Raw genomic sequence first — 72,089 nt, 5'->3', positions numbered from 1 at the left:
GTAAAATTAGGAAACTTAATGAAAGAAGGATGTTTCCAAGGAGCTGATCTCCTTTGGAATGCTCTGTAATGATTGTTGTCAAGTCTTTCTGACTTTGTACATAATCATTAAGAGGATCAATGCATATAAGTTTAGAATCTAACAGATTTCAGTAAATGGCATGAATTTGGAATTCTTGCATTTGCAGTAAGGATTTGGGACTGTGAAAAGAGGATCATTGGAGTGATGTTCAATTGATCTATTTTACAAAGTAAAGATCATAGACAAACATAGTATGCATACTTGGTGTATGGCATGACTAGTGTTTAGAAAACATAGTGTACATGCTTGGAGCATGGGACAACTATTGTTTTAAATTCAAGTATAAAGTTGATAAAACCGAAACAATGAATAATGAGTAATCAGTATGGTGATAAATAAAAATGTTTATTTATATTCATAGGGTTTGATACCATATTTGATTCATTTATTCTTGTGTTTCACTTTGCATGTTTTGACTTCCAGAATAAGTAAGTCGCTCTTCCTGAATGATTAAGTTATTCAAACCATCCACAGTCGGTCATATGTTGGAAGTAGATATAAATCAAGACTGTCATGGGTTGGTTTGTAGAGGTCCAAGTTGGTGGACAAAGTGGTGCTACAACACTCATGAGTGCTCATAAGTTCTGAGTATTGGATTCAACCCGCGCTCATTTGAATCACTTCATGGATTTTATCACGAGTGATCATGAGACGATAATATCTTATATTCTTCAAACCTAGAGATATGAGTTGTTACTATGAGTTGGTTATACATTGATTGCACGAAAACGCATTGGTAACTCGATGTTATAAAACGTGCCTTTGTGTATGATTCAACAAGTAGTAGAACAAGCCATATGAGTCGAAGTTTATCCATTCCTTTTACCTTCGGGATAAAAGCGATATATGTGGGCCCCTCGATGATTTAAAGATGATACATGTGAGTGCTTGGCCAAGCCATGACTGATTTGATTTGTTCAATCAGTCAGTCATCATGAATCGGAAATCGGGAAACAACAAATGGACAGAGAGAATGATTGATAATACATGTCTCAGTCCATATGATATCTAGAATGGAGGAATATATGATCCCTTATCTAATGGACAAGTCATTGACAAAGGTTAGAGTTCATCGACAAGGTCAGAGTTCGACGTGAGAGCTAGGATTGTTGATCGGTTCCTGAAGTCATACGCAATAATAGTTTTAGACTTATCCAAGTGGGAGACTGTTGGATTAATGTCTAAGTCCATGACTATAATTGGTAAGACTTGACCCGACCCGGCATGGTCCATTTGGGTTGCATGGCATCATGCATTTGGATAGACTATAATGAGAGAAATAACACTTAAGGTTGGTTAATATATTATAAGTTCTAATATATTAATAAGGTTATTTAATTAGTATTGATCAAGAATTAATTTGGAATTAATTAAGTGATCAAAAGGAGACTAATTAAATATATGGGTTGATTGTGTAAATCATTCATTCTTATATATGTGGGCTTGTGATCCAAGATTCCTTATGTTGGACTAACTCCATGGGGTGACCCATGGATATTCCATGGAGGTTAAAATCCATGGAGCATAAGGAATGGGTAAAGTTATGAGTTACATGGTGTAACCCTAATAGCCACCATATAAAAGAATCCCATGGCTCAAGAAATCGTGCACTAATGTGTGAGTGTGAGGGCTAGACGATTTCAAGGAGTGTTCAAGTTTCTCTCAAGTTATTCCAAGTGTATTTGGTGTTGTGTGAACCATTTGAGGTGTCACACTTGGGGCACTAGGCACTCAAGCTTCATGAAGACATTCTACATCAAAGAGGTATGTATTCTATCTTGTTATATTTATTATTTTGTATGCTAGATTAGGATAATACCTTGGATGTTCATAATTGTATGTATAATAGAGAAAACATAGATCCAATGTATTTAGGGTTGCATGTACACTTAGGAGTGTTAGAATGCTCATAACCCAACAATCTCAACCACACCCGCAGATCCCACCTCACGGGTCACCTCCTATCACCAATCTTGTGCTCGATCCCTCAACATACACGATGCAAATCCCACCTTTGCTGCCTCGGGGAAAAAGTTCATGCGCTGGGCATTCTCCATGTCTGCCACCCAACGTCGACTAGTGATGGGATCCCTGACCCCGAAGAACTCAGGTTCTCCATACGCCTTGAACTCCCTGAATGAGGGAGCTCAGGCCCTAATCTGGCCTGTAGCAATCTCGGCTCGGAAAGATCTGAGCCACTCCTCCATGATCTTCATGATGCCCTCATTGACGATACCAAAGATCACCGAGGTAGCGTCAAGTATGCCACGAGTAACCTCGGCTGCAATAAGATCGCGCAACCACTCGTCAATGGGCTCTACACCAGAGTCGGAACCTGATCCTGATCCTGAACCCGAACCTCGCATGATCATCACCATCCTCAACTGAAAATATCACAAATAACAATGATAAGGAATTTAAAGGGGATTCCTTCTCACCGGGCTCCTAAGAGCTATCAGGTTTGTCATTGATTCGGCTACAGGTCATGTGCTTCTAGTAGTACGGGCCCAATACTACCTTCCACACCTACCTGTACCTTCCCCAAGGCCATCCTTGATACCCCTAAGTCACCCAATCATAAATCAAGACTTATAAGCACAACACTAACTTAGATCCTAGACTATTCCAGGATTCCTCAATCCTCAACAACCCAGTAAATCGAATCAAACATAGCAGGTTGCCATATGCATGCAAGTTATATACAAAGAGAATCACATAAACTATCAAATAAAGTTTCTACCCTAATCCACAACCAAACAAGGAACATGAATAAGGCAGATTCCCTCATTTTAGGGCTATGCAATCCTAAGCATGTACAACTTTAAAAGCATATACATAGCAAATAATCCATTTAATATCAATTTCCACATATACTATAGTATGGCTAAAACATCGGGAACACTTACTTGAGCTCGGCCGATTACGCGCATTGCACTCTCCCATTTTTCTTGCAAAAATCAATCCAAGAAAATTATAATCTTTTGACTTCTTTTTGAAAAACAATTTTACCATTTCCTCAGTTTGAGTTCTGACACACCCAAGAGTGTGCCCGAATCCCTCAAACCAAGGCTCTAATACCAAATTCTAACAACCCAAAATTTCAACTAGAAATTTTCATTTAAACATTAAAAACCCAAGTTTAATAATTAGAAATTCCCATCACAAATTTTTTCCAAAGTCCAATACATCAACATATTATTCAAAAAGATCAGTGTCCATAATAACAAGTGGGAAAAATGCTAGAGAGTATACGCTGTGCCATCAAGCCGGGCCCTTGCCCGTAGAGCTAAAAGTACTTGAAACAACCAACAAAACTGTAAGAATACACTTAGTGAGTTTCCCAAAACACTAAAACATAAAATCACATAATGCCATGCACACATACATACAAGATTGCCATGGACTCCCTCCATGGTCTTCATTTGGAATGCCATGGGCTACCCCCATAGTCTTGCATCCCTGAGCCATGGGCTCCTCCCATGGTCTTACCGAGTGTCCTGGGCTCCTCCCATGGTCTCTACATAATTCCGCATATAGATCAAGTAGCAAACCATTACATACTCTACGACTAAACATAATATATCAGTTAATGGGCTGGCCTTGGTGCCTTCGACCCATAAGTGCAGTGAGAAGACTCACCTCGAATACAGAATGATAGCTACTAGGTCCCGGCTCCGAATATCTGCTCTACTCAACCCCTAATCAATAACAATTTCTTAGATTCAACTCAAAACGCCCCAAAACCCCTTATAGGTCAAACTTGGTCAAATACTAAAGTCAAAGGTCAAAGTCAACGGTCCGAGTTGACCCAACTCGCCGAGTTTTACTTCAACTCGTCGAGTTCCTCCCTTAACTGCACGAATCGGGAAAACTTCCATCAACTCGCCGAGTTCACTAATGAACTCGCCGACTTGGCTTGAAATCCAACAGGTTAATGCATTAAGTTGTTTCCATCGAATCTAGGAACTCCAAATCTCATATTTCCTTCAAAATTATTTCTAGAAGGGTAAAGTTTCCAACTTTACCCTTATGAACCCCCACAAAGATCCTAAACCCAAACCCTAGACTCAAATCGGTGAGGCTTAACCCATTAAGCCCTTAAACTCCAAAAGCATAGACCCAAAATGCAGATCTAACATCTAAAGGCTAGGAAATCACGTAAAGTTTCCAACTTTACGTCCATGCATGATAGAAGGAAGCTCTAAGGCTCAACATGGGCTTAATAAAGAACTTATTGCATGATTGAGACCTAGAACCTAGTAAAGTTTGCAACTTTAAGCCAAGAGAGGTCATGAAAGGGCCAGGTCTAGCATAATGTAACACCCCGTTATTTTCTTCTTGTAAATCAATCCAATTCAATCAAAGTCATATAGTTTCTGCTATCTTTTAGCACTGTTAAGGATCTGTTTGAGAGTTTCTAAGCCTAGTGTAATGTAAGAATGGATGTTAGGATGAGTTAGCTTGAGATCGGGAGGATTAATTCGAACCAGAAAATCATTCACTAAGTGTTCACGGCCGCAAACTAGGTTCATGGCCGCAAACTAGGTTCACGGCCGTTGACCACCTCCTATATATATTGGAGTGACCTCATTTTCTACTCTTTTCTCCTCCTCCCAACCGTGAACACATCCATTCTCTCTCAAAAAGCTTCAACCGTGAACACTCTAAAGCCTAAAAAACGTAAGTGTTTCATCCTTAATCTTGTCATACTTGAAGGACTACTAGATCCTAGCCTTGATTTGTCAAGTTTCATCATCATCTTCATGAGATTGAAGGGATCACGGCCGTAACCCTTCATAAGGGCCATGAACCCTTCATAGAATCATAAGGGTCGTGAATACCTCATGAGGCCGTGAACCTCATGAGGTCGTGAACTCCTTAAGGCCGCAAACCCATCCATGGGTGGCCGTGAACCCCTTCCAAGCTTCCATTTGTGAGCCTAACACTTCATTTAGGGTGTTTCCTATAATCTTAGGTGGTTTCCTATACTGATTAGTTGTTATATACACTAATTATACACATATATATGTCAATATATGCCAATTAGGATCCATTTGTGCTCGGGACTTAGCTTGGCATACCAAACATCCTATATCGTATCTTCAATCAAATCTCCAACATAAGGTGAGTTCATACCCCTTTAATCTACCTTTTAAATGTTTTTAAATGATTTTAAGGGGGGGAGGGGAAGACAAGTTGAACACAATCTAAATTGTGTTAATAATTGTATGTGATATCAATCACACAAAGGATTTCCTTATGCTTTTAAGGATTACCAAATACTTCCAAAATGACTTAAAGTCATGCTAAATCTTTAAAGTCATGTATACTCTTTTTGAAATACTGTTAAAACTGTCTTAATACTGTTAAACTCTTTGAAAAAGGTCTTATAAACTATTTCATATTATAATTGTCAAAATCATGTTCATATATGTATAAGTATATAAATAAGACTTAAAGGGCTTAGGACCAATGAGTTGTTTTATCTCCTTTTCCTTGTTTGGATGTGGTTTAAGGTGAGGATATTTGTCCGAAGGTCATTTCCTTTTTAATTATATACATTATACATATGGGAATATAAAAGGTTACTTCAGTCGGTATCATTACCTTTGTATTATGCTGAGCAAAGGGATACTTTCAAGATAGATCATGCTAATCTGATAGAACATATAAATTATAATAGGTATAATTTATGAAACAAATGAGAAATCTATTTTCCTAGATAGGTATACGAGGTCTAAACTACTTTATCAAGAAAATGATATAATTCGATCTTTATTCAAAGTAAAATGTGATGGTACGTATTCAGGACATAACAATACTTGCTATGTTACATTCTTTTAACCAGAGTCTCCTGGAGGGAGAGCGGGCATTGTGTGTATAGATCTATACGGGACCGACAATCTCACATCCCGACTGCTAGCTACAGTCCGACAGACCAGCCATGGGGTGACAAATGTCACATATTCAGTTTCGACACCAGTAGGTCGTCGTGTTCATTCTAGTCCAGCATGGTTACAACTTTATCACATTTTAAACCCTAATTAACCAGGTTAATATTAGGGTAGTTATTCACCAGTAGTTTATTCTTTTTAAGAAATACTACTGTAGTATTCACTTTCCATAATCAAAACGGAACAGTTTTTTGGGGATTTAAAACTACTTATCAGAACAGTTTTATGGGGATTTAAAACCACTTTTTACCATTAAAACTAAAAACATTATTTTCATAATTTTATGGATAGTTAAAATTATGTTAAACCTTATTATAAGTACAATATTACTTAAATCGAACAGTTTTATGGAATTAAAACTACTATTCAGTTGTAAAACAGAAAATATAGAATTTTCTGGAACGTCATAATTCGTTCTCTTAAAACTAGTATAACATAAAGGACCTTAAATGGTTAATTCTATAATTCCTTAGTTTATACACCAGAGTTATACATAATTAATATCCGACTGACAGTTGAATGTGTGACTTTCGCCTTATTTCCTGTTCCTTGTTTGGTTGTGGGCTTATGGCAGATTCACACATTCAACTATCAGTTCCATATTAGGTTATATATGACTAGTATAAACTAAGTAATTGTAGAGGGAACTATTATGGTTATCATATTGTCACGTCAGAAAATATAGGATTTTCTGGAGGAACCAGTTAACTTTTCCAAGAACTTAGAGTATACTTCATATAACTAAAATACTTATGAACTCACCAGCTTAAATGCTGATCTACTCTTTCAAAATAACTTGTATTCTCAGGAATCCAGTAGATAGGTACACTCCCGGAGCTTTTGAGAAGACAGCCTAGTACCGTGCTGTGTCTTTTGTCTTTTACCATATTTACTTTAATGTTTGAATATGTAATGTTTAAACACTTATGTAAAACTTATACTTATTAATGCAATGGTTGTTTGTACTTTGATTACTATAAATGCATGTGTTGTGATACTTACACGACGTCCTCTGCCCCCGAACGTTTCCGCCGTTCTGGTTTGGGGGTGTGACAGATTGGTATCAGAGCATTGTTTATAGTGAACTCAGTATCTCAGTCATAAAATATATACAACTATAAACACATTGGGATAAAAACACTCTGACCAAGAATTATACTTTAAAATATAACAATATTTTATAAAAGTATAAATACATGCAGAATATATATAACGAGTATCACAAGAAGAACAAAAAAAAGTATTTGGATGTTGGACATTGCAGTTAAACCTGGACATTTATGTAATCATATCTGGGATCAATATAGCCTGATCAACTATATTCATTTGAGATATGACCAACATGTGTTTGGGAGTGATTGTAGTGTTGCAACAAGTCTAAAGCTTACCTAGGTACCAGAAGAATTCTAGAACCAAACATAAAGGTTAAAATACTATAGGAGTATTTTAGGATGCTATAACGACCAAACTGAAAACTTATAAACTTATTATATCTAGAAGTTCAAGAATCAATCAAATAATTAAAATACTATATAAGTATTTTGGATACCATAAATAAACTTTTGGGAAAAATTTAAAAGACCTTTTCTGGTAAGTCTATAATTACTAAGTGGATACATTAGGGTTATATATAGTTGAGATTTTATAGACTTAGAATATGTGATTTTCACTCTACTCCCTTTCCTTGTTTGGATGTGGTTTTAGAGTAGGACTACTTATTCGAAGGTCTATTTGATCTGCACTATTTATAATCAGTACACACTATGTGATTATAGAAGGACCGGAAAGGATCATCTTCGTAAAAATTTAAATTTTCTCATAAATCCTTTAGACATTCCCGTTCTCATATAAACCCCTACATAGATGTAGTCACTCCAACAATCAATAGAAGAGTCAAGGAGGATCCAACAGAGTTACATTAAGAGAATTCCGAGAAAGAAACAGATGAGAAGTAAAGAAACTATAGAAATCATTTAGTGCCCTTACCCTATTAAGGACACCAATGAGAGGTTCGCATGGACTTCCGGGATTCAAACTCTTCATCACAAAGTAATGGGGATCAGTGTCAGAATCGAAAGTAAGACGACATAGAAATTCAATATACCTACAAAGGACAAGGATACCATATAGATACCCGGAGAGAACAAATCATTACCGCCCAGAAAAGAACGGAGAACAGAGGAAAACCATGCATGATATATGCGAAGTCTTTGAGTGCCTTTTCGTCACAGTAATAACTAATAAATTAATACAACCTAGTGAGTTCGTGATTACATTACTCACATTAGGTTTTGTGCTTATCGTCTTTTCCTGTCACGACTAATAACAATAAATCAGATCACGAAATCTCAATCAAGAGTAATTACTTCTCAAATTCATAAGTCTATTTTATGTAGACTCTATTATGAATTACTTTCAGATCTTTTTTTATGAATTACTTTCAGATCTTTTCGAAAGTTGGAACATGATATCAACCAACCAAATATAACTCAGTTCGGATGACACTCGTCTGATAACCATTCTAGAAACTTACTTCTGCTCTTTACTAGGACTACATCATAGGGATGTAGGTCGAACCTTTGAGATTAGTATAACGAAACGAAAAATTTATATTCATATAAATGATTAGAATGCATCTAGAGGCAACCATTGTTGCTCACAAGCTCGTTTTCTCTTCGTGTAGCAGAATCATGCCTCCAAAGAAACGTAACCAACCCACCGGCAAAACACCAATCCTTCAGATAGATGCGGCTACGTTTCAAGCTGCAGTCACAGCAGCCGTAACAGCTGTCATGACCTATCTTAATGCTAACAATGCAAATGTTAGAGAAAATGTTATCGGCAATCCCGATCGTGGTGATAACCAATTTCAGCAACGAGTGCCTACTTGTAAGGACACTCCGAACCTCAAACCTAATATCCTGAAACGAAAGTTCGAGAACGAGAAAGGGAGTTGTTCAACTCAAGAACCTAGCAGAGAGCAACGAACTGGGGCAGTCAATACCCCCATCAGCCCTATTATTCCAGCACCGGCCACGCCGTACTTAGGAAACCTTCCACACTGCAGCAAGTGCAACTACCATCATCATGGAGTTTGCCGAGAGCTGCATTGCAAAAGATGCAACATGAAGGGGCACACCGCCCGCATCTGTAGGACCTCAGTCGAGTTCATCACTTCAACTACCAGTGTTGGGACTAGTCCAATATGTCACCTTTGTGGTGAAGTATGACATTTCAAGAAGGACTGTCCAACAGAGAAGAACGACTGGGAAGCAGGAGGAGTTTGACCCCAGAGAATGGGGAAACATCAAAGAACCCTGCTATATTTTGGTACGCTTCCAAACCCCAATAATTATTTATAATTATGATTACTCTCTCGTTCAAATTAAATCACAACATTCATATAAAATTCGAAACCCTAAAAGGTAAGCTATGATGGCTTAGTGTATACATTAGGGTCATTTATAATTAAGATTTGTAGACTTAGAGTGAGTGATCCCGCCTCATTTCCTATTCCTTGTTTGGTTGTGGATTTAGGGCAGGGTTGCTCAGTCAAAGGTCTTACCAATATTAATTATACATGACTTGTATACACCAAGCGATTATAGAGAGACCTAGTAAGGATCATTTCATAAAAAGTCCATAATTTCAAAATATCAGAACCCTCGTATTAGTAGTACCCGCCAATTTTGAATCAAAAATGGGATTCGTAACAGTATTAACAGAATAAAACCGGAAGCGTTGAAAACTTATGTACATAGGATAGTTCATCATCCTAGTAATCATTCCTTCCAGATCGACTTAATATCAAATTCGTCGAGAAGTTCCGACATCATCACCCGACATAGTTTGGCTTGGTCCTTACTATGCAAAATTCATATGTTGTGTAAAAGAACTTCTTCCTTAGTCAACTGTTATATGAAATCCTTCCAATCCATAACGAAAACCCTTATATCATCTCTCACTTCAAAACTTCAGAAGTACCCATGCAAGGGGTACCACACCCTTCTAGCCTACTCAGTAGATAAGAAACTTGAAACGAAAAGCACCGAAGTAGTCTCAGAATTCAATAACCACCAAAGTAACCCCAATAGATCTCATAGGAAAATTCATTGTACCGCAGGTCAAGTTCAAGAATAGAGACTAAGAACTCATTAGGTTAATCTATCGCTGTTAAGTGTATACGTGAGAGTGGTATATTATTTAGACTTAACAAGATTTAGGATGTGTTATTCCGCCCTATCTCCTGTTCCTTGTCTGGTTGTGGACCTGGGGCAGAGTCACCCATCTAAACATTTTGTCAAATCTAAATTATATATGACTTGTATACATCAGGTAATGGTGGACGAGCCAAGTATGAGTCTTATCATGAACTTCTGAGCAGAAGCTTGCAGGCTTACTGTAACAATTGGAGATATCTGAGTGTGAGTGGTAGCGGATTATAATGGGCTTTATAATCAAGTTACCAAGGCAACAGGTGGACTTGATGCCATTTTAAGTGATCATCGACAGATTAGCCAAGTCTGCGCACTTCCTACAATTTGAAAGAAACAGGCATAATAGAGAAGCTAACTAGAACGTGTGTTAGAGAGATTAGTAAGACTGCATGGTGTTCCAATATGTGTTATCTCCGTTAGAGATAATAGAATCACCTCCCAGTTCAGGCAGTCACTTCAGGAGTCCCTGGAAACTAGTCGAGTCTTTTACCATTCTAGCATCTAAAGTAAGTGATACACAACTAACTAGAGACTCAATTTCCAGACAGCACCTTCTCTAGTCCGGAAATCTTCCGAGAGACTACCAAGAAGAGAGTACGAATCCAGGAGCGACTTGAAGCTCCCAGGGTCAGGCAGAAAAGCTACGTCTTCGATAAGATAAAACCCTTGGAATTCCAGGTTGGTGACCTTGTCATGCAAAGGTCTCAACCGTAAGGGCATGATACGCTACAGAAAGTGTGGAATACTAAATCCAAAGTACATAGGACCATTTGAGATTATTACTAGAGTTGATCCAGTAACGTATAAACCTCGACTACCTTGAGAATTCAATATCATACACCCTACCTTCCACGCCCTTATCTTTCAACATGTTTGTCCGACGAGACTCTTGTTATCCCACTCTATTAGATCGAGGTAAGCGAGAGCCTCAACTTTGTGGACGAATCCGTAGAAATCGTAGACAGTGAAGTCATTAGGACTAATCAGATCCCTATCCCGATAGTAATAGTCTGCTTAAAATATATAGCGAGGACCCAAAATCACTTGGGGTCGAGGGGATCATCAGAACCATAAGTATCTACCTTTTTCCCTTCGTCCATGTATATACCTTAGACTAAATTTCGGGACGAAATTATCTCTAATGGGGGAATAATGTAACACCCCGTTATTTTCTTCTTGTAAATCAATCCAATTCAATCAAAGTCAGATAGTTTCTGCTATCTTTTATCACTGTTAAGGATCTGTTTGAGAGTTTCTAAGCCTAGTGTAATGTAAGAATGGATGTTAGGATGAGTTAGCTTGAGATCGGGAGGATTAATTCGAACCAGAAAATCATTCACTAAGTGTTCACGGCCGCAAACTAGGTTCACGGCCGTGAACCACCTCCTATATATTGGAGTGACCTCATTTTCTACTATTTTCTCCTCCTCCCAGCCATGAACAAATCCATTCTCTCTCAAAAAGCTTCAACCGTGAACACTCTAAAGCCTAAAAAACGTAAGTGTTTCATCCTTAATCTTGTCATACTTGAAGGACTACTAGATCCTAGCCTTGATTTGTCAAGTTTCATCATCATCTTCATGAGCTTGAAGGGATCACGACCGTGAACCCTTCATAAGGGCCGTGAACCCTTCATAGAATCATAAGGGTCGTGAACACCTCATGAGGCCTTGAACTGTTGGGTTTTGAGCATTCTAACACTCCTATGGTGTACATGCAACCCTATAAACCTTGGATCTATGTTTTCTCTATTATACATGCAAATATTAACTATTCCAAGGTTTCATCCTAACTAGCATATTATGAAGCACCTATACTACAAAGTTCTAGTTAGATGACATACCTTTTGATGTAGCTTGATGTCTTCAAGCTTTAAAAGCTTAGCCCCAGTAGTGTGGAAGCCTCAAATGGAATCACAAATCACCAAAACACCTCGGAAGAACTTGAGAGAATATGTATGCACAATAAAATCGGCCCACTCTTATTTTCACACACTTGTGCCAATTTTGTGAGCCAAGGACCCCTTTATATATTATGGAGGATTAGGGTTACATCCATGTAAACCCTAATACCCATGACCTTTCATTTACATAGGATCCATGGGTTAAAAGCTCCATGGACCATCCATTAAAGCTTAGCCCAACCTAAATGAACTTGGCCCATTCCATATATATAAGAGTCCATATTTAATTAGTTCTTTTTGATCACTTAATTAATTCTAAATTAATTCTTGATTAATACTAATTAAATAATATGATTCCATATTAATATATTAGAACTTATAATATATTAATATAAATCATAAATATACTATTCTCAAAAGACTATCCATATAAATTGTGTCGGTGAAGTGCAACCCAAATGGACCATGCCGAGTCGGGTCAAGTACATACCAAATATAGTTATGGACTTAGACATTAATCCAACAGTCTCCCACTTGGATAAGTCTTAAACTATTATTGAGTATGACTTCAAAACCTAACTGGCAATCGTAGCTCTTAAAGCCGTTGTCGAACTCTGACCTTGTCAATGACTTGTCCATTAGATAAGGGATCATATATTCCTCCATTCTATATATCATATGGACTGAGACATGGATTATAATCATTCTTTCTGTCCATTTGTTGTTTCCCGATTTTCGATTTATGATGACTGACTGATTGAACAAATCAAATCAGTCCTGGCTTGGCCAAGCACTCACATGTGTCATCGCTAAATCATCGAGGGGCTCACAGATATCACTTTTATCCCGAAGGTAAAAGGAATGGATAAACTTCGACTCATATGGCTTGTTCTACTACTTGTTGAATCATACACAAAGGCACGTTTTATAACATCGAGTTACCAAATGCGTTTTCGTGCAATTAATGTATAACCAACTCATAGTAACAACTCATATCTTTAGGTTTGAAGAATATAAGATATTATCGTCTCATGATCACTCGTGATAAAATCCATGAAGTGATTCAAATGAGCGCGGGTTGAATCCAATACTCAGAACTTATGAGCACTCATGAGTGTTGTAGCACCACTTTGTCCACCAACTTGGACCTCTACAAACCAACCCATGACAGTCTTGATTCATATCTACTTCCAACATATGACCGACTGTGGATGGTTTGAATAACTTAATCATTCAGGAAGAGCGACTTAGTTATTCTGGAAGTCAAAACATGCAAAGTGAAACACAAGAATAAATGAATCAAATATGGTATCAAACCCTATGAATATAAATAAACACTTTTATTTATCACCATACTGATTACTCATTATTCATTGTTTCGGTTTTATTAACTTTATACTTGAATTAAAAACACTAGTTGTCCCATGCTCCAAGCATGTACACTATGTTTTTCTTAAACAATAGCATTGCCATACACCAAGTATGCACTCTATGTTTGTCTATGATCCTTACTTTGTGAAATAAACCAATTGAACATAATTTCAATGATTCTAATTTCACACTCCCAAATCCTTATCGAAAAATGTGAGAATTTCAAGTTCCTATCATTTATCGAAATCTGTTTAGATTTTAAACTTATATGCACTGACCCTCCTGTAATGAATATGTACAAAGTCACAAAGACTTGTCAACAGTCATTATAAGGTATTCCAATGGAGATCAACTCCATGGAAACTAAGTCTCATATTCAAAGTACATTGCTTTGGACATGCTTCTTGCATTAAGTTTTCTAATCTTACACAGATAACTTCCACCTATGGAGACAACTCCATATTCTCATTTTGACTATCACTTCTGAATAAGAGATGCCTCTTTTCAGAATATGTCAATATGGTCCTTCCAAAATTAGCACTATACTTCCAACTGTCCCTGAGCAACCAATCTTTGGTAAACCTCAGATTGTCCTCGACAATTGCTTAATCATTTTAGTCATATCCAATTCTAGACCTTTTCCCTTCTTAATGCCTCTGGGCATTTGGAAAAATTTAGAAATGACAAATATTATAGCACATGCAATCGATCATGTACCCAAAGCAAATGGTACACGATTCATGATGTCTCACATAAAGACATGATTCTAGACCAGTCTTTTGCTACAATATTTTTATTTGCCATGTTTTCAAAATTTGACTATGAAGAGGGATGACGTAATCATCATCGAATTTTGAGAACGCAATATATAGAATTTCCTTAAGTTGAACCAATCCAACATGAAATTCATATATATATATATATTCTTGACTAAAGATGATTAAGGTCTCAATCTAAGCCTTTAGAACTGAAATGAAGTATATCCTTTGAAACTTTTGTTTTCTATAATTAACATTGCTAACTTGCAACACTAACAATAATTATCATGCTCCCACTAACATGATGATTATTAGCATAACACTTATGCTCCCAGCTTTGACATGTACTCAGAAATCAGCTGGACTTCTAGAAATCAATACTTTATTGACTTTCTTACCAAAGTTCAGATTTCTGATACGAGATGCTTTGATAAAACTTTATCAAAATCATACACCTTTCCTTAGATAGCATGCATATGTGTCTAAACAAATTCAGAACTATAAAAAGGGATGTCGTAATCATAGTCTCAATTGTTTAGACCTTTTGCCATCTGCTTCAAATCTACTTGGTGGAAGTGTTTCCTCACCATCATTTTCATGAATCGGAGAGAAACCTTATGACCCTTAGATTTTATGGTGTATGTGTTCTTATCCATGTGAATCGTCAAAACCATAGTCACAAGACAAGGATAATGACAAATCCAAACTCATATGGACTGAACTTATGCAATCTTAACTTCTTGCCACCTGGCAATACAGGGCCTGCCATTGCTTCCAAGTTGTTATGCAACCAATTGAGAACTTTCAGAACTCCTATGCAAAGCCAACTTTAACTGGAATGGGCACAGAATATGTCAACACGATAGGTTATAAACCTAAAGTCGTGTGCTAGTGAAGAACCTCAGGTTTTATTCTTGATTAGTTCTTGAAATTCTTTTTTAGGATCTTTAAGACTCCCACTATCCTCTTGACATATAAGACTATCTTGCCAAATATTCAAGAGATAGTGCGGATTTTTATCAAGACAAACACTTCACACAATTGGCCTTAGTTGGTCTTTGTTTTATCCAAAACATCACAACTTACCAATTTCAAATGTACAAGAGTAGGACGCTTTTACTCTTACATTTGACAAGTGTTTAAAACCTTTCTTTAAGATATGTCACTCAAGTTACAATCTTGGAGTATGACTCTAAGAATTGTTTTGGAACGAAGTATGACTCATCTTCCTGATCTAACCATTTCAACAATTCATGACTCCTCTTCTTAGTCATAAGAATGCACTAAGATGACCTTTAGAGGACTAATTGTGATATGATTTCTAAATCATTAAGATGATCACAAACATGATACTAAAGTACTCTCCCATCTTTTCAGATTTGAGAAACTTTTATCTTTCTGCCTAATTTGATTCTTCCCATTCGTTCTGCCATGCATTGAGACTTTTCCAATGTTTCAGAATTATACTTAAACTTGTAAGTATAACCATATTTACTAAACTTTAGTAAATCAAATAGCCTTAACGAGCTTTGTGGTGGACATGACCAGTACACAAGAATGTGTACTCGATCCCTTTAGTCCTTCACTTGACTCACACATCCATGTGAACAAGTAATTAGTCTCTATTTTACAATGCTTGAAAGTTCTCATTCATCATACTATTCAACTTGCATGATTCCAAGTTTCGGTCCAATTGAAACTTGGGTGATGAGGAACTTTCCTGATTTGGTAAATTTAGACACTACCACAAATGAAAGAATCAAATCCATTTTCCAATTTGCTATCAGTGGAATCATATAAGCAACAATTTTCCACAAATGCCATTGTAAGGATACTTCAAATAAATAAAATTAAACAATTTTCTTTTATTTTAAAACTTTACGGAAAAACTTATCCTTACAATCCACATGGAAAATTGTTGTTATCTATTCCTTAGCAATATATCATAACTTCTTAAGCAACTGCTCAAAATTCTGATGCGATCGAAATCCACCTTCGCGATCAGAATCAACATATACTTCCTTTAAGATTTCTCTCTATTCTTTGATTCTTAAAACATCAACATGTGACCCAGTCACATCATGTAATGAGGATCTCAGAATAGAACTTAACCGAGTTAGATAATGGGCTCTACCTGATGTAGATTCAAACTTATTGACTTTAACATCCTTAGGTAAATTTGGCAGCTTTGCAATCAACGCCCCTTCCTTTGGCAAAATAAACATATGGACCCTTTGCTAATGGGACTATCTCAGACTTAGCCTTTCTCTTTACCATTTGGTCAACCGGGTTGACTATGGCCAATCCCTTTCCATTGGGAAGAGAATGCTTTTTCTGGATATCCAGTGTCACCATTGTCACTGTCCATAAAGTTTTTGGGAAGTTAATCTTCTAATCAAATTTGCTTTACTATCGTTCCAAATCATTGTTGATTCAGCAGCACCAAGCAAATAGATATGATCATTAAGGTTCATGTCATAGTCTGTTTCATTGTAGTCCCAAAGGAACTCACTATGTGACTTAGAAAGTGATTGAACATCCAACTTTCTCAAAACTTTGACACCCAACTCTCCCGGCTTGTCAATATGTGACTTCATCTCTAAGATGTGATCACACATAGACCTTGCTTGCCATTAGGGCTTGAGTGACCTTGAACTTGTGGGTTAGAGAGAATAATTGGAGGAGGTGGAGGAAGAGAAGTATGACTTCCATGAGCCAAACTCGGGAAGTCATATTCATTAGGAAAGCTTGGTTTGGGAAGATCATTGTTGTCTAAACGAGACATCAACAATGGGAGAAATTCACGTAAAGTTGATTTAAGTCCTTAATATAACACCCAATATGATATATTAAGGCTAGGACCCAACAAACTATTTTATAACTTGGAAGAGGGATGCCGTAATCCAAGCTATAAAATATTTGAAGGTAGGTGAATGACGATTCACCAATTTCCACCAAGATAAACGAAATGTATTATTAGGTTTTAATTGGTTTTGAAACTCCTAGATTCTTTTGAGATTCATTGAACTTTTCAATGGCATGTTTCAATCTCGAGTGTGCCCTTCAGGTTTTGTGACTGGGATGCCGAGGATCACAAAACAAGGTGTGAAGTAACCATGCAAATATACTTGGTACCCTTAATATTTACCCCTCAATCGATGTGCCGGTTAACCACACACGCTCCAACGATACTATGATAAACATTAAGTTACCCTTTGCCTACCTTGTGAAGTCCAGGTTAGTGAGCCGGTTAACCACACACGCTCCACTAACAGCTTAAACAAAGTGCAAAGTGTAATTTCATGGATTAGCACCTTATTCACATTTTCCTAAGTAACTAAGATTGGGAATTTATAAGTGTTTAGTTACTTAGTATTTATCATTATACTTATAATGAAGGGAGAATTATAGTCTTTGTCCTACCTGTTCGGCTAACGACCCTCCACCGGTCAAGGAAGCGGTGAGTGAGAGTGGACACCCATTAAACTGCCATTTTATAGGCAGTAACCTTATACCCCCCCCCCCTTATAGACCGGCTTCGTGAATGAGGCCTACTAATGGTAAGACGACTTGCTCTTATACATATAATATATTAAACTTTTAATATTATAATAGTATAAGGGTGTATTTTAGACATTTAAAATACTTGGTGGTTTAATCTATTAATTAAACTAGACTTTTAATTTAATTAAACTCAAACCATATATTTATGGATTAATAATACTCTTTTAGTTAAACGCTTTAATTAACTAGTAATAAAGTCTATAAGAGTTAATTTGAACTATTCAACAAAACATCATAATTCCAATTATTAAACTCAAAATTAAAACCATTTAATTAATTGTTTAAGTTATGAACCCAAGAGTTTTAGAATTCAATTCTTTTTTTTCATAAAAAACTTTTCTCAAATTCCAAAACTTGAGGGCAAGTTTTTGTAATTCTTGAAAACCTTTGGATTCCATAACTTATTGAATTAATGGTGTTTTATGATGAAACTTTCCATGTTCCATAACTTAAGAACAAGTTATGGAATTCTTTAAAACATTAACACCAAATTTTGTAACTCCATAAAAACTTTGAATCAATTTTTTTTTTTAAAAAAAAACTTTCATATCCATAACTTATGGAAGTTTCAAAAACCCTTAAGATCACAACTTTTAAAAAAAAAACTTTTGAGCTCCAAAATTTTATGACAAAATATGTAACTCCTTAAAACATTTAGATCAAACTTTTAAAACTAATAAAATAATCATATCATTTTATCTTTTACTAAATTTGACCTAATTCAAATCATATAACAAATGATTCAAATTTTACAAATAATTCGTTTTTTCACAAAACAAGTAATTATCTTAAAATTTGACAAACGTCATGTTTTTTTTTCCTTTTTTTTTCAACTTGAAAATAAAACATTTGCATCAATATAATAGAAAATAACCCATGGCTCTGATACCACTTTTGGGTTTTGAGCATTCTAACACTCCTATGGTGTACATGCAACCCTATAAACCTTGGATCTATGTTTTCTCTATTATACATGCAAATATTAACTATTCCAAGGTTTCATCCTAACTAGCATATTATGAAGCACCTATACTACAAAGTTCTAGTTAGATGACATACCTTTTGATGTAGCTTGATGTCTTCAAGCTTTAAGAGCTTAGCCCCAATAGTGTGGAAGCCTCAAATGGAATCACAAATCACCAAAACACCTCGGAATAACTTGAGAGAATATGTATGCACACTAAAATCGGCCCACTCTTATTTTCACACACTTGTGCCAATTTTGTGAGCCAAGGACCCCTTTATATATTATGGAGGATTAGGGTTACATCCATGTAAACCCTAATACCCATGACCTTTCATTTACATAGGATCCATGGGTTAAAAGCTCCATGGACCATCCATGAAAGCTTAGCCCAACCTAAATGAACTTGGCACATTCCATATATATAAGAGTCCATATTTAATTAGTTCTTTTTGATCACTTAATTAATTCTAAATTAATTCTTGATCAATACTAATTAAATAATATGATTCCATATTAATATATTAGAACTTATAATATATTAATATAAATCATAAATATACTATTCTCAAAAGACTATCCATATAAATTGTGCCGGTGAAGTGCAACACAAATGGACCATGCCGGGTCGGGTCAAGTACATACCAAATATAGTTATGGACTTAGACATTAATCCAACATGAAGTCGTTAAGGCCGCAAAGCCATCCATGGGTGGTCGTGAACCCCTTCCAAGCTTCCATTTGTGAGCCTAACACTTCATTTAGGGTGTTTCCTACAATCTTAGGTGGTTTCCTATACTGATTAGTTGTTATATACACTAATTATACACACATATATATATATATATATATATATATATATATATATATATATATATATGTCAATATATGCCAATTAGGATCCATTTGTGCTCGGGACTTAGCTTGGCATACCAAACATCCTATATCGTATCTTCGATCAAATCTCCAACATAAGGTGAGTTCATACCCCTTTAATCTACCTATTAAATGTTTTTAAATGCTTTTAAGGGGGGGGGGGGGAGGGGGATACAAGTTGAACACAATCTAAATTGTGTTAATAATTGTATGTGATATCAATCACATAAAGGATTTTCTTATGCTTTTAAGGATTACCAAATACTTCCAAAATGACTTAAAGTCATGCTAAATCTTTAAAGTCATGTAAACTCTTTTTGAAATACTGTTAAAACTGTTTTAATACTGTTAAACTCTGTCACACCCCCAAACCAAGGATGGCGGAAACGTCCGGGGGTGGCGGACTTCATGTATAGTATCACAACAACAAGTATAATAGTGCTCATAGTAAATACAACCATCATAAATATAATTAAAAAGGTTACACCATAGTATGAGTTTACATGTTTCAAAATCAATTACATTATGATGACAAAAATGTATAAATTAACGTCTTGCATCCCATCCTCAAAAGCAGTTGGTTACCTATTTAACTGGTTTCCTGAGAATACAAGTAGTTTTGAAAGAGTGTCAACAATTAAGTTGGTGAGTTCATAAGCTTTTGGATGTAGAGTTTGAAAACCTTTGTTTGTAATGGTAATGTAAGCTTCAAGAAAAATCCCTTATTTTCCTTATAAAAATTCATGTAGTCTTAAATCCCAAGACCGAGAGTATGTGTGTGTTTTGTACTTATAACGTGTTTGAAATTGTAATGTGTATGCAAGAAAAATCCAATATTTTCCTTATAAAAGTCATGTAGTCTTAAATCCCAAGACCGAGAGTATGTGTGTATTTTGTACTTATAACGTGGTTGTAGTTTTAAATAGACAGACCCCTTTTTAAGTAGAATTTTTCCCCGTAAACTTGAAATGTTGTTAACTCCCTATGTGAGTCGTTATAACCATACTATAACTAGAATTTAACCTGCTATAACGTTTTTCAGACGTCAAGATCCTATGACTTTTGTCACCCGTAGACCTGCAGGTCCCGCTGTAGCTAGCAGCAAGGTGTGGGGTGTCAATCCCAATATAGATCTATACACAATTATCACGCTCTCCCTATAAGAGACTCTGGTTATAACTTCCAGGAATTTTAACCCGTACTCTGAGAGTACAATTGAAGAATTGTCTCACAACTTACGTTAACTAGTTTACGTGTAGTTTGAATATAACACCTTTTCCGCGGTGGGAGTGAAATCACCCTTTATGTAATAAATTCGTGATGTAAAATCCATAAACTATAACTATTATAGTTTATCATGTAGTATATGAAAAACCCATTTGTATTTAGTGTAAAACCTTTTTATGTGTAAGTAGTATGTTTAGCAAAGCATAACTATAACTCTTATGTTTCACCTTGTATATTTGTAATGATAAAGGATTCTTACAATTCAATGAGTAATTTATGTTATTTAAATGTAATTTAACAGAAAATACATGTAAAATATGAAATCATCAAAGATAAACACTTTGCTCAACATGTTACAAAGTGCTATGTAAGTTGTAAACTGTTAACTAGTTTTTAACCTTTCTGCACTATTTTAAAAAGATCATATAAAAATCATACGAAGTCGAAAACAAAATCCGTAAACTCTGGGAATTTTCTAAATGTGTCTAGTTTATTCATAATTTTTATTATGATTTTTAAAAGTCTATAACTTGTGTGAAAATGCTCATATTCACAGACTGGTCCGAATTCGTTTCTGAATTGATAGACAGTTTTATAAAAATCACCATAAATTGTATAAAAATCGTATGGAGATGTGCAAGTATTCATTAGAAAGGTATAAACCTAAACGACTTGCATATAAAACACTTTTGAAAGATATCCAGTCTAAGATGGTCAAAACGATCCGTGAATAGGACTCAACTTTTCTGATGAAAGTTGTTGGTTGAATTTAGTTAAATTTTGGGTGTATTAACTTGTATTCCCCCCCTAAAACTTGAAGAAAACATGAAAATGTAGGGGTATGAACTCACCTTGAGTGATTTTCTTAGATGAATGCTGAAGAGAAAAGGTTTCCAAACCAAGAACACTTGGTAAAAGCTTGGAGAGTTGAAGATCTAAGAATAATTATGGCGACATTGTTATGAGAGATTCATAATATGAGTGAAGGAGTGAAGAATGTTCAATGTAGGATGAGAATACTTACTGAATGTGGGTGAAAAGCTCAAAGGCAGCCTTGGAGTCTCGAGTTCTTAGAGAGGGAAATGAGAGAAAAATGTTTGCTTTTTGGTGAGAGAGAGTGAGTAAAGTGGAATGGAAGTTGGGGGTTTCCAGCTTTTGATCAGTTATCCAGCTGGAGAGGAGGGATGAGAGGACAAATAGTTGACTAGGTAGGGATGAATAGTGACTGGAGGTTGTCCTATGTGGGTATGGGGGGATAGCTTGTGTCATACTTTAGATAAGTCAACACTCCAACCCAAATCCTTACCCAAAGGATATTGTTCTTAGTTTAAGATCCTCTCCCCAAAATGTGATTAAAATATGATAATATAGGGTCTTATATGTCAAAATACGAATTTGGGTGAAAATCCCATGTTAAAATCATGAAAACGAGCTTAAAAGACGAAACTACTCAAAAACCGTGAAAAAGAAGCGAGCTTGCGAGACCAGACCAAAGCTTCGGTCCTATAGAGTGAGAACCGAAGGTAGGTTCGGTCCTAAAACCTTGCACGCGAACTTGGTCAGGAGGGAACTGAAAGCGAGTTGGAGCGAAATGGACCGAAATAGACCGAAAGGGCTTGTTCCGGACCGAAAGTGAGTTCGGTCCTATAAGGAGGGTTTCGCTTCTTTAAGAGGTTTCGGTCCTTTGAGAGGTTTCGGTTCCTAAAGGAGTTTTGGTCCTTTAAGAGGGTTTTGGTTCTTTAAGCGGTTTCGGTCCTTTGAGAGGTTTCGGTTCCTAAAGGAGTTTCGGTCCTTTAAGAGGGTTTCGGTTCTTTAAGGCTGTTTCTCCATTTATCTTCCTGTTTCGAGTTGTTTTCAAATAAATTAAGGGTCGGGATGCCCCGGGTGATTATAAAAAGTTGAAAGAGATTTTGAGAGAGTTTTGGGAGAGATTTGGGAGAAATTTGGGAGAGAGAAAGATATAGCGAGAGAGATTGAGAGCGACTTTGTTTGTGACCTTTGCGAGTGTTTAGCTTCGAAACGCAAGGTTTGTAAACCCCGTTTTGCCTTGTTATGAGTGTTATATGCTCCCGTAAGGTATGTATTAATGTTATATCGAGTAGTTACATCATTTTATTCTGATTAGGGTCTAGATTTTCCAAACACGTGATATCCCAAAATGATAATTTTCATTAAAATCGTGAGTTGTACAATAGTAAGCATGAAGTAGACCCTAATATACGAAGGTTAATTGAGTTGACCGGTTTGACTTGTTGACTTTATTTGACTTTGACTTGACCAGAAATTGACGGTTGTCACATCATCCCCCCGTTAGAAGGAATTTCGTCTCGAAATTGGCGTTTTGACTGGGACTTCAGGCGGCTGGGAAGAGGTGTGGGTATTTTTGTTTCATCTGATCTTCGCGTTCCCAGGTGAACTCGGGTCCTCGTTTAGCGTTCCAACGGACCTTCACTATAGGGATGCGACTCTGTTTTGTTCTCTTGATCTCTCGATCTATGATTTCTATCGGTTCTTCCACGAAGTGGAGACTCTCATTGATTTCAATCTAGTCAAGAGGAATAACGAGAGTTTCGTCAGACAAGCACTTCTTCAAATTGGACACATGGAAAATATGATGTACACTATTAAGTTCTTGGTATTTGAGGATATGTAAGCATATGTTAACTTTGTTTGTTTGTAACAAAAGAAATTAGAGCGTTGTACCCTTAATAATAGGTCTCTACATTTTGTAACAGTAAGGACACATGTAATCGGATATTGATGTTTAAAGCAATGAAGCATATGATATTATAAGTTTAAAAATCTTGTTAAAGCATTACATGAATCATATTTGTGAATAATAATATTATGAAGAAGCTACGAATTAACATAGTCATTTAATATATATATATATATATATATATATATATATATATATATATATATATATATATATATATAACACTAACATTCCAAACTTATTGACTATTACAGGATATCAAACATGTTGTCACGAAGAATGAGCACTCGATTAAATCTTGGAGTGCCAACTCCACAACCAAGAGCTAGACACACCAGGAGAGGTTGACCAGCCCCTGTAGCTGACTCAAGGACCGAAACACCGCAAGTTCAAGAGGAGCAGGATTCACCGGTTCCTAACTCGGACTTGCCAAAAACCACAACCGAGCTAGAACAATTAATCATAGAAAGCCTTTCTATTGCAATGGCGAATATGAGAAACATCCAAAATAGAACACCTATTATTGAAACAGAAGCAACTGGAGTTCAATGTGGTAGTATTCAAATATGAATCCTGAAGAACTTCGGAGGGGTTGCTCATATAAGGATTTCAAGAACTGTAACCTAGAAACTTTTACAGGAATGAAGGAGTAATAGGTCTAACCCATTGGATTGAAAAGTTTGAAGGAGTTTTTGAAAGCTGCTTCGGTACGGAGGGCAGCAATGTACGGTTCACCACATGCACCCTGATGGATGGAGCCTTGACATGGTGGAATGACCATGTGAAAACTATGGGTATGTCTGTTTCAAACTCCATGTATTGAGAAGACATGAAAGCTCTGATGATAGAAGAATACTATTTGTGGGATGAAGTGCAGATGTTGGAACACAAGCTATGGAACCTGAAGATGAAAGGTTCTGAGATCAAGGCATATACAACCAGGTTTAACGATCTTGCACTTCTCTGTCCGAGGATGGTGACCCCCAAAAGCAACAAGGTTGAACGTTAAATTTGGGGTCTAGCACCTCAAATCAAGGGGATGCTTCTTTACTTTAAACCTACTACCTATCTCAGTGCTAAGCACCTAGCATTTCAAATAATAAAAAATGAGATTGATGAAGGAATAATGGTAGTAAAGGTTGAAGCCCCGAAATTCAACAACAACCACTACAAGTGCAAGTCCAATGGAGGAACCTAGAGCCATCAGAAAAAGCAACAAGTTGAAAAGGTGTATGCTGTGACACCACCCCCAACTCCAAACTAACATAAGGGTTACCTTGGAAACAATCCATTATCCACCAAATGCAACCGACACCACAATAGGGAATGTTTCCACTATGCTACATGCAATAAGAAAGGGCATACTGCAAATTTTTGTCGAGGCACGACACTTACTACAATTGTACAGGACAAGGGTGCTAGATCTAGGTCAGGTGGAGAAAGAACTTGTTACGAATGTGAAGAGAAAGGGAACTACAAGCGAAATTTCCCAAAATTGAAGAAAAGTGATGGGAATACTCGTGGTCAGGCTTTTGTGATTAGGAAGAGGGACGCTATACAAGATCCCTCGGTGGTTACTGGTACGTTCCTCATCAATAACTTATATGCTACAATTCTCTTTGACTCTGGTGCTGATAGAAGTTTTATAACCCCGTCATTTAAACAACTAATAACTTACGAGTCTAGTAAATTAGATGTAGAATATAAAGTAGAAGTAGCAAACGGTCAGATAGAAAGCACCACTAAAATCCTACGTAATTGCAACCTAACTCTGAACGACCACACATTCCAAGTTGATCTAATGCCAATGCCAATTGGGAGCTTTGACATTATTCTCGGTATGGATTGGCTATCTCCTCACCATGCTGAGCTATTGTGTTTCGAAAAGGTTGTTCGACTAACTCTACCTAACGGAGAGACCATGATAATATTAGGTGACAAGTCGGGTCAAAACATAAAGCTCAGAAATATCTATACAAGAAGTTATGCCTTCTTGGCGCATGTAATAGATGAGAAGAGCTAAATGAAAGAAATCAAAGACATACCTCAAGTATGTGACTATCCCGACGTGTTTCCAGAAGATCTGCCTGGATTACCACCAAACTACAACATCGAATTCAGAATCGACTTAATTCCAGGAGTAACACTAGTAGCGAAATCCCCTTACAGATTGGCTCCATATGAAATGAAAGAGCTTTCAAGTCAACTACATGAACTTCTTGACAAGGGTTTCATCATACCAAGCTTCTCACCTCGGGGAGCACCGGTCTTATTTGTCAAGAGGAAGGATGGATCCTTCTGGATGTGCATCAACTATCGGGAGTTGAACAAGTTAACAATCAAGAATTGTTATCTACTTCCCAGGATAGACGACATGTTTGATCAACTCCAGGGATCCAGCTACTACTCAAAGACAGACTTAAGATTTGGGTACCGTCAACGGAGGGTGCTATAAGAAGACGTCCCAAAGACACATTTAGGACTCAATATGAGCACTACGAGTTCCTAGTTATGCCTTTTTAGGTTAACCAATGCGCCAACAATATTCATGGACCTCATGAACCGGGTGTGCAAGCAATACTTAGATAAGTTCGTGATAGTTTTCATTGATGACATTCTAATCTATTCACGCACCAGATAAGAACACGGCCAACACTTGAAATTGATCTTGGAACTGCTGAGGAAAGAGAAGTTGTATGCCAAATTTTCCAAATGCGATTTTGGATCAGAAGAGTACACTTCATAGGGCATACGGTAAGTAACAAAGGGATACACATGGATCCCATAAAAATCAAAGCAATTGAGAATTGGGATACGCCAAAGACGCCAATGGAAGTGCGCTAATTCTTGGGCCTGGCAGGCTACTACCAGAGATTTATTGAAAACTTTTCCAATATAACGAAGCCTCTCACTGCATTAACATAGAAAGAAACTAAATTTGACTAGGGAGACAAGCAGGAAACTGTATTCCATAAGTTAAAACAGATGTTGTGTAGCACACCAATTCTATCCTTACCTGAAGGAACTGAACATTTCGTCGTATACTGAGATATGTCAATTCAAGGTCTAGGGTGTGTATTAATGCTGAGAGACAAGGTCATTACATATGCCTCAAGAAAAATCAAAATCCATGAACAAAACTACACAATCCATGACCTTGAATTAAGGGCAATAGTCATGGCCTTGAAGATTTGGAGACAATATCTCTACGGAACCAAGTATATTATTTACACTGATCATAAAGTCTCCAACACATCTTCGATCAAAAAGAGTTGAACATGAGGCAAAGGAGATGGATTGAGTTATTGAATGATTATGAATGCGAAATCCGGTATCATCCAGGTAAAATAAACGTTGTTGTAGATTCCTTAAGTCATAAGGAATATGCGAAACCCTGACGGGTAAAGGCACTGACTATGACCATCCATTCTAACCTCAATGCACAAATTCGTGAAGCTCAACTGGAGGCTCTGAAAGAATAAAACGTTGGGGAAGAAGCTTTACGGGGAATGGATAAACAGTTCAAGCTTAAAGATGATGCAACTCATTATTTCATGAACAAGATCTAGACACCAAATTTTGGTCACATCAGGAGCTTAGTCATGGACGAAGTTCACCGATCAAGATCTTCGGTAAATGTAGCATGGTCCTTTTGGGTTGCCTTCACCAGAGCAATTTGATAGGATAGATATTTGAGAAAGAGGTTATTTGTGATTTATTAATATATTATATGAATAATATATTAATTGAGAAATCATATTATTTAATTAGTATTGATCAATAATTAATTTGGAATTAATTTAGTGATCAAAAGAGACTGATTAAATTTGCGGGGACTGATTAAGTAAATCAGTAATACTTATAGTTTGGGATAATGATCCATGTTGATTTGGGATGGGCTAAACCTATATGACAGTCCATGAAGGTTTAATCCAAAGGGCCTAAGAAATATGAAGAGTCATGGTGAATTAGGGTTTGCATGGATGAAACCCTAGCAATGTCACACTATAAAAGTAAACCCTTAACACCTAAAATCGGCTAAGGTATCCTAAAGGAGAACCATAACCGATTTTGTGTTTCCTAGCCTCTCACTTATAAGCCTCCTCTTGCTTTTGGTGTTTGTGACACATTAGATGCATCACATTTGAGGTGCTAAGCTTTTGAAAGGCCAAGAACTACAAGCTACAAATAAGAGGTATTCTTCTAACTAGTTTTTATGTTGTACATCTTCAATTGCATGCTAGTTAGGGTATATGCTTTGGAAAAATGAAATTGCATGTATAATTAGAGAAAACTTAGATCCAAAGCATCTAGGGTTGTATGTGCACCATAGGATTGTTATAGTACCTAAAACCCAACAGTGGTATCAGAGCCTAGGGTGTTTTCTGTTATATTGATGCATTGGTTGATTTTCAAAGCTGAAAAAGTCACATTTCTGGCCTCTGACTGATGGACTCGATGAGTCCAATTATCTGATTGGACGATTTCACTCATAGACTGACAACTCGACGAGTTCAGTTCATGCACTCGACGAGTAGGATCTTCTGCTTGCAGATTTTCGAGTTTTTTTTGGCCGGAATTGGATTAGGATCATTACCACAAAATGTTTTGTATCATAAAATTCGTTTTTTTGATATGGTGATGATTATCCTTATCCAATTATGTGGCAACCCAAAATTTCCATTTGATCAAACTCTACTGTCTAGCACTTCAATTAAAAGTCAAATTCATTTCTGCTAATTTTTAGCTCGGTTTAAAGTCCGGTTGGGTATTTTTAATATTTATTTTTCGAGAAAACAAATGAAAGGAAGTATTTTCTAGGATTATTGGGGAACAAATAAAACAATTAACACCTTAATGAGGTGTTCACGGCCAAACATAAGGGGTTTGGGCCGAGAACTCCCCTTTGACCGAGAACTCATGCTTAAGGCATGAGTTTACTCCTTCCTCCCTCATTTCTTACTTCCAAACTCAAGAACACCCACATTCTCTCTCAAGTATCATAAGATCTTCTTCCAAATCTTCCAAAAATGTAAGTGTTTCTTCTCTTGATTTGTTGATACAACACTTCATCTAGTAGTTATACATGATTTCATCCATGAAATCTTCTCTTTTTCATAGATCTTCAAGTGTTCTTCATTTAACCAAGAACACCAAGAACACACACTAGTGTTTTGGGCCGAAAACACCCTTCTTTGCTTCCATATTGTAAGTATCTATCTCCTATACTTGTTATCTAGTAAGGATACTTGGTTTAGGGCCTTGAAAACATCCATTTCTCAAGAACAATAGGTGTTTTCGGTCAAGTGCATCTCCCTTGACCGAAAACCCTAAAGAAAGGTGCCTTTAAGACCTTAAACTCACATAAGGATTTGGATGAAACTTAGAACCCCTATACATACTTGAAAGCCCTTGAAAATCACCTTATGCACCAAATATCATGAGTTTTCGGTCTTAACCTCATGGACCGAAAACCCTAAAAACCGAGAACCATTTGGACCGAGAACCATTTAGACCGAGAACCATTTGGACCGAAAATACCATTAGGACCGAAAGCTCCTAGGAACATACGACTTAGACCAAAAGCCCCATTTGGAAACCATACACTCATTTCATGTAATCATCTATGATAGTAACACTTCTATAAGAGTGTTTTCTAGTCTATGAGAGTGTTACCCTTCTTAATTAGTTGTATAAGCACTAACTGCCTGCATATATGTGTCTTTATATGCTAAATAGGATCCGTGTGTGCTCAAGTCTTCACTTGACACTTAGCATCCTTTTTCCGATCTTACATTCGCATCACTCATTTCAGGTGAGTTCATACCCCTTAATCAACCTTTGAAATGATTTTAAATGCTTTTAGGGGGGAATACAAGTTGAAACATTCTAGCCATTGTTTTAATCACATATGATTAATGACTAGAACAAACAGAAAGATTTACTATTACTTTCAAGTTGTTATCAAACTTATGGATTTCAAGCACTTCAAAACCCTTTATCAAACTATTTTAGATGCTAAAACTGTTTTCAAACCTTCTTAAACTTACATTACTTTCAAACTCATATCTACACTAATATATTTATATAAGTAAGACTTGAAGGACTTAGGACTGATAGCTCACCTTATTTCCTGTTCCTTGTTTGGTTGTGGACTTAGGGTATCCTGTTATTTGTCCGAATGTCGTTGAACTCTTAGTTATATATCATATATATATATATATATATATATATATATATATATATATATATGTTGGATATAAAAGCCTTCACCTCAGTTCAGTACCTTTGTGTAACGAAGGCATACAAACAACATTACTATTTAACTATAAAAGGTATAGTTAAGGGATTACTACTCACTATTACTACTACAACAATACATACAAGAGTCAGTACATTTACGAGTCACTACATAAGTACTACATTGAGAAACAAAACATATTATACACTATACAAGAGAACATACTATACACTACACAAGAAGATATACTATACACTAGTACAGAGAAAACATTACTATACTATGACCTACTATACAAAACTTTTGAATACTATAAACAGAATGTGACATACTACTTCTCGATACGATACTTCATTGTGGTATCACCTTGTAACCAGAGTCTCCTGGAGGGAGAGCGGGCATTGTGTGTATAGATCTATACGGGACAGACACTCCCACACCCTGACTGCTAGCTACAGTCCCAGCCGATAAGGCCAAGGGGTGACAGAATGTTACCTCACTACATATGACACCGGAGGGTCATCAGTTATTCAGCTGTCGATCAGTAGGGTTACATACGAGTTCACATTCAAACCTTTAATTAACTAATTAAGAATTAAAGGCAAAACAGACTTTTCGAGGCGTACTGTTCATTTAATACCACCTGGAGTCTGCATTTTCACTTTCTTTAGACTCCCCGAGGTGTACTGTACATTTAGTACTACTAGGAGTCTATACTTCATCACTTTATGACCAGCAGTGTCACTGCTGAGGTAAAACATTATTTTCTTATGACATTTACCCTGTGACCTTGTCACATACACATTTAAGTAAACTATATTTTCATAATGATAGTTTCACTGGGGAAAACTCTTACTCTACAAAAGAACAAACATACAAACAGTCGGGTCTTGGTAGAAGGCTACATTTTAGTAGAAAATATAGGATTTTCTAGAGAGTTCAACTATTTACAAACATTTACAAACAGCTACGAACATATATACTAAGTTGTTACAAACATTTTTATACAAGCAATGACACTAATTACTTATGAACTCACCAGCGTTATGCTGATAAACTCTTTCAAAATAACTTGTATTCTCAGGTCATCAGTAGACAGGTACCGATGAAGCTTTTGAGAAGATGGAGCACATACAAGACCCATCTTTTATTTTGATTATTCATTTTTGGTGTCTTACATACTATACAGAACACGCTTGTATTAAAATTACTCTATTAATGCAATGGATGTTGTTGCTTGTTTACTATTATGCTTTGTTGTGATACTGTACATGACGTCCTCCACCCCAGAACGTTTCCGCCGTTACGGTTTTGGGGTGTGACAGATTGGTATCAGAGCACTGTTTATAGTGAATCAAGTATATCAACCCATAAAAGATATACAAACTACAAACGCAACGGGATTAAAACACTCTGACCAAGAATATATACTTTTAAATAATAAAATATTTAACTAAGTATATATACATCTATTCATACCAGTGTCAGTATCATACTAGAACAGAACAAAGGTGTTACGATTGTTGAACAACACAATTAGGCTTAGAGACATATAGTCAAATCTAGGGGGATATAGCCTGATCAACTATATTTTCCGAGGAGTGACTAGCATGTGCCTAAGAATGATTGTGGTGTTGCATCAAGTCTAAAAACTTACCAACAATACTACAACGGGAACATTAGAACAAAATACTATAGGAGTATTTTGTGTTACTATAATTACTTATGTGCAAACTAAAAAGGATCCTCATTAGTACGTCTATTAACTATTCTTTTCCCCATTCTCGCGTAGATAACATGGCTGGCTTCCATCTTCCCGGCGATCCGTATTTTCCCAACCAAGGCATTGGTGGATGGCTCGATGATGAGCCAGAAGAGGATCACCCAATCCCCTTGGATGATCACCATGCAAAAGGCTTTTCGGATGGCTCTGACTCCGAACCAGAGGTCAACAACCTACCCCAAGAAGGCCAAGTCCCAAATCACAACCCCCGTCCAGCATTTCAAGGCCCCACTCCCTTGTGGGCAACAACCTTGAATCGTTGGAGTGATGAGCAGGGTCAGCCCTTACCTTACAATGGGGACCGTAGCTTTTACAATCTAGGCGAAGGAGGATCAGCTGACCGAGTCCTACCCATTATGGTCCGAAGGATTGCTCGGAATGAGGAGCAGGGTCGTGCAGCCATCGACCGAGTGATGGAAGTGGACGCCAATTCTGGCGTTAATACAGTCCGCATTCGCCAACTTGAAGAGGCTATGGAGAGAACTAGGAGGACCAACGAGGCTCTGCAGCAACAGCTAGCTGCATCCCGAGCCGAAGTCATGGAACTCCGAGTACGTCAGAGGGCACATGAGCGACATCTTCAAGAGGTTGTACGTCAACTAGCAGATCTGAGGGTTCACCCGAGGGATACCCGTCGCCGGTAGAAGATGTCGACTCACCTTTCTCTTTTGGTTAAGGAATAGCCTTTCTTTTCCGTGCCCTATGGAGCACTTGTCTGTAAAATATTCCTAACTTTTAAAGTACTCTAACTAGACTTCTAATACTGCCAACATTTTCCCTTATGGTTTGATGTAAGACCTACTGTTAGGTCATTTTTCCCGAACTCATTTTACATCATTAATACCAGTAATATTGGCAGTTATCTAATCTATGGAAAGTCTTCACCTTTGTGTTTCCCTACTCTATTGTTATACCTCTATCTGATAGTTGGACTATGGCGATTTAGTCCATGAAACACTCTCATCATACTTACAATTGATTCTTACTATTGTCATCATCTCTATCAACTTTCAGTAAAAGATTCTGCCTCGTCCGCGCCCGACCAGGGGCAGACCTGCAAGTCAAACTCCACCACCACCACCACCCCCTCCGCAGTTTGATGCGGTGATGTTTCAAGCAGCGGTGATCGCAGCTGTGACCGCAGCCATGGCCCAAGTAAACTCTGGTGGTGCAAGTGGAGCTGGAACTGGCACAAACTCCAGCCATGGTGAAATCCAACCTCGTGCACGGGAGTGTACCAATAAAGATTTCATCAGCTGCAAACCAACATACTTCAACGGAACTGGAGGGATCATTGCGCTGTCCCAATGGATCGAAAGAACAGAAGCAATCTTCGAGATGTGCTCATGCCCTGAGGGAAGCAAGATAAAGTTCGCTGCTTGCACCTTCACCGAAAGGGCCCTGACGTGGTGGAATGGCCATGTCAAAGCACTCTCACTGGTAGCAGCTAATGCCATGGGCTGGGATACACTGAAAGACCTGATGACAATGGAGTACTGCCCGAGGGGCGAAATCCAGAAGCTCGAGGAGGAACTGTGGAACCTCAAAATGAAGGGTTCCGACATAGTGGCTTATACAGCCAGGTTCTGCGACCTGGTGACCCTATGTCCTAACCTGGTCCCCACTGAAAGCAAGAAAGTCGAGAGATACATTTGGGGTTTGGTACCCCCGTATTGAGGGGACGTTCTAGCATCGAACCCTGCGACCTTTGATAGTGCCAAGGAATTGGCTCAAAGGCTCATCGATCACGAGGTTCCTTCTACTCCAACAACAACTACAACTACTGCTTCCGCACCAACCAACGCGACCGACAACAAGAAAAGGCGTTGAGACCGAAAGAAGGGCAAATCAACTCAACCCTCTTCCAAGAAACAACAGACGGTGGCTGTCCTTGCTGCCACAACTCCTGTTGCCCCTGTACCAGCCAAACCATATGCAGGGACCCTACCCAAGTGCACCAAGTGCCCTTTCCATCATAACGGCCCCTGTCGGGAAATGCACTGCACTAATTGCGACCGGAAAGGCCATACCGCCCGGTTTTGCAGAACACCACCCAAACCCATCACCCAGGTTCCCGGTGCAGGAGTGAGCCAGGCCTGCTACGGGTGCGGCGAGACAGGGCACTTCAAAAGAAACTGTCCGAAAGCTGGGAATGCGGGAGGAGCAGGAAGACTACTTACTATTGGCCACAATGAAACCGTGGCAGACCCCACAGTAGTCACGGGTACGTTCCTTCTCGATAACTCTTATGCTTGTATCCTATTTGATAGTGGGGCAGAGAGGAGCTTCGTAAACCAAAAATTTAAACACTTACTTAATCAAGCACCGCAAGAACTAAAAGAAACCTTCGTCGTAGAAATGGCCAACGGAAAGACAGAGAGTTCTAACGAGATTTACATAGGTTGTACCCTCACGCTACATAATCATTCATTTCCAATCGACCTCATACCGGTATCAATCAAGAGTTTCGATGTCATTGTGGGCATGGACTGGTTGAGTCTCCATCGTACCGATATTATGTGCTTCGAGAAGGCAGTCCGCCTAAACCTACCAAATAACGAAACCTTGTTGATCTACAGAGACAAACCCAGTACGAGCCTTCGTATCATCTCGAGTATCCAAGCCCAGAGGTACTTGCGTAAGGAATATCGTGCATTCCTTGCACACGTAGTCGATGTGAGCCGGAAAACCAAAGACCTGAAAGACCTCCCCGTAGTACGCGATTTCCCTGACATTTTTCCGGAAGAACTCCCAGGGTTACCCCCGCAACGTCAAGTCGAGTTCCGAATCGACTTAGTTCCAGGAGTTACCCCCGTAGCCAAATCGCCCTATCGTCTAGCACCCGCTAAGATGCAAGAACTGTCCGGTCAACTTAACGAACTGCTCAGCAAGGGCTTTATAAGACCAAGCTTCTCACCCTGGGGAGCACCAGTCTTGTTCGTCAAGAAGAAAGACGGATCGTTCCGTATGTGTATCGACTATAGAGAACTCAACAAGTTTACAATCAAGAATCGTTACCCTCTACCTCGCATAGACGATTTATTCGACCAACTACAAGGGGCGAGCTACTTTTCCCAGATTGATCTAAGATCCGGGTATCACCAGTTACGAGTGCTGGAGGAGGATGTTCCGAAGACAGCCTTCCGAACTCGTTACGGACACTACGAGTTCGTGGTGATGCCATTCGGATTGACCAATGCCCCCGCAGTATTTATGGACTTGATGAATAGGGTATGCCGTCCTTACTTGGATCAGTTCGTCATCTTCTTCATCGATGACATACTTATCTACTCTCGAAGTGAGGAGGAGCATAGTGATCATCTGCGACAAGTCCTAGGAACCCTTCGATCGGAGAAGCTCTATGCGAAGTTCTCTAAATGTGAATTTTGGATCTGAAGAGTCGAATTCTTAGGACACGTGGTTAGCGAAGAAGGAATCCACGTGGACCCATCCAAAATTAAAGCTATTGAAAACTGGCCAGCACCGAAGACGCCTACCGAAATTCGTCAATTCCTAGGCCTCACTGGCTACTATCGCAGATCCATACAGAACTTCTCTCGAATTGCGAAGCCCTTACAACATTGACCCAGAAAGGCGTGGCCTTTGACTGGGAAGAGAAACAGGAGAAAGCATTCCAAACGCTAAAACGAGCCTTATGCACCGCACCGATACTGTCCCTCCCCGATGGGACAGAAGACTTCGTGGTCTATTGCGATGCATCCAATCAAGGGCTCGGATGTGTTCTGATGCAACGAGGTAAGGTCATCGCCTACGCCTCAAGGCAGCTGAAGACACACGAGGTCAACTACACCACTCACGACCTCGAATTAGGAGCAGTGGTGTTTGCCCTGAAGATCTGGAGACACTACCTGTACGGTACGAAGAGCACTATCTTTACAGACCACAAAATCCTACAACACATATTCAACCAGAAGGAGCTTAATATGAGACAACGACGGTGGGTTGAGCTACTCAACGACTACGAATGCGAAATTCGTTATCATCCGGGTAAAGCCAACGTGGTAGCAGACGCCCTAAGTCGAAAAGAATATTCTGGATGAAGGGTCAAGTCATTAACTATGACTATCCATTCGAATCTATCAGTACAAATTAAGGAGGCTCAGTTCGAAGCCTTAAAACCTGAAAATATGGCGGGAGAATCCCTACGTGGAATGGATAAGAACTTGGAAGTCAAGGGGGACGGAGCCTTATATCTCATGGACCGGATCTGGACACCAAGACACGGTGGCTTCAGAGACTTGGTCATGAAGGAAGCACACAACACTCGATATTCCGTCCACCCGGGTTCAGATAAGATGTATCTGGATCTTAAAAAGCTATACTGGTGGCCTAACATGAAAGCAGAAATTGCTACCTTCGTGAGTAAATGCCTTACTTGCGCAAAGGTTAAGGTCGAATACCAGAAACCATCAGGTTTACTTCAGCAACCAGAGATACCTGAATGGAAGTGGGAGCGGATCACTATGGACTTCATAACCAAGCTACCCAAGACAACGTGTGGGCTTGATACCATTTGGGTCATCGTCGACAGATTGACCAAGTCCGCGCACTTCCTACCCATCAAAGAGACCGACAAAATGGAGAAGCTCACAAGAACATACATTAGGGAGATCATACGACTGCATGGTGTTCCTATATCTATTATCTCCGATAGAGATAGTAGATTCACTTCGAGGTTCTGGCAGTCATTACAAAACTCCCTAGGAACGAGGCTGGACATGAGTACGGCCTACCACCCACAGACCGACGGACAAAGTGAGAGAACTATCCAAACCTTGGGGGATATGTTGCGAGCCTGTGTGATCGACTTTGGGAAGACATGGGATACTCACTTACCCCTTGTTGAATTCTCCTACAACAACAGTTATCACACGAGCATCAAGGCTGCTCCATTTGAAGCCCTCTATGGCCGGAAGTGCAGATCCCATCTGTGATGGGCTGAGGTGGGTGAAACTCAATTAGATAAAGGACGAGTTCCTGACAGCACTCTCACGGGTCCGGAGATCATTCGGGAAACGACAGAGAAGATCGTTCAGATTCATGAACGATTGAAAGCCTCTAGAGACCGACAGAAAAGCTACACAGACAAACGGAGGAAACCTTTGGAATTCCAGGTGGGAGACCGAGTCCTTTTGAAAGTCTCACCCTGGAAGGGCTTGATACGCTTCGGAAAGCGTGGAAAGCTAAATCCAAGATACATAGGGCCTTTCGAGATTCTCGCTAGAATCAGCCCCGTAGCTTACAAACTCAACCTTCCCCACGAGCTAAGTAACGTACATCCTACCTTCCACATCTCTAACTTGAAAAAGTGCCTATCCGACGAGACTCTTGTAATCCCACTCGACGAGATCGAGATCAACGAGAGCCTCAACTTCATGGAAGAACCAGTACAGATCATGGACCGAGAGGTCAAACGAACCAAGCAAAGCCGTATCCCGATAGTGAAGGTTCGCTGGAACGCCAAGCGAGGACCAGAATTCACTTGGGAGCGCGAGGATCAGTTTAAGCTGAAATATCCTCATCTTTTTACTTAGTTATTTGTAATAACTTAGTTGCTTGAACTCTAATTTCGGGACGAAATTCCCTCTAACGGGGGGGGGGGGGGGGATGATGTGGCAACCCGAAATTTCCATTTGATCAAACTCTACCGTCTAGCACTTCAATTAAAAGTCAAATTCATTTCTGCTAATTTTTAGCTCGGTTTAAAGTCCGGTTGGGTATTTTTAATATTTATTTTTCGAGAAAACAAATGAAAGGAAGTATTTTCTAGGATTATTGGGGAACAAATAAAACAATTAACACCTTAATGAGGTGTTCACGGCCAAACATGAGGGGTTTGGGCCGAGAACTCCCCTTTGACCGAGAACTCATGCTTAAGGCATGAGTTTACTCCTTCCTCCCTCATTTCTTACTTCCAAACTCAAGAACACCCACATTCTCTCTCAAGTATCATAAGAGCTTCTTCCAAATCTTCCAAAAATGTAAGTGTTTCTTCTCTTTATTTGTTGATACAACACTTCATCTAGTAATTATACATGATTTCATCCATGAAATCTTCTCTTTTTCATAGATCTTCAAGTGTTCTTCATTTCACCAAGAACACCAAGAACACACACTAGTGTTTTGGGCCGAAAACACCCTTATTTGCTTCCATATTGTAAGTATCTATCTCCTATACTTGTTATCTAGTAAGGATACTTGATTTAGGGCCTTGAAAACATCCATTTCTCAAGAACAATAGTTGTTTTCGGTCAAGTGCATCTTCCTTGACCGAAAAGCCTAAAGAAAGGTGCCTTTAAGACCTTAAACTCACATAAGGATTTGGATGAAACTTAGAACCCCTATACATACTTGAAAGCCCTTGAAAATCACCTTATGCACCAAATATCATGAGTTTTCGGTCTTAACCTCATGGACCGAAAACCCTAAAAACCGAGAACCCTTTGGACCGAGAACCATTTGGACCGCAAATACCATTAGGACCGAAAGCTCCTAAGAGCATACGACTTAGACCAAAAGCCCCATTTGGTAACCATACACTCATTTCATGTAATCATCTATGATAGTAACACTTCTATAAGAGTGTTTTCTAGTCTATGAGAGTGTTACCCTTCTTAATTAGTTGTATAAGCACTAACTGCCTGCATATATGTATCTTTATATGCTAAATAGGATCCGTGTGTGCTCAAGTCTTCACTTGACACTTAGCATCCTTTTTCCGATCTTACATTCGCATCACTCATTTCAGGTGAGTTCATACCCCTTAATCAACCTTTGAAATGATTTTAAATGCTTTTAGGGGGGGGGGGAATACAAGTTGAAACATTCTAGCCATTGTTTTAATCACATATGATTAATGACTAGAACAAACAGAAAGATTTACTATTACTTTCAAGTTGTTATCAAACTTATGGATTTCAGGCACTTCAAAACCCTTTATCAAACTATTTTAGATGCTAAAACTGTTTTCAAACCTTCTTAAACTTACATTATTTTCAAACTCATATCTACACTAATATATTTATATAAGTAAGACTTGAAGGACGTAGGACTGATAGCTCACCTTATTTCCTGTTCCTTGTTTGGTTGTGGACTTAGGGTATCCTGTTATTTGTCCGAATGTCGTTGAACTCTTACTTATATATATATATATATATATATATATATATATATATATATATATATATATATATATATATATATATATATATGTGTGTGTGTGTGTGTGTTGGATATAAAAGCCTTCACCTCAGTTCAGTACCTTTGTGTAACGAAGGCATACAAACAACATTACTATTTAACTATAAAAGGTATAGTTAAGGGATTACTACTCACTATTACTACTACAACAATACATACAAGAGTCAGTACATTTACGAGTCACTACATAAGTACTACATTGAGAAACAAAACATATTATACACTATACAAGAGAACATACTATACACTACACAAGAAGATATACTATACACTAGTACAGAGAAAACATTACTATACTATGACCTACTATACAAAACTTTTGAATACTATAAACAGAATGTGACATACTACTTCTCGATACGATACTTCATTGTGGTATCACCTTGTAACCAGAGTCTCCTGGAGGGAGAGCGGGCATTGTGTGTATAGATCTATACGGGACAGACACTCCCACACCCTGACTGCTAGCTACAGTCCCAGCCGATAAGGCCAAGGGGTGACAGAATGTTACCTCACTACATATGACACCGGAGGGTCATCAGTTATTCAGCTGTCGATCAGTATGGTTACATACGAGTTCACATTCAAACCTTTAATTAACTAATTAAGATTTAAAGGCAAAACAGACTTTTCGAGGCGTACTGTTCATTTAATACCACCTGGAGTCTGCATTTTCACTTTCTTTAGACTCCCCGAGGTGTACTGTACATTTAGTACTACTAGGAGTCTATACTTCATCACTTTATGACCAGCAGTGTCACTGCTGAGGTAAAACATTATTTTCTTATGACATTTACCCTGTGACCTTGTCACATACACATTTAAGTAAACTATATTTTCATAATGATAGTTTCACTGGGGAAAACTCTTACTCTACAAAAGAACAAACATACAAACAGTCGGGTCTTGGTAGAAGGCTACATTTTAGTAGAAAATATAGGATTTTCTAAAGAGTTCAACTATTTACAAACATTTACAAACAGCTACGAACATATATACTAAGTTGTTACAAACATTTTCATACAAGTAATGACACTAATTACTTATGAACTCACTAGTGTTATGCTGATAAACTCTTTCAAAATAACTTGTATTCTCAGGTCATCAGTAGACAGGTACCGATGAAGCTTTTGAGAAGATGGAGCACATACAAGACACATCTTTTATTTTGATTATTCATTTTTGGTGTCTTACATACTATACAGAACACGCTTGTATTAAAATTACTCTATTAATGCAATGGATGTTGTTGCTTGTTTACTATTATGCTTTGTTGTGATACTGTACATGACGTCCTCCACCCCAGAACGTTTCCGCCGTTCCGGTTTTGGGGTGTGACAAGTGAAAAGACAATTATTAAATTTTAAGATAATAAGTTGATTATTTGTATTATTTTATTTAAATTCTCTTGCTATGTGAGTTAAATTAGGTCAATTTGGTAAATAATAAATTATATGATAATTTTATTAGTTAAATTTGATCTAATGGTTTCTTGAAGAGTCTCATAACTTGTCCTCAAGTTATGAAGTCTGAAACATTAACTCCTTAAGTTATGGAATTCAAGAGGTTTTAAAGAGTCTCAAAACTTGCCCTCAAGTTTTGGAATTTGAAAAATCTCATTTATGAAACATTAAAATTCAAAACCTTACAATTTTAAAAGTTTAAAATTCAAACATTATACTATTATAACATTAAAATTTTAATACTTATATATATATGTATAAGATAAGTCAGTATTATTGTTAGTAGACCTCATTCACGAAGCCGATCTATAAGGGGGCATAAGGAAACTGCCTATAAAATGGTGTTTGAATGGGTGTCCACTCTCACCCACCGCTTCCTTGATTGGTGGAGGGTTGTTAGCCGAACGGGTAGGATAGGAAATTAATTCTCATTAAAAAATATAATGATAATTATAAAATAACTAAATGTTTTATAAATTCTCAATCTTAGTTACTTTAGGAAAAATGTGAAAATGGTGCTATTCCATGAAATTGCACTTTGCACCTTACAAAGTCGTTAGTGGAGCGTGTGTGGTTAACCGACACACTAATTTGGGACTAGCAAGGGTGGCAAAGGGTAGCTTGATGTTTATCATAGATCAATGGAGCGTGTGTGGTTAACCGGCACATTGATTAGGTGATAAATGACTTCAAGAGTACCAAGCACATTTGCATGGTTATTCACACCTTGTTTGTGATCCTCGGTATCCCAATCACAAACTTGAAGGGCATAATTGAGATTTAAACATGCCATTGAAAAGTTCAATGAATCTCCAAGAATCTAGGAATTTCAATCCATTTAAAACTTAATACTCTTTTTCATTTTTCATGGTGGAAATTTGTAAATCATCATTTACCTACCTTCAAATATTTTGCAATTGGATTACGACATCCCTCTTCCGAATTGTGAAATATTGTGCTGGGTCCTAGCCTTAATATTTCATTTGGGTGTTATGTTAAGGATTCTTATCTAATCTAAACTTTGTCTTTCTTTTCAGATGTCTTCCAACACCGCTTCTGGCTCCAACCCCTCCGACTCTTTCTCCCTCATGAACTTGTGTGGGAGGGTCATTTTCGATGGATCGAATTTCAATGACTGGATTCAGAACATTCGGATGGTCACTCGTTACGAGGACAAGGAATATATCATCGATAAAGAGCTTAAGGAGGTGGATGAAACAACTGCTACTCCTGAAGAGGTCGCTAAATATAGAGCTCATGAGAAGGACGCGGCAAAGGTGTCGTGTATCATGCTTGCCACTATGACAACTCAACTCCAAAAGTCCTATGAGGACTACTATCCTTTCGAGATGCACCAAGACTTGATGGAAAGGTATCATCAAAGTGCCCGACAGGAAATATATGAAATCATTGCCTCCATGATAACAACAAAAATGAAGGATGGAGAGTCTATCACGACCCACTTGCAAAAGATGCAAAGGTTTGTGGACCGCTTGCTGAAGTCACTACAAGAAAAAGACCCTTTTACGACGCGCAAACCACGACAATCATTGATTTGTGTTACGCAAAAGAGAGTGACATTAAAAAAGTGTCATCTCTTTAAAAATTTTAAGGATTTATGTCACGCATTATTGTGTGCCCTTAAATTAGAGTCTCTAGAAAAGAAATTAAAAACACGGAGGGCGCTTTATTTTAAACGCGCGCCCTTTATACCTGTCACTTTATAATTTTAATGAAACGCGTGTTTAGCAGAGGGGGAAACGAAATCCCCAAAATTTTGAAAACCCGTCTTCTACCTTCTTTCTATCTTTCATCTTCGCAGTCTACTCTCCCCTCTCCCTCATTCTCTCTTCTCTCCGATCCGCTTCTCCGCCACTCCTTAATACCTTGCAGGAATCTAAAAAGTAGAAAACCTCGTCCTCACAAAGTCTAGGAATCTAGGGTTTTTTTCAACCCTCAAAGAACGACCCACATCCTCCATAGATCGATCTCTGTCGCTTCATTTCTCACAAGATATCGAACACTTTACATTCATAGGGCCATAAAATCGACTATTGCTTGAACTAGGGTTTCAAGTTCGTATCACATAACCCTCCCTCAATCTGTTCTCCGTGTTCAATCGATTCGCTGGTTTTGCTCGACTCCCGCTCACGCCGACCATCGATGTTCAATCGTCGACCATCGACGCAACTATAAGTCTTTATCTTCAAGTCTTTATCGAAGGTTTAATCGAAGGTTCATCTGTTATGTAAGTCTTTATCGATGTTCAATCGTCGCTCACACCGACCATCGATGTTCAATCGATTTGTGTGTACTCAGAACTCAGGAGAGAGAGAGAGACTATGCACTTCTCCATCGATGACGTCCGATTGTGTTAAGCTTCCTCCTTGGGCCGAAAACCCTGTTGATTTTGTGCATAAGCATTGCATGGCTCTTGAGAGTGAGCATGTCTCTGCACATTTACATGAATGGATAGATCTCATATTCTGGTGAGCCCTAATTCATTCATATTCTAATATCGGTGGGTTTTATTTTGTTTTGATGCTTTTGACTTTGTAAAAGGTTGAAATAAATCAATTTTGATATAGATAAAATCACTGATCCAGTAAGTCTTCTTGTTAGTCGATTAATTAAGTTCTTTTTTTTATGTTTCTTTTCTTGATTCTTTGCATACACGCGTAGTAGGCACCATCAGTTTCTTAGCTCCTAAGTATACACTCACTGGTGAGTTCTCTAATCTCCTTGTACAAGCATGGATGCTAGCACAACTTCTTTGTTAATTTTAGGGCCTAAATCAATTAGTGTCTCTTAATCTTAAGAGTTACATTGACTAGGGTTTCTTCATTTTTATATCTAGTGTTTCTGTTTCTTGGCACAACACTTGATTAACTCAACTAGGATAGTATTGATCTTCTCATTCAGATAATCTTGAATCGTTATTTGAAATGTTTAATGAATTTTGTTAAACTGAAAAACCAATATATTCATAGTGATATAATATGATATTGAGTGAAAATAAAACACCAACTGAGAATTAACTGAAATTAATAATCGAGTCTAGTAACTAAGCTAATTTTGTAACATTCGTAGCCTATAGTTTAATTGGACATGTCTGTAAAATGGTCTATCTATCCCTAAGCTTAGGCTAACTAGGATTTCTAAGACATCAATAACAAAGGTTGTGAAGAGTGATGCAATTGGAGGTCATTTATATGTGACGAGTTATGTTTGTGGTTCTAGAGTGTTAAATCTCTACAAACTAACACCATTTTGGTCTTAGCAAATAATAGAACACCAAGGTCAACTAACTTTAAATATTATGTATTTTAAGTTTGTTTAATTGCATAATAACATTTTGAGTGCAATATTTGTTACTTGTAATATTACATTATAAAAATTAAATTGATATTTTATTTTGGATTTATTTTTATGTTTTGAACTTATTTGAATATCTTGCACTTTTTTTTAATACTACTAATACTATAAATTAAACGGATAATAACTTGATACTTTTTAGTGATAGTGATAGTGAGAGGTTACGTTTGCCGGTGATTTGATTAAGCAGATGAATGAGATTGAGCAACAGATAAGTGGGGTTACAAATGGAATGGTTGTTTCCGGAGCTGAGGGTCCGGTCAGTAAAGCGAATACAAGGAAGGGAATCAGAGGCGGGAGTCCGGGATTGGCAAGCGAATACAGTGCCATACAAACCCACCACAGAGACAACTCAATCCAGGGGAATGTGAGTGTGACTCGTGAGTTCTTCCCTTTTCCAAACTCCATATAATTTCAGATGCTGAGACTTTGTTTCCTGTTGATAAACCTGATATTCAGATTTCTCTTCTTATAACATGAGATATAATATATTGATACCAGAAAATCTAGTTACTCTTATTAATATCATATATTAAACATCTGCAGGACTTGCGGTCTGATATACGTATTGGCAGAGTAACTCTTCAACGCACACGTATACCTGTAAGTTATACTATTTAGTATTATTATATTTAAAAAAAAATGTATGATCATACTTTTTGCTTCTTTTATTTATATGTGTAATGTGCTTTTTATAGTCATCTTCTGTGAACAAATCATTCGTTGAGATTCGTACTTCACTGCATATCCTTGAAAGAATGGTTGGATCTGTTAAGTATAATGAGCCTGTTATTTTGGTTGGTGAAACTGGTACTGGAAAGACAACTTTAGTACAGAATCTGGCTGCAAGACTTAGTCAAAAACTTACAGTTTTGGTATGTTTTTTTAACAAAATCTGATTAAATTTTCTTCAATGACATAAATAGCATATAATATATTTTTGCTCAAATTTATACTGCAGAATTTGAGCCAGCAAAGTGATGTTGCAGATCTGTTGGGAGGTTTTAAACCTATGAATGCACAGTTTCTATGCCTTCCTCTTTATCAGGAGTTTGAAAGTCTCTTTAGAAGTACCTTCTCCTTAAAGGTACAGTCTATCTAAACCCTAAACCTAAACTTAAACACTAAACCCTGATGTCTTTTGGTGATCAAATGCAGGACAATGAGAGTTTTCTTGCCATATTAAGAAAATCAGTCGGTGACAATAATTGGAACGTGTTATTTAGTGGTTTACAAAAGGGTGTTCGTACAGTGGTCAAAATTGGAACGCAGAAGCCTGGTGTAAAAAGGAAAAGACCTTTAGGGGAAAAACAAATAAAATTATGGGAAAAATTCTCTTTAAAATTCGAAGCAGCTCATGGTCAGATTAATGCTTCAGATGGGATGGTTTTTTCCTTTGTAGAAGGAGTTTTTATCACAGCTTTGAAAAATGGTGATTGGATATTACATTTTTCTGAATATACATGCTGCTTTTATTTAAACATCTTGACTTAAATGGAGATATGGTTGAAGATTGTGTAATTGAGGTCAAATGTATAAAAATGTTCAAGAAGTTGATGTATAGGGAATGCTGAAAGTCTCTAATCTGATACTACTTATATAAATCCATCCATTGTTTTTAAAATAGAAATTGATGGAAATTTTCATGAGAAAAAATAAGTGTAGATAGTAAATTAAAATAGAAATTGATGGACATTTTGTGAATTTGTTGTTCAAAGTTGCTCTCAGGTTTCCAAATGCTTTTTCTGCATCAAAAGATTATAAGGACAATATTTGAGAAATGTGCAAATAAGCAAATTACCAAATTTAGATAACAAGTCTACAAGGTGAGCTTTGTGGTTGGACATGCTTTTACATCGGTGTGGCTGCTGTTGCTTTTGGATCCTCTTATTATCACCTCAAACCAAATGATGCTTGCCTTGTTTGGGATCGTTTGCCTGTAAGTTTTATCATTCATCATATTTATCACATTTCAATATATAAATGATTAAATTCACATGTTTTCTGTACTTTTTTGCTAATAGAAACCATGAAGCTCATGCTTCCTTTGGGGTTTTGGTTCTCTTAATGATTGTACTGGAATGTTTGTGTGATTGATATGCAGGTGTTACTCTTGGGGCAATGGAGATTGCAAGTTCATGTTCATCAGCTGAGTTGTCACTTTCCTCAGCCACAGAAGCTTCTAATAGGTTTACTCAATTATAACACTTCTTGTTATCTAATTGCAGGTTTCTATTGTACTAGTAAGCGAATATTTTATCACAAGTTGGAGATGCTTAAAAACTTTCAGGTACTACCACTACGAAAAAACCTCGCTCTTTTAATCTGTTTTATTTCATATTTTTGATTTGATTTTGATTGCAGAACTCGGAGTTTTGTAATCAATTCTACCGGTCTTATTTTGTGCTGATTGTGCAAGAAATATTAGTTGTGCTGACCGACACTTTCCATAAACCGGGATTTAAGCTGCATGTGTTGGTGCTGCAGCACTTATTCTGCCTGGTATGTGTTGGCTTAATTCAGATTCTGGGACAAAAAGAGTCCCAGGGGTATTTTTGGAATATTTAGTTTTTTAAACGTTTTTGAGTTGTTTTAGGAGTCTAACTCTTTTAGTATATATATAGGGGGATAAGTAGAAGTATTTTAGTTTTAGTTTTTACGTTCTTGTTTCTAATAAAGCTTGGTGAACAAGCGATTTTCCCAAAACCGTTCCTTCCCCCGTTCACGTTTCATTCTTCCCTGTTCACTGTTTCTGTTTTGCTCTGCTCTTTTTTCTGTTCCCTTCTTACCAGAGTGCAATTCTGATTAAACCTTTGTGTACAAGGTTGTATTCACAGGTTTCAACTTATAGTATGTATATCATCTCTAGTGTACTTTTTATTTGAATCATATTCAAGTATATAGGACTATGATATATGTTGACATGGCAATTAATTGTAGGTGGAATCTGGGTCATTGACTGAGCATTTGTAGGACGCGTCAACTGTTTTGTATCCGTATCCAAACAACGGGATGCTTGTGAGAGAGTACACTATTAAGCTTCTTGGTGCCTCTTTTCCAAATATTCCAGCATCTGAGGTATAAAAACTAAAACTACAAGTGATGTTTGTTTATTTATGTTATATTTAGATATCTGATGGATGGATGTAATGTAATTCTTTCAGGTTGCGAAATTTGTGAATGGACTGTTTGAGTCGAGATCCGACCTTTCTACATTTAAGAACCACATATGGGATTTCCTTGTGCAGTCCAAAGAGTTTTCAGCACAAGTAATGTTATATAAATATAAATATAAATATATGAATTATGATATGATGGATGGTTTGTTTGTGCACAACAGGACAACAAGGATCTATATGCAGAAGAAGCAGCTGCTCAAAAAGAAAGAGAGAGACAGCGAATGCTTAGCATTCCTTCCTTTGTTTTCTTTTTGTTACTACTTGTGATGTGGCAGGGTGTGATTCTGCATGCTACCTAGGATCCTTAAAATCCCCAAAAAAACTAGTAAAGTAGATGGCTCAAATTTTTCTCTAATTGTGAGGTGAGCTGAGTGGAGGGTACAAAGAGAGAGAGAGAGAGAGAGAGAGCTTTTGGGCACATCTAAATTTAATGTGTGGCTGGTGGTGTAGAGCAGCGCTTGTAGTGGTAGTGGTAGCAGTGGTAGCTTAGTCAGAGAGAGAGAGAGAGAGGGCTTATTTTTATGTAGGAAAATACAGGGGAATTGTGTGTGTGGTAATTGTGTTTGGAGGGAGATACATACATACATACTTTTAATGTATGGGAATCATCATTTTTAAGATACATTGGTGAGTATTCGCTTACTATTACTATTCGTTATTTGTCTACAGAAGCTTAGTTATACATTTTATCACTTACTTCCTGAGTGCAGCTCCTATAGTGGATGAGAATGACTCATTGCTGGATATATACTGCAGAAGGTAAATATTTAAAACTCTACTTACTTCACTGTAATATACATGCATTTTTGTTAAAACTTAAAAATATGTTTTTTTTGGCATTTGACCTTGACAGTGATATCACTGCTTTGGCTAAAGACAGAGCATATGCCCAGATTCACCTTAATGAACTCAACATTCATCAGGTACGTTTTATTTTCATTTCATCTCATCTGATTCTCAATTTGTAGTTTTTTGTATGTTGTAATTTAATACAAGTGTTTACTTTCAATCAATATCAAAAATACCCTTTAAGAATCATAAAATAGGAAAATCATGGACTTAAGGAAATGTTGCCATTTTCATGTGACATCTCAAGGTTCAACTTGATGAACCTTGAGACATGGATGGGCATATCATCATACTTCCATATGCAGAAAGTGAGGCATATCAAGTATTTACCTGTGGATATTAAAGTTATTTTCCATGCATTATGTTCAAGTTATCAAGTCTTTATTTGTGAAGGTGAACACAATCAGAGGACTCACCTTAAAAGGAGCTCCAAAATCTGCTAAAGTGTATGGAGGGCAGTTTATGGGACAGGTATGAATATCTCTATCTTTTAATTTGGATTTGCTAGCATTACACATAGTTTTTGGTGATTATGATAAAATATATGAATACAACTTGTTCAATATTGGATTTGCTAGCATTATACATAGCATTACACATACTTTGCTTCAAATGTTGGATGATGGAAGGTTGACTGATGGTGATCACCCAGAGAGGTATTAAATATTAATATTATTTCCAACTTATTATTAATATTATCTCCATGCTTTCAAAGCTCAGACACCTGTTCTCTCTAGGTTCATTTTCAATTTTTTAAATCATTCAATCAATTTCCATTACACTGAATCATTAATCACTTCTAATGTTGTTCTTTTACAAGTGGTTGGAATTGGACTTAAAGTTGGTTACTGATATAGGAATAGTGGGTGCTCCAAATGTAGGAAAAAACATGTTTTTAAGTGTTATTAGTGTTGACATGTAGTGTTGTTTGACATGTAATGTTAGGTAACGTGTTTGACATTTAAATGAAATTGAATGTTTTGGTATATATTTGTTTTTTTATTATGTGTATTCATGTTGTAAATGCGTACGTAGATGCACGTCATAAAGGTGTATAGTCACTGGCAGCTGGAATTTATGACATGTAAATGCGTGTCATCTTCGTTTATGATAGTAGATTTAATGATACGCATTGTGAGTCGTAAAGGCGCGTCGTAAGGTTACGACACGCAAATGTGTGTCATCTTCCTTTATGACAGGGCCTTACTTGACACGCAATGCGTGTCGTAAACGCGCGTCATAAATGTGTGTCGTAATTGTGCGTCGTAAATGCGCGTCGTAAATAGACGACGCGCAAAAGCGTGTCGTCTCTCGTTATGACAGGGCCTTCCTTGACACGCATTTGCGTGTCGTCTGAGCGTTTTACGACACGTATTGCGCGTCGTAAAAGGCTGTTTTTCTAGTAGTGAGTTGAATGTCAACTTCGATGAAGAGTTTGCTATTTACATTATCCTATACTCTTTGCCTTCTTGTTATGATCAGTTTCGTATGACTTATTATATGAACAAGGAGGAAGTCACTCTTAGCAAGCTTCAAGGCCTACTGAGAACTGCTGAAAGTAGTTTGAAAGGCAAATTTGTTGTTCCCACTCCTACCACTACTGCTGCCCCTGTCCTGGCAATTGGACATGGTAAAGGGAAGAAAAGGAAAGCTCCTTCAAAGAATCACAAGGGAAAGTATGGTGATGGATCCTCTTCTAGTGGGTCCAAAGGTGGTTCTGTTGCTTCCTCTTCCAATCCAAAAGAAGCAGATTGCTTCTACTGTCACGACAAAGGGCACTGGAAACGAAGCTGCCCCAAATACTTGCAAGACATCAAGGATGGGAAGATAAAGCCCACATTCGCAAGTATTTATACTATTCATTCTAATAACTCATCACATGCTAATTCTTGGGTCCCGGATACAGGATGTGGTTTTCACATTTGTTCTGATTTGTAGGGTCTAAAAAGAAGTAGGGATGTGGAGCACGAGAAGATGAACCTGATCATGGGGAATAGGAAAGTGTCGCCTGTCACCAAGATTGGAGTTTATTCTTTATTTCTTAGTAGTGGGCTAGAGTTAGATTTGAATAATTGTTGCTACTCGTCAGATATGGAAAGGAACATTATTTCTTTTCATGGTTTGTATAAACAAGGTTTTAGATTTTCATTTAATAATGAAATTGGTTCTATAAATGCTTTTTATAATGGTATCTTTTATTTTGAAGCATTGTCTTGTAATGGTATATATGAAACTGTGATGGTTGTAGACAACTTAGGAAATAATGTATTGCATATTGATTCGTCCAATGGTTTGGACAAAGCATGCTTGTGGCATTGTCGTCTTGGACATGTTAACAAGAAGCGCATAGCCCAACTCCAAAAGGCTGGAGTGTTGGAGTCATTTGACTTAAAGTCGGATGACACATGCTAATCCTGTTTGCTTGGAAAGATGACCAAGTCACCTTTCACTGGTACTTGTGAAAGAGGTGAGGGTTTGTTGAATCTCATACACACCGATGTGTGTAGACCCTTCAGATCTGCCATAAGGGATGCTAACCGCTTCTATGTGACTTTTACTGATGATTATAGCAAGATATGGTTATGTCTACTTAATCAAGCACAAGTCAGAAACCTTTGAAAAGTTCAAAGAGTTTAAACAAGAAGTGGAGAATCAGCTGGGCAGGAAGATAAAGATGCTTCGATCCGATCGAGGTGGAGAGTATCTTAGTATCGAGTTCCACGACTATCTTAAGGAGTGTGGAATTGTTTCACAATTGACGCCACCTAGGACACCACATCTTAATGGTGTGGCTGAGAGGCGCAATCAAACCTTGTTGGATATGGTTCATTCCATGATGAGTCGAGCTTCGTTACCTATCTCATTCTGGAGTTATGCCTTAGAGACTGCTGCCCATATCCTTAATCTACTCCCAACTAAGAAGGTTACCAAAAACACCTCACGAAATGTGGACAGGGAAGGTTCCCTCGTTAACACACATCAAGGTTTGGGATTGCGAGGCTTTCGTAAGACGAGAAACTCACGACAAGCTCGAACCTCATAGTGAGCGTTGTATTTTCATCAGCTGCCCACAGAAGTCCTTTGGATATCTCTTCTATAGACCGAGTGACAATGTTGTCTTCATTGCGAGGAGAGGGGTTTTTCGTGAAAGAGAACTCATATGCCAAGAGGACAGTGGGAGGCAAATTGACCTTGAAGAGCTTCAAGAGTTAAGTGATGAAGGAACCTCAAACACTAGCGCTCAACCCAAGGAGGAGACTCCTGTTGAACCTGTTGACGAGTCATTACCTCTTCGACGTTCCTCTCGAGTTAGGATGGCACCAGAATTTTATGGTTTTCATATAACTACGGAAGGTGATACGTTTATTAGTGATAGTACACTGGTAAATTTGGATGAGCCATCTAACTACAAGGAAGCCATGCCAGGCTCCGAGTCAGCAAAATGGAAAGAGGCAATGGACAACGAGATTCAGTCCATGTATGACAATCAAGTTTGGAACTTGGTTGACAATGTACCAGGTCGTAAGACGGTCGGGTGCAAATGGATCTTCAAGAAGAAGACTGACATGGATGGGAAAGTACACACATATAAGACACGATTGGTTGCGAAGGGCTTTACTCAAACTCATAGAGTTGACTATGACGAGACCTTCTCACCAGTAGCAAAGATTAAATCTATAAGGGTTATGCTAGCAATTTGCTGCATTTCATGATTATGAAATATGGAAAATGGATGTCAAAACCGCTTTCCTAAATGGAAAGTTGGCTGAAGATGTTTACATGAGTTAGCCAGAGGGTTTTTTCGATGCAAAATACCCTAATAGAGTGTGTAATCTTGAGAAATCCATTTATGGATTGAAACAAGCATCTCGCAGATGGAATCTTTGTTTCGATGAGAAAGTCAAAGAGTTTGGATTTTCGAGAAGAGAGGATGAGTCCTGTGTGTATGTCAAGGCTAGTGGGAGTGTAGTTAGCTTTCTGGTGTAGTATGTAGATGACATACTTCTCATAGGAAATGACATTCCAACCTTACAGGAGGTTAAGTCCTGGCTTGGAAAGTGTTTCGCTATGAAGGACCTCGGAGAAGCTGCTTACATTCTAGGGATAAGGATATTGAGAAATAAGAGTAAAAGACTAATAGGACTTAGTCAGAGTACCTACTTGGATAAGTTGTTGAAACGTTTCGGCATGGAGAATTCCAAGAAAGGTGAATTGCCTATCCAGAGCAATACCAAACTGAGTAAGACTCAGAGTCCGAGTATCGATGCCGAAATAGCAGAAATGAGTCGAATACCATATACTTCCGCAGTTGGCTCGATCATATATGATATGACATGTACTCGCCCTGATGTGGCATTTGCTTAGAGCATGGTCAGCAAATATCAAGGGAATCCTGGTAAAGCTCACTGGACTGCAGTAAAGAACATTCTTAAGTACATGCGGAGGACGAAGGACTTGCGGAGGACGAAGGACTGGGTCCTTACCCTCGGTGGGAGTGATGACTTGAGAGTGACAGGGTATAGTGACGCCAGATTTCAGACCGACAAAGAGAATTTCCGCTCTTAGTTGGGCTGGGTATTTACTCTAAATGGAGGAGCAGTAACATGGAAAAGTTCCAAACAGAAGACTGTAGCTGATTCAACGTGCGAATCAGAATACATAGCAGCCATCAAAGCGTCGAAGGAGGTAATATGGCTGAAGAACTTCATCGGAGACCTTGGGGTTGTACCAACTGTAAAGGAGCCTATGAAGATTTTCTGTGATAACGAGGGTGCAGTCGCCTTAACCAAGGAACCAAGGGATCATGGCAGATCCAGGCACATCGACAGAAAATATCACTTCATAAAACATCGAGTAGAAGGGTTGCTCGTAGTGAAGAGGGTATCGTCAGAGGAGAACCCAGTAGATCCCCTTACGAAGGGACTGAGTAGGGTTAAGCACTTGCAGCATGCTAGGAGTATCGGGCTGAAGGACGATATTAGTTTTAGTGATGAGATAGCTGTTTAGAAACTTGTAATAGATAAAAATGTAATTGACATTTGGTAATTAAATAAAAAGAGTTTTATTTATGAGTAAAGTTACTATCTTGTGTCAATTGTTTACTATTGTTTCATTTTGCATGTTTTGACTTCTAGAATAATAAGATTATTCAAACCATCCACAGTCGATCATACTTTGGAAGTAGGTAATGAGACAAGACTGTCATAAATTGGCTTGTAGATTGTCTAAAGTGTTTAGACATAGCAAAAGTTTGCTACAACATTCATGAGTGCTCCTGAAATAAGATTTGAGTATTGGATTAAACTCACGCTCACATGAATCACTTCACGGAATTTATCTCGAGTGATTGTGAGACGATAATATCGTATAGTCTTCAAACCAAGATATATGAGTTGTTGATTACGAGTTGGTTGTGCATTGATAGTATGAAAACGCATCATTAACTTGATGTTATAAAACGTGCTGCTGTGTATAATTTAACAAGTAATTAGTAAGGGCATATAAGTCGAAGTTTATTTGTTCCTTTTATCCTAGGAGGATTAAAAGCGATTTCTTGGGCCCCTCGATGATTTGGTAATTAAATAAAAGGAGTTTTATTTATGAGTAAAGTTACTATCTTGTGTCAATTGTTTACTATTGTTTCATTTTGCATGTTTTGACTTCCAGAATAATAAGATTATTCAAACCATCCACAGTCGATCATACTTTGGAAGTAGGTAATGAGACAAGACTGTCATAAATTGGCTTGTAGATTGTCTAAAGTGTTTAGACATAGCAAAAGTTTGCTACAACATTCATGAGTGCTCCTGAAATAAGATTTGAGTATTGGATTAAACCCACGCTCACATGAATCACTTCACGGAATTTATCTCGAGTGATTGTGAGACGATAATATCGTATAGTCTTCAAACCAAGATATATGAGTTGTTGATTACGAGTTGGTTGTGCATTGATAGTATGAAAACGCATCATTAACTTGATGTTATAAAACGTGCTGCTGTGTATAATTTAACAAGTAATTAGTAAGGGCATATAAGTCGAAGTTTATTTGTTCCTTTTATCCTAGGAGGATTAAAAGCGATTTCTTGGGCCCCTCGATGATTTTGTTTTGACTTATGTGTCGGGCCCGGTCAGGAATCAATTGATGTGTTAAATTAAGTTCTATGTCGAACAAATCAGAAATCGGGAAACAATATGTTGGACAGTAAGTATGACTATGTTCCATGTATTTTCTGCATGATATATTGAAGAATAGAGGATTATATGATCCCTTATCTAAAGGACGCGTCATTGACTAGGTCAGAGTTCGACAGCGGCTTTTGAGAGCTACGATTGCTAATCGGTTTTTGAAGTTACATTGGCAGTTATAGTTATTAGACTTATCCAAGTGGGAGACTGTTGGATTAGGTGTCTAAACCCATAACTATAAGTGGTGTGTACTTGATCTGATATATGCTTTGGAAAATGAAATTGGATGTATAATTAGAGAAAACTTAGATCCAAAGCATCAAGGGTTGTATGTGCACCATAAGAGTGTTATAGTACTTAAAACCCAACAATTATAACCATGCTTGATGACCTAAGATGGTATGAATACGACGTTCTTGAGGGGTCGGAATCGGTACGACATTTGTCAACCCCGGCCTGCCGGCCTAACTGTAGATAACAGTTTAGGTGCGGGATTGTCAGTCCCGTATAGATCTAGACACAAGTGTCATGCTCTCCTTCCAGGAGACTCTGGTTATAATTCCAGGGCTTGGTTGGTACTTAGATAAGTACTTGAATTATATCTCACAATACTATATTAATGGTTACGTGTAGAATAAAGAAAAACCATTTTGTATTGATAAAATCGTATGTATGACTCATAAACTATACCTGTTATAGTTTATATATTCGTTTTTGTATTGAATCCCGAACTAGTAAAGTAGTATGTTTATTTTAGTAAAAACGACAATTGAAAACTATTTGAATAGTTTTGATATTAACACAAGATTCCTTGTGTTTTACTTGTATTCCCCCCTAAAAATATGAAAAGATAGTGAAAACGTAGCGGTATGAACTCACCAGATAAGGTGGTGATTCGTACAACACTTCGCTTCTTAAAATAATCTCCTTTGACGAAACCGCGAGTTTTTGCTGAAAACCGGGCTCTGCGTGGGCAGAGTTTCAAACCAAAAAAAAAACTCTTTTCTCGGAGACTTCGGGTGCTCCGGGGCTTTCTTCTAGTGCTAGGGAGGTTCCCTAAGCTTCGGGGGGTTTAGAGTGGCTTGAGAGAGTGTAGATAGTGAAAGACGGAGTAAATTTGCAAAATAATTCGGCCAGCCTCACATGCTATTTATAGGAGGAATCTGACCTTCGGTACGCTAGGCGTTCGTGCGAAGGACACGACGCGTTCCAGAACCCAGGGCGTACCCTCGTACGCGGGGCGGAGGAGCGAGGCACATGTTCGTGTTCCGAGATTCGTACGTGTCAGCCATGCGAAGGTGTTATTTGGCCGACTCCGGACCAAGTTTCTGCGAACGCGGGGCGTTCTCTCGTACGCGGGGCGTTCCCCTTCGGACACACCTCGAAAATTGCACCCTTAACTTCAAAAATTCATAAATTTTGCATACGATTTCCGTTTTCAACATTCATTATGTCCACGCGTAGGTGAGACCATACTCTACGACTTTCGTTTAGACTCCATTGACTAATTTTGACTTTATTTTTAAAGTTATATTTTTAATAGTCTGGGATACGAAAAGTCCGTTAAAAATTCATAACTTCTTCATACGACGTCCGTTTTTGTCTGTCTTTTTACCGTTGAACTACTATTGACGAGATCTTCGATTCTCGTTTAGGTTGTGTCAGCTAAAATCGCTCGATCTATAATTCGAATTCCGGGCTATACACTACAATGCCGAATCTTAGAAAATTCATAACTTCATCATATGAATTTAGATTTGGATGTTTTTTATGCACGCTCTCGGTTTAACGTATGATACAACTTTCGTTTAGATCGCTAAGGCTAAAAAGCATTTTATTGTAAACTCACTTTTTACGACACACAACTTCGTGTCGTTTTTGTCACGAAACTTTTATAGGCCATAACTTCTTCGTTATAACTCAGATTTCGACGTTCTTTATATCTCCGGAATCCTTGTCACGACCACTACCATTTTATTCCTAGATATCGGGTTTATCTAAAGTTTTATATTAATTTATTATATCTTTATTACTTTAAAACGAGTTACAATGGTTAACCTAGACTATTACATCATTGTACTAATGTTTAGCCCAGAAACACGGGAGTTACAACATTTATAGTTTCATTGCATTAAGTTACATTGTGAATTTACTGGTACATGGTTGAATTTAAGACCTTGATTGATCTAGAATTTTTCCAGTTGTGACACTGACCCCTGACTACAAGCAGCATCATGACTGTCATGGAAAGACCGTGGGGCGAGCCCATGGCAAGTGTGGGAGTGTTGTAAGACTGCAGGGTGCCGTCGCATTCACTAGTCAGTGTGGGAGTGTTGTAATAATGTGGGGTGCCGTAGCATTCACTAGTCAGCATGGAAGTGCTATAAGACTGCATGGTAGATATAGCATCCACTAGGTTGGTAAGCGGTTGAGGGAGTGTGTAAAGTCTACGACTTTTCTCGTAGCATGCTCTAGGATAATTTGGACTATCTTAGAAATGGTTGTTGGGTTGTGAGAGAGCCACAACGTTCCTGGTTTTTGGATAGATCATAGGTCGATATAAGGGCCAGAGGTGATGTGTAACTACAAATCGGTTTGTAGTATTCGCTTGGAGTGAAGCGAACTTAGTGATTACGCATGCAATGTGATTGGTTGAGATAGCTCTGTTGGATTGAACGGCTGTTGGAGTCGTTTTGGCAGATGGGCTAGAGCAACCTTTATCGGTTCAAATTTTGGGTCGGGAGTTGATCTTGTATTCAGAGTTGGTGTTAAGTGTGACATCCCCATTTTCATGGCCAGAAAACACCGATTTTGTTTATGCTTTATAAAAATCAGAGTACATCTTTTAATAAAAATGTTGCGGAATTTGTTCCCAGAAAAACATGATAAATACGTTATCAAAGCATTTACGAAGAAATGTATTTTTATTTATTTTCAAAACCTTGGGATGTCATTGTCAATACAGACACATAAGCATAAACAGAACTTACATTCATTTACACTAGTGATCTCCATCTCTTTTAAATCTCTCAGTGTAAAGTAGCTTCATATCGACACCTATGATACAAATAAGCTGGAGTGGGTCAGGTTGGGAAACCTGGTGAGTACATAGGGTTTTCAACCCACAATAATATAATTATTAAGTTTAAACATCAAACAATCAATCCAATTACCCATCCCCAATACCTTCTTTACTCTTAAGGATCTACCCTAAAAATTTGTTATTCTCGTTCATTCATTCCTAAGGATCATCCTAAGGAATGAGCACGAAATCCATCGTTGTCAGGGTTTACTCTACAGGCACTAAGTCGCATAGTCGCCAGGATATAGGCACTAAGTCTCATAGTCGCCAGGGTTTATACAACAGGCACTACGTCGCATAGTCGCCAGGGTTTATACAACAGGCACTACGTCGCATAGTCGCCAGGGTTTAGACACTAAGTTTCATAGTCACCATAGTTATCTCGTTTATCGACAGTATAGTTTCCGAGAATCCACTCGCAATACATGTCAATGGGTTTTTAGAATACAGCTGGTGAATACACAGTTCAAATACACCTACAGGTTGCGAGCCAGCTAGTGTTCTACTGGACTGTCTAGAATAGTCCGTGGTTGTCTTCCATACTCTGCTAGACGACGGGGCCAACACTTGGGTAAAATGTTTCTCTCATGGTTCACCTCTCACCCTTATCTCACGTTCTATATCACCTCTGATCATTTTGTTTTTGTCACACAGCAACTATTTCATCTACCCATGTTTTACCCAACACATTTTGTAGATATAAAATACATATACATTTTAAATCATTTAAAACATATATAAAAATCTTTCACCCAGCATAGACGGAAAGTATACAGACAATCTGCACACATAGCATGTAATTTATATTAAATACTTCATACCTATGTGTAAGATGAAAGTAACTATGCACTCACCTGGTAAGGTGGTGACTCGGTACTCGGACAACACTTCGTTATCTCAAAACAATTTTCCCTTGACAAAACCTAGTATCAATACCACTAGAGTTTAGTCTGACGTTAACCGCGACTAATTAATAGTCTAGCTATTACTACTATTATATAAGCGTTAAGTAACACTCTTATATAACTCATAATAATAGCCTAAATACTTATTATAAGTTCCTAATAACGTTACTATATTAAAACATAAGTTATACTAAAGATAGGGTAGGTATAGCTCACTTACAGCGGGTTTCCTTGGAAACCGGACTCCGCCGAAGCAGAGTTTCTGAGCCGGAGGCTCTTCTTTTCGGAGCCGTCAGGCGCTCCGGGGCTTCCGCCTCGTGCTAGGGGGTTCCCTAGGCTTTCCTGGGGGTTTTAGGGCTTAGAGAGAGAGAGTATAGAGAGAGGAATGAAGGGTTAAGGTGTGAGGAATGAAGGAGAGGGGCGTTTCTATTTATAGGAGGCTGGAGGAAGTTTCACGTCGTGGAAATAAGCCGATTTTCAAAAATTCATAACTTTCGCATACGAGCTCCGTTTTCGACGTTCTTTTATTCCACGCGTAGGTAAAAACAAGATCTACAACTTTCATTTAGACTCTGTCGGCTAATTCTCGACCGATCTTAAATTTAACAGTACGAGGAGATTAGACTATTAAATGACCGCGAAGAATTCGTAACTCCTTCATACGGACTCCGTTTTCGTCTGTCTTTTTACCGTTGATTTCCTATTAATGAGATCTTCAACTCTCATTTAGGTCGCGTAGGCCAAAAACCGCTCGAACTAGAATTCGAGTTTCGGGACGTACACTGCTAAGCCGAAACTTCGAAAAATCATAACTTCCCCATACGAAGTCAGATTTGGGCGTTCTTTTTATGGACGCTCTTGGTTTAACGTATACCACAACTTTGATTTAGATTAATAAGGGCAAAAAGTCCTCTATCGTAAATTCATTATTTTACGTTTCCCGGTGCCGTGTCGGTTCTGTCGCGAAACTTCGACGGGTCATAACTTCTTCGTTATAACTCGGATTTCGGCGTTCTTTATATGTACGGAACCCTTGAGACATATTCTACAACTTGGTTAAGATTATTTATTCTAAATAATCTTTTGTCGAAAAGTCGTTTTCGACCCCTATTATTTCTAAATTGACTAGCCCGGATCTACGGGCGTTACAATTATCTCCCCCTTAGGATGATTACGTCCCGGAATCATCAACGAAACAGGGCAGTATAATGACTCCATACGTTATCTCTTCATCCTAGGTAATAATCGTAACTTCCTTGTTTCTTTGAATGAGTATCTAACTCTTGGACTCCTTGACTGTAGGCGGTGCTCGATCTTGCACTTGCTCCCTATCTCACGTTAGACTCCAAATTACGACCTTCAAGTCACAATCTTGATCCTCACTGGATACAAACTTAAGATAAGTTATTTTATTACTACAATGGAACGATGTGTCATATTCTAATTACCTATCATCGTATGTTGCAATGCTTAGACTCAGGTATCTTAGAGTCAAATTCCAGAATGGAAGATACCTTCCTTCATGTTCTAATGTGATATAATCACATTTTAACATGTAGCATTTCTAGCTACCAACTTCTTTAACAACGAGTGCGATACTTCTATTGATCGCTTTGATTTCAATCTTATGGTTTAAGTCAGACGTGACATTGAACTTGGTTCTCTGAAGCACGTAACATACTCTTCTTAGTCGGATTCGATTTGATATGACCACTAGGGTCGGAATAACAATCATCTTCTTAGTCATTACCGAAACGATGGTAACAACATACTTCAATAAAACGGAATCAATTACTAGCTTCTTGGTAACCTTGTGACTTTCCTAGATCCAAGTGTGAGTCATGTGCTTCCGGTAGTATAGGCCTCTACTACTATTCACACCTACTCATACTCGTCCCAGGTATTGTCTCGCAGTTCTCCAAGTCATTATCACAAAAACAACTTTAACACATACAAATGTGTCCAAACAATCATATAATTTTCCCTAGACTCTACTAGGACTTCTTCCATGCGTATCTTCAATTATCAATTCTGCTTCAACTCGGTTGGTGATGGAAATGTCAGACGATGGGATAACTTCATGGATTATACCAAAAATCTTTCTTTCTGCTAATCGAAAGTGTACTTCTCCCATACTAGACGTATTATTTCTTAGACGGGTTCTAAAGGCAATATATCACTCTTACGATATCTTCCGATAGGTATCATTCACGATCGTAAGCCTTTTCATTTCCTCCATTTACTCAATTCTCTATGAGTCTTCACCATGATGCAATGTTCACAGAAGCATGCGTTTAGTGCATCGAGACAAGAATATAGATAGAGAAGGTTTAGACGTGTAATCTTCCTTATTACTCCGAAAAGTTACATGCCAGTTCTAATATCGTAATTAAACGTTTAGAAACCTGAGCACATAAAATTTCCAGATCTGGTCAGCAACAGACCATAGATCCGATCAAACGATAGCATAAAGCATCACAAATCATTTAGCACATAAAAGCATGTTAGACATTTTCCCTAAATAAGCTAGTGCTTGTGTCTATTCAGGTGTACTACCTAATATATTAGACACACTCCTCACGATCATCGCTTAGCATTCTAAGTTTAAGTCTAGAAATAAATCCTTATTCCTAGTTCGCTTAAACTAATGCTCTGATACCAACTGTGACATCCCCATTTTCACGGCCAGAAAAGACCGATTTTGTTTATGCTTTATAAAAATCAGAGTACCTCTTTTAATAAAAATGTTGCGGAATTTGTTCCCAGAAAAACATGATAAATATGTTATCAAAGCATTTCCGAAGAAATGTATTTTTATTTATTTTCAAAACCTTGGGATGTCATTGTCAATACAGAAACATAAGCATAAACAGAACTTAGATTCATTTACACTAGTGATATACATCTCTTTTAAATCTCTCAACAGAACTTAGATTCATTTACACTAGTGATATACATCTCTTTTAAATCTCTCAGTGTAAAGTAGCTTCATATCGACACATGTGATACAAATAAGCTTGAGTGGGTCAGGTTGGGAAACCTGGTGAGTACATAGGGTTTTCAACCCACAAGTATAATTATTAAGTTTAAACATCAAACAATCAATCCAATTACCCATCCCCATTATCTTCTTTACTCTTAAAGATCTACCCTAAGAATTCGCTATTCCTCGTTCATTCATTCCTAAGGATCATCCTAAGGAATGGGCACGAAATCCATCGTTGTCAGGGTTTACTCTACAGGCACTAAGTCGCATAGTCGCCAGGATATATACACTAAGTCTCATAGTCGCCAGGGTTTATACAACAGCCACTATGTTGCATAGTCGCCAGGGTTTATACAACAGGCACTATGTCGCATAGTCGCCAGGGTTTATACAACAGGCACTACGTCGCATAGTCGCCATGGTTTAGGCACTAAGTTTCATAGTCGCCATAGTTATCTCGTTTATCGACAGTATAGTTTCCGAGAATCCACTCGCAATACATGTCAATGGGTTTTTAGAGTACAGCTGGTGAATACACAGTTCAAATACACCTACAGGTTGCGAGCCAGCTAGTGTTCTACTGGACTGTCTAGAATAGTCCGTGGTTGTCTTCCATACTCTGCTAGACGACGGGGCCAACACTTGGGTAAAAGGTTTCTCTCATGGTTCACCTCTCACCCTTATCTCACGTTCTATATCACCTCTCATCATTTTGTTTTTGTCACACAGCAACTATTTCATCGACCCATGTTTTGCCCAACACATTTTGTAGATATAAAATACATATACATTTTAAATCATTTAAAACATGTATAAAAATCTTTCACCCAGCATAGACGGAAAGTATACAGACAATATGCACACATAGCATGTAATTTATATTAAATACTTCATATCTATGTGTAAGATGAAAGTAACTATGAACTCACCTGGTAAGGTGGTGACTCGGTACTCGGACAGCTCTTCGTTATCTCAAAACAATTTTCCTTTGACAAAACCTAGCATCAATACCACTAGAGTTTAGTCTGACGTTAACCACAACTAATTAATAGTCTAGCTACTATTACTATTATATAAGCGTTAAGTAACACTCTTATATAACTCATAATAATAGCCTAAATACTTATTATAAGTTCCTAATAACGTTACTATATTAAAACATAAGCTATACTAAAGATAGGGTAGGTATAGCTCACTTACAGCGGGTTTCCTTAGAAACCGGGCTCCGCCGGAGCAGAGTTTCTGAGCCGGAGGCTCTTCTTTTCGGAGCCGTCAGGCGCTCTGGGGCTTCCGCCTCGTGCTAGGGGGGTTCCCTAGGCTTTTCGGGGGGTTTTAGGGCTTAGAGAGAGAGAGAGAGAGTATAGAGAGAGGAATGAAGGGTTAAGGTGTGAGGAATGAAGGAGAGGGGCGTTTCTTTTTATAGGAGGCTGGAGGAAGTTTCACGTCGTGAATTTTTGATATTCACGTCGTGAGCCAGGCGGGCTACAGCCAGCCACAGCCTGGTGCTGACACGTGGCATCGCACACAGGGTGGAAATCAACCGATTTTCAAAAATTCATAACTTTCGCATACGAGCTCCGTTTTCGACGTTCTTTTTTTCCACGCGTAGGTAAAAACAAGATCTACAACTTTCATTTAGACTCTGTCGGCTAATTCTTGACCGATCTTAAATTTAACTGTACGAGGAGATTAGACTGTTAAATGACCGCGAAGAATTCGTAACTCCTTCATACGGACTCCGTTTTCGTCTGTCTTTTTACCGTTGAGTTCCTATTAATGAGATCTTCAACTCTCATTTAGGTCGCGTAGGACAAAAACCACTCGAACTAGAATTCGAGTTTCGGGCCGTACACTGCTAAGCCGAAACTTCGAAAAATCATAACTTCCCCATACGAAGTCAGATTTGGGCGTTCTTTTTATGGACGCTCTCAGTTTAACGTATACTACAACTTTGGTTTAGATTACTAAGGGCAAAAAGTCCTCTATCGTAAATTCACTATTTTACGTTTCCTGATGCCGTGCCGGTTAGGGATGAAAGTGGGTCCAAACCCGGACCGGATGGACCCGGACCCGGAAAACCCAGAACCGGTTAATAGGATTTTGTAGAACCGGAAACCGGACCGGTATATAGGAACCGGTTCCGGTTCAGTTCCGGGTACGGTTCCGGGTAAAGTGGGTCTAGAACCGGAAAACCCGAAAACATCAAAGTGGGTAGGTTGGAACCGGATAAAGTGGGTTTAGAACCGGAAAACAAGGAAAAACCGGAATTTTTTGGTAATTACTTACTACTTAGTGGGTTGAACTTTGAAAATTTGCATATTGATATCCCAACTTTAGGGAACTGTAACTCATTGAATATGAAACTAAAATTAACAAAATTATAGTCTAAAATCATGTACAAACTCTAAAATACACTCTGGAAAAAACCGCATGTCAATCCGACTTTAAACGAATGAGATATGCATGTGTTAACATTTTCACATAATACAAAGTACAAAAACAAATTGCTGAAAAGTTGTAAATTTTCAGTTTTGATATCCCGACTTTGGAGGACTGTAAATCATTGAATGTTAAACCAAAAATGACAAAATTAAAGTCTAAACTCATGTACAAACTGTAAACTACAAGTTGCAAAAAACCACATGTCAATCCGACTTCAAACGAATTAGATATGCATGTTTTAAAACTTTCACCGAATACAAAAAAACTGAAAAACTAAAAACTTCCAGCTTTGATATCTCGACTTGGGGGGACTGTAAGTCAATGAATATAAAATTAAAAATGGAAAATTTATAGTCTAAAATCATGTACAAACTCTAAACTACATGTTGGAAAAAACCGCATGTCAATCGGAGTTGAAACGAATGAGATATGCATCTTTTAAACGTTTCACAAAAACCGGTTCCGACCCTAAAAGTGGTTCCGGTTCCAAACACTGGTTCCGGTTTTTAGACCCGTTTTACCCGGACCCGATGGACCCAAACCCGCATTACCCGGAACCCGAATAAAGCCAATTTTTAAACCCGGAACCGGAACCGGTTCTATATATTCCGGTTCTAACGGTTCCGGTTCCGGTCCGATTCCGGTTCCGGTCCGGTTTTCCGGTTCTAAATCTCATCCCTAGTGTCGGTTTTATCGCGAAACCTCGACGGGTCATAACTTCTTCGTTATAACTCGGATTTCGGCGTTCTTTATATGTACAGAACCCTTGAGACATATTCTACAACTTGGTTAAGATTATTTATTCTAAATAATCTTTTGTCGAAAAGTCGTTTTCGACCCCTATTATCTCTAAATTGACTAGCCCGGATGTACGGGCGTTACAATTATTTCCCCCTTAGGATGATTACGTCCCAGAATCATCAACGAAACAGGGCAGTATAATGACTCCATACGTTATCTCTTCATCCTAGGTAATAATCGTAACTTCCTTGTTTCTTTGAATGAGTATCTAACTCTTGGACTCCTTGACTGTAGGCGGTGCTCGATCTTGCACTTGCTCCTATCTCACGTTAGACTCCAAATTATGACCTTCAAATCACAATCTTGATCCTCACTGGATACAAACTTAAGATAAGTTATTTTATTACTACAATGGAACGATGTGTCATATTCTAATTACCTATCATCGTATGTTGCAATGCTTAGACTCAGGTATCTTAGAGTCAAATTCCAGAATGGAAGATACCTTCCTTCATGTTCTAATGTGATATAATCACATTTTAACATGTAGCATTTCTAGATACCAACTTCTTTAACAACGAGTGCGATACTTTTATTGATCGCTTTGATTTTAATCTTATGGTTTAAGTCAGACGTGACATTGAACTTGGTTCTCTGAAGCACGTAACATACTCTTCTTAGTCGGATTCGATTTGATATGACCACTAGGGTCGGAATAACAATCATCTTCTTAGTCATTACCAAAACGATGGTAACGACATACTTCAATAAAACAGAATCAATTACTAGCTTCTTGGTAACCTTGTGACTTTCCCAGATCCAAGTGTGAGTCCTGTGCTTCCGGTAGTATAGGCCTCTACTACCATTCACACCTACTCATACTCGTCCCAGGTATTGTCTCGCAGTTCTCCAAGTCATTATCACAAAAACAATTTTAACACATACAAATGTGTCCAAACAATCATATAATTTTCCCTAGACTCTACTAGGACTTCTTCCATGCGTATCTTCAATCATCAATTCTGCTTCAACTCGGTTGGTGATGGAAATATCAGACGATGGGATAACTTCATGGATTATACCAAAAATCTTTCTTTCTGCTAATCGAAAGTGTACTTCTCCCGTACTAGACGTATTATTTCTTAGACGCGTTCTAAAGGCAAGATATCACTCTTACGATATCTTCTGATAGGTATCATTCACTATCGTAAGTCTTTTCATTTCCTCCATTTACTCAATTCTCTATGAGTCTTCACCATGATTCAATGTTCACGGAAGCATGCATTTAGTGCATCGAGACGAGAATATAGATAGAGAAGGTTTAGACGCGTAATCTTCCTTTTTACTCCGAAAAGTTACATGCCAGTTCTAATATCGTAATTAAACGTTTAGAAACCTGAGCACATAAAATTTACAGATCTGGTCGGCAACAAACCATAGATCCGATCAAACGATAGCATAAAGCATCACAAATCATTTAGCACATAAAAGCATGTTAGACATTTTCCCTAAATAAGCTAGTGCTTGTGTCTATTCAGGTATACGACCTAATATATTAGACACACTCCTCACGATCATCGCTTAGCATTCTAAGTTTAAGTCTAGAAATAAATCCTTATTCCTAGTTCGCTTAAACTAATGCTCTGATACCAACTGTGACATACCCATTTTCACGTCCAGAAAAGACCGATTTTGTTTATGCTTTATAAATATCAGAGTACCTCTTTTAAAAAAATGTTGCGGAATTTGTTCCCAGAAAAACATGATAAATATGTTATCAAAGCATTTCCGAAGAAATGTATTGTTATTTATTTTCAAAACATTAGGATGTCATTGTCAATACAAAAACATAAGCAAAAACAGAACTTACATTCATTTACACTACTGATATACATCTCTTTTAAATCTCTCAGTGTAAAGTAGCTTTATATCGACACCTGTGATACAAATAAGCTTGAGTGGGTCAGGTTGGGAAACCTGGTGAGTACATAGGGTTTTCAACCCACAATAATATAATTATTAAGTTTAAACATCAAACAATCAATCCAATTACACATCCCCATTATCTTCTTTACTCTTAAGGATCTACCATAAGAATTCGCTATTCCTCGTTCATTCATTCCTAAGGATCATCCTAAGGAATGGGCACGAAATCCATCGTTGTCAGGGTTTACTCTACAGGCACTAAGTCGCATAGTCGCCAGGATATAGGCACTAAGTCTCATAGTCGCCAGGGTTTATACAACAGGCACTACGTCGCATAGTCGCCAGGGTTTATACAACATGCACTACGTCGCATAGTCGCCGGGGTTTATACAACAGGCACTACGTCGCATAGTCGCCAGGGTTTAGGCACTAAGTCTCATAGTCGCCATAGTTATCTCGTTTATCGACAGTATCGTTTCCGAGAATCCACTCGCAATACATGTTAATGGGTTTTTAGAGTACGGCTGGTGAATACACAGTTCAAATACACCTACAGGTTGCGAGCCTGCTAGTGTTCCACTGGACTGTCTAGAATAGTCCGTGGTTGTCTTCCATACTCTGCTAGATGACGGGGCCAACACTTGGGTAAAAGGTTTCTCTCATGGTTCACCTCTCACCCTTATCTCACGTTCTATATCACCTCTCATCATTTTGTTTTTGTCACACAACAACTATTTCATCTACCCATGTTTTACCCAACACATTTTGTAGATATAAAATACCTATACATTTTAAATCATTTAAAACATGTATAAAAATCTTTCACCCAGCATGGACGAAAAGTATACAGACAATATGCACACATAGCATGTAATTTATATTAAATACTTCATATCTATGTGTAAGATGAAAGTAACTATGCACTCACCTGGTAAGGTGGTGACTCGGTATTCGGACAGCACTTCATTATCTCAAAACAATTTTCCCTTGACAAAACCTAGTATCAATACCACTAGAGTTTAGTCTGACGTTAACCGCGACTAATTAATAGTCTAGCTATTATTACTATTATATGAGCATTAAGTAACACTCTTATATAACTCATAATAATAGCCTAATTACTTATTATAAGTTCCTAATAACGTTACTATATTAAAACATAAGCTATACTAAAAATAGGGTAGGTATAGCTCACTTACAGCGGGTTTTCTTGGAAACCGGGCTCCGCCGGATCAGAGTTTCTGAGCCGGAGGCTCTTCTTGTCGGAGCCGTCAGGCGCTCCGGGGATTCCGCCTCGTGCTAGGGGGTTCCCTAGGCTTTTCGGGGGTTTTAGGGCTTAGAGAGAGAGAGAGTATAGAGAGAGGAATGAAGGGTTAAGGTGTGAGGAATTAAGGAGAGGGGCGTTTCTATTTATAGGAGGCTGGAGGAAGTTTCATGTCGTGAATTTTTGATATTCACGTCGTGAGCCAGGCTGGCTACAGCCAGCCACAGCCTGGTGCTGACACGTGGCATCGCACACAGGGTGGAAATCAGCCGATTTTCAAAAATTCATAACTTTCGCATACGAGCTCCGTTTTCAACGTTATTTTTTTCCACGCGTAGGTACAAATAATATCTACAACTTTCATTTGGACTCCATTGGCTAATTCTCGACCGATCTTAAATTTAACAGTACGAGGAGATTAGACTGTTAAATGACCGCGAAGAATTCGTAACTCCTTCATACGGACTCCGTTTTCGTCTGTCTTTTACCGTTGAGTTCCTATTAATGAGATCTTCAACTCTCATTTAGGTCGCGTAGGCCAAAAACCGCTCGAACTAGAATTCGAGTTTCAGGCCGTACACTGCTAAGCCGAAACTTCGAAAAATCATAACTTCCTCATACGAAGTCAGATTTGGGCGTTCTTTTTATGGACGCTCTCGGTTTAACGTATACTACAACTTTGGTTTAGATTACTAAGGGCAAAAAGTCCTCTATCGTAAATTCACTATTTTACGTTTCCCGGTGCCGTGCCGGTTCTGTCGCGAAACTTCGACGGCTCATAACTTCTTCGTTATAACTCGGATTTCGGCGTTCTTTATATGTACGGAACCCTTGAGACATATTCTACAGCTTGGTTAAGATTATTTATTCTAAATAATCTTTTGTCTAAAAGTCATTTTCGACCTCTATTATCTCTAAATTGACTAGCCCGGATCTACGAGCGTTACATTAAGGATTGAAAAGTAGTTGGGGCTTATGTTTGCGGATATCAGTAGCTAGTTCCGGTTCGACATGGTCGCTCAGTTCGGGCTTCGGAGCCGAATCATCCTGGGTTTGGTATTGGATTGGTTCTGTCTGTCGGGGGGTCAGACATAGTGTAGAGTTTCAGCTTCCAGGTGGATCGGCAAGTTATTCTTTTGATGACTGAGGGCAGAGTATTAAGGTTCATTCTGCGGATGGGTTTTGATAACAGTATCGGTGGGTAGTCTTCGGTGCGAGATGACCCTTCCATTTCTTTTATGTTTCAGCCAAGATCGACTGATGTGGCAGAAGAATTCGAAAGGAACGATTTCGAGGACAAAATCTAATTTAAGTGGGGGAGAATTGTAACATCCTGTTTCAGATCGTTTTGTGATTTAAGGCTCGTGGGCCGTAATATGGGTATGAGAAGGTTTTGAGGCTTTAAAGAAGAAAGGTTTAGACCCTTTTGGATGTGGGTAAGGTAGGTTGTGTGATAAAAGAGTTTTGTTTGTGCTTTAGAGCCCAAGGGTATCGGTAAAGGCGTTGGTTCGGGCCTTTCATAAATTTTGGATCTGAGTTCGAGTAGGTTTCAGGAAAAATAAAGTTGATAGAAGTGTAGGGCTTCTCGCTACCTTTTCATATATATAAGGATCGTCGGAAATGGACTTAATAGAAGAAGTTATGGCCTTCGGAAGTTTGGTGGTTTTAGGGTTCAGCCGGTTACGTGGGGCATACACAAAGGGTACGCGGGGCGTACTAGTGAAGAGAGCGGTACGCGGGGCGTACCTTGGAGTATGTTGCGTGTATTGACCAGGATGGTCACAAGTGCTCTTCGAAGTACATTGGGCATACTCTAATCAGACCCAAACCCTATTTTAGGGTCTTGGACCCTATTTAAGCTCATTATCTCATAACCTAACCCTAATATCTTCAGCCTCCATCCCTCTAAACCATAGAAATCGAACCTTAGCCTCCATTTGAGTGATTCTTGAGCTTTTTGGTGATTTAGTGGGTTTTTGGTGCATACACAAACATTTTTAAACAGTTTCAAAACCTTTGTAATTGACTCAAACAGAGAATTCACTACATTTTGTAAAAATAATTATATATTTTAACCCTTTTGTACTATGTCGAGCATAAGGGTGTTTTCCTTCATACAACTAAACTGCAAAAGTTTTCAATACATTACAGAAACACACAATTAAACTATAATTGGTATAGTTTGAGAACACTACATTACTATCACTGAGTTCAATACACGAAAAAAGAACATACATTCAAACTATAATAGGTATAGTTTGGGATACGTTACACTATTTTACTAGTTCAAGAACATTAATCAGAAACAAACATATAAACTATGGTAGATATAGTTTATGAAATTCTACGCTATTTTCCTGATGCAAAGACATATTACTAAATAATTATTTAAGTATAATTATGTTACATTACAAGTACTCTACTACAAGGTTATACATACATTTTCAAATAGAAGGGAACATTACAACACTACACGTAAACTAGTTAATACAAGGTTGTGAGGCACTACTTCAATTGTATCCACCAGGGTACGAAACTAAATCCTATACAGTATAACCAGAGTCTCCTGGAGGGAGAACGTGAGATTTATGTATAGATCTATACGGGACTGACAATCCCACACCTGAACTGCTAGCTACAGTTAGGCCGGCAGGCCTGGGGTGACAAATGTCATAACATACCGACGCCTGAAGAGTGTCGTAGAGGTCACTAGGTCATATCAAGCATGGTTATATGAAACTCATAGCAGTATAAACAAAACATTTGTTTACAAGATTACAACTCTTCAATTGGTTTTATTTTAAGTAATAAAACTACTTTACATTACAGCTGGTGGTATCCAAGCATACATACAAAGGTTTTCATTCAAACACAGATACAGTACACTATTTTCTAAGTGCAAGGTACTATAATACAACATACAATATTAAGGATCACATATGAAATAGTTTATCTATTTACAACACTACATTACATTCACTATAGAAAATATGGGATTTTCTGGAGGAACATACTAGCATTTTTCAAAGTACAAAGACAAGTTTTCCAATCACTAAAGCATACTTATAAACTCACCAACTTAAATGTTGATACACTTTCAAAATCACTTGTATTCTCAGGAAACCAGTAGACAGGTACACCCGCAGGATTTTGAGAAGACGGAGCGATATAGAGTCTCGTCTTGCATACTTTTGTTATACACTTTTGATGTCATACAAATAAGCTTCTAATTTGACTATTTTGGGCTTAGAACTCTTAAATGGGCTCTAATCGGACCCACTCTCATGAGACTTAACCTTTTTGGGCCTTAGAAGTCTAAAATGGACTAGTTTACCTTTAATGGGCCTTGTTGGGCCATAACAAATCCAATTAGCCTTAATGGACCTCAAATCCATTCTTTTATGCAAGAATTGGGCCGTGAACTACTCTAAAGGCCCAATGGGCCAAAAACCATCAAATTAGGCCTCATATTATGGGGCTCAAGCACTAAAGGCCCAAGCCATTTCTTTCCCTTCTCTCTCTCGGCCCAAGTAGAAAAAAAAAGATGTAAATGGGGAGGGTTGACTTTGGGAGTTGCCACCTCCTTATTGCACACCATGTATCCATGCATGGACCAACATGCATCCATAATGGTCACCTCACCCTCTCTCTCTTCTCCTTCTTCTACTCTCGGCCGAGAGCATCAACACACACACACACTTAATTCACTTCCAAATCCTCTCAAGAACACCTTCATTCCTCCTTCCAAATTTTCGAGATCTAGGGCATTTCAAGAAGGTTTTCATCCAAAAATCACTCCAAGATACATACTTGTGGTAAGATCTTGTCAACATACTTTCTTTCTTCAACTTAATCACTCTTATTACCACCTTAAATTCTTGATCATACTCCCTAGAACTCTTCAAATTCGAAGGTCTCTTCAAGAAGATTGTTAGGGCCGAGAATCTCATCAATCTTTTCCATTTCTTCTTCAAAACCGTGAGCAACAAAGCAAGGTGATTTCATACCCCCTTGTTTTCGGTTTTTACTTGTTTTTGGGGGAGAATAAAAGTACTATGTGTTGATCTATGTGTGTATGCTTGTTATATGTGATTTCTTTGGTTTATGTTGTGAAAATATGATGTTACTTGCTAAATCTTGAAATCTGTGGCTAAAGTGTGAAGAATACATAAACAAAGTACATAATAAACAATTTACTTCAAAGATCTAAGGATCTTTATGTTGGATTAATGTCTAAGTCCATAACTATAATTGGTAAGACTTGACCCGACCCGACATGGTCCATTTGGGTTGCATGGCATCATGCATTTGGATAGACTATAATGAGAGAAATAACACTTAAGGTTGGTTAATATATTATAAGTTCTAATATATTAATAAGGTTATTTAATTAGTACTGATCAAGAATTAATTTGGAATTAATTAAGTGATCAAAAGGAGAGTAATTAAATATATGGGTTGATTGTGTAAATCATTCATTCTTATATATGTGGGCTTGTGATCCAAGATTCCTTATGTTGGACTAAGTCCATGGGGTGACCCATGGATACTCCATGGAGGTTAAAATCCATGGAGCATAAGGAATGGGTAAAGTTATGAGTTACATGGTGTAACCCTAATAGCCACCATATAAAAGAATCCCATGGCTCAAGAAATCGTGCACTAATGTGTGAGTGTGAGGGCTAGACGATTTCAAGGAGTGTTCAAGTTTCTCTCAAGTTATTCCAAGTGTATTTGGTGTTGTGTAAACCATTTGAGGTGTCACACTTGGGGCACTAGGCACTCAAGCTTTATGAAGACATTCTACAT

At 38.0% G+C, this 72,089-nt stretch overlaps 1 protein-coding gene across 4 annotated transcripts; it reads left to right on the top strand.

Moving 5' to 3' along the window:
* The first annotated feature begins 43,883 nt into the window (after window positions 1-43,883).
* Window positions 43,884-49,931, top strand: LOC145134775 (midasin-like). Of its 4 annotated transcripts, XM_079069608.1 has the most exons (18): window positions 43,884-44,084; window positions 44,264-44,320; window positions 44,416-44,592; window positions 44,679-44,804; window positions 44,876-45,149; window positions 45,446-45,656; window positions 45,822-45,865; window positions 45,946-46,007; window positions 46,082-46,219; window positions 46,658-46,795; window positions 46,882-46,986; window positions 47,058-47,523; window positions 47,607-47,655; window positions 47,750-47,819; window positions 48,139-48,216; window positions 48,324-48,401; window positions 49,228-49,591; window positions 49,684-49,931. In XM_079069608.1, the coding sequence occupies exons 1-6, from the start codon at window positions 43,908-43,910 to the stop codon at window positions 45,529-45,531; spliced, it is 897 nt and encodes a 298-aa protein (XP_078925734.1). In that variant the 5' UTR covers window positions 43,884-43,907; the 3' UTR covers window positions 45,532-45,656; window positions 45,822-45,865; window positions 45,946-46,007; window positions 46,082-46,219; window positions 46,658-46,795; window positions 46,882-46,986; window positions 47,058-47,523; window positions 47,607-47,655; window positions 47,750-47,819; window positions 48,139-48,216; window positions 48,324-48,401; window positions 49,228-49,591; window positions 49,684-49,931. The 4 variants fall into 4 exon arrangements, with proteins under 4 accessions (XP_078925734.1, XP_078925733.1, XP_078925736.1 ...); XM_079069607.1 differs by having other exon boundaries at window positions 45,822-46,007; XM_079069610.1 differs by having other exon boundaries at window positions 45,436-45,656; window positions 45,822-46,007.
* Window positions 49,932-72,089: the final 22,158 nt, after the last annotated feature.

The sequence above is a fragment of the Lactuca virosa genome, chromosome 8 (genome assembly GCF_052849685.1).
Source record: "Lactuca virosa cultivar CGN04683 chromosome 8, Lactuca_virosa_CGN04683_v6, whole genome shotgun sequence".
Lineage (NCBI taxonomy): Eukaryota > Viridiplantae > Streptophyta > Magnoliopsida > Asterales > Asteraceae > Lactuca > Lactuca virosa.
Note: the sequence above shows the minus strand (reverse complement) of the source record. Positions and strands in the feature narration are given on the sequence as shown.

Coding starts and splice junctions, on each gene's coding strand:
- LOC145134775 (XM_079069608.1), top strand. CDS start 43,908: ATGAATGAGATTGAGCAACAGATAAGTGGGGTTACAAATGGAATGGTT. Junction 44,085..44,263: donor ACAACTCAATCCAGGGGAAT/GTGAGTGTGACT, acceptor AAACATCTGCAG/GACTTGCGGTCTGATATACG. Junction 45,150..45,445: donor TATCACAGCTTTGAAAAATG/GTGATTGGATAT, acceptor AGTTGCTCTCAG/GTTTCCAAATGCTTTTTCTG.